The 72,089-nt window shown below is 44.4% G+C and overlaps 1 protein-coding gene across 1 annotated transcript; it reads left to right on the top strand.

Annotated features, from left to right (window-relative positions):
* The first annotated feature begins 41,079 nt into the window (after positions 1-41,079).
* On the top strand, positions 41,080-50,071 carry NPFFR2 (neuropeptide FF receptor 2). The gene is made up of 3 exons (XM_065405450.1): positions 41,080-41,410; positions 47,277-47,376; positions 49,228-50,071. The coding sequence occupies exons 1-3, from the start codon at positions 41,083-41,085 to the stop codon at positions 50,069-50,071; spliced, it is 1,272 nt and encodes a 423-aa protein (XP_065261522.1). The 5' UTR covers positions 41,080-41,082.
* The last annotated feature ends 22,018 nt before the right edge of the window (positions 50,072-72,089 follow it).

Raw genomic sequence — 72,089 nt, 5'->3', positions numbered from 1 at the left:
CACAGCCTTCATATTCCAATTATACTTCAACACGTGACCTATCTGCTGTACTTTAACAGAAACTGCCAAAGACTGGCAGTGCCCCACTCCACCTGGCTTTGTGCAAAGGTCCTTAGTGGGCTGCTCTCAGATAGATTTTGCAACAGCAGTGGTTAGTTTCTGTTCATTACAGTGGTCCCTGTTGAGATCAGGATGTTTATCATTTGGTAGAAAAGTGGACCTGGCCATGCCTTGGTTAAATAGCATCTGAAATAATCCTACCTGAATGTTACCCATGCACATACTGGTGGCTAGTCCTGGACTGGGCCCTGAGCTCACCAGTGCAATGAGACTTAATACTTCCAGGGGGCTACCTATCAGGGAAACAGCTTCACAGCTGTTAAGGCTCAGTCTTAGACTCTGGAAACATTAGGTCTTGGCTCAGTTCCAGGCATTATGTTGTCCGTTTCCAGACAGTGTTACCTTCATTGTCCATTTGAACATGTCCAGGAGGAATAATGTCTGCTACGGAGTCCCCTTCCTCTCCTGCTGCCCTTCTGAAGGACAACGTTGCTGGTGCACTTCAGAATTTGTGGCTTGAAGAGATACTTGTATAACTCAAATAGCGTTTGGCCTGGTATCTTGGCCAGGTAGTCCTTTACACAGAATGAAAACGTTATCAAGTTTTTTGGGGAAAAGGCATTCATAAAAAAACAAGTTAAGAGTGCTAACTGTACATGCCCTGATTAGCAGCAGGCTGATACCCTGAAGCCTGGGGGACTTTGGAGGCTGGGAAAGCCAGCCAGGATTGTGCGGCAAATCATTTCTCCAGGAGCACCCCAGAGAAGGAGTTATAGCTCAGGGAGCCACAATTCCCTCTCTGCTTCGCTCTTGATCCAGGAGCAGTAATTTTATTGATGCCCTATACCAGCAGCAAATTACTAGTGGTCCGCCCCACTCCATGCTGACATGATGCTGGCCAGTATGTTGGGAGGTTGTGTATGGAGGACAGGCTCCGCCCCTTTCCCACCCTCCTGTTTTGGAGAGTGTGGAGTAGTGAATGTACCGTATCCACATAACCCCATGCATCCGGACACAAGGTCTGGGTCATCCATGCAGGGATAAAAGTCAGGTTCTTACACTTCCTTAAACTCCCTATCTAGCCCATAGCTGCACACAACACCACAGAGTAAAGCCCGAAATGGGTAGCTGTTCCTTAAACAGTCAGAGCTCTAGCCAGGAAGCCTTGCTGTGCCTAGGGTGACCAGATGTCCTGATTGTATAGGGACAGTCACAATATTCGGAGCTTTGTCCTATATATTACCCCCCATCCCCGTCCTGATTTTTCACACTTGCTAGCTGTGTCACACTTGTTCTTTCCACATGTGGCACAGGCAAAGCAGTTTGCTAGTTTGTCTAAGCCTGAGGAACGTAATTACTGCTTATTTCAGGTAATGCTACCAGTCCATTATGAATTCTGATGCTCATTTAACAAAATTAATTCTAGCAAGCTGTTCTGGAAGGTACATAGCTGTACTATATACTTTTATTAGAAATGTATCAATAATTGCAGTCTGTTCATGGTTCAGTGGAACATAACTGTCTCTGTGTCAACTTTGTCCACTACACCACGCAGCTGGAGCTACAATGGGGCTCTTCTCCATTGTTATTTTCCTGTATTTCATTATAAAACACAATCATTGATTTACTGTGTCACCTGGGATCAATTCAAGCTAGAGTAAAGTAGATTGTTTAATGAGCACAGCAAGTGTCCCTCAGGATTCCAGATATAAATTTACAATGGGAACAGACTACTTCCCAATAAAGAGTGATTTATTATCTTTTCCTTTGGTATTCATATCAGTAATACCTTGAATTGTGACATACAGATCATGGAGTCTTGTGGAAAACATGCTGATTGCAAAAGGAGCAGGATTGGTCCCGCTAGCTGGAAGTATTTTTACTGCTACATCTTTTGGATTTCTCTTTTCCTTTTATCTTGGGACAGATTCTGTTCTCAGTTACACCAGTACCGCCACTAAAGTCAGTAGAGTTACTCCAGATTCACAATGGCATAATTGAGAGAGGACTTTAGCCCATTGATACTAAAGACATTAACAAAAGAACAAGACTGCTTGTTTTCCCCTAACACATCATCCACTCCTACTGCTTATTCTTCAGCTGACCTCAAGTTGGAGCTGACTCTTCCATCATAATTCCTACTAAGTAGCACACTGTGCAACAAACAGGTGGTCCATTGATTCCAGTGGAACAACTTGTGGAATAAGGTTCTACTTATCTCTACTGCTCTGATGATCAATACCCCCCATAACGCACCTGTCAAGATCTAAGGATTCTACACATCTATCACAACATGTTGTGTATCTCACCCAGTGCACTAAATGACCCAATAACAACTATGTGGATGAAACAAAACAGTCACTATGCTCTTGAATGAACTCAGACAGAAAAATGATACAAGACGAAACCATCCTATCAAAACTGCAGGCGAACACTTTTCACAAAGGAATCGCTCTATACCAGAGCGCTCAGTCCTCATTCTCAAAGGAAATCTGCACACCACCTTCAAAAGATGAACCTGGAGCTTAAATTCATAACTATGCTAAACACTAAAAATCATGGGCTTAATAAAGACACTGGATTTATGGCTTATTACAACAATCTATAACCCACTAACCACTCGTTTTTGTCCTGTGACTGCAGAGTTGCTAACTGGCCAATTCACCTTGAATGATCTCTTACCATATTCTGTATGCATTGTTGTTGCAGCCATGCTGGTCCCAGAATATTAGAGCAACCAGGTGGGTGAGGTAATATCATTTATTGGACCAACTTCAGTTGGTGAGAGAGACAAGCTCTTGAGCTTACACAGAGCTCTTCTTCTGAACCGTGTCTCTCTCACCAACAGACTTGGCACAACAAAAGATATTACCTCACCCACTTTGTCTCTGTAACATCCTGCTACCAACACAGCTACAATGACACTGCAAGTCATAAAAGTCAGTTCACACATGAACTTTCTTAACAGTGACAGTGAAAATACAGTGGCTTCTTTCAGATGCCTCTTCATTAACTCTCAATATATCATAACACATTAGATCTTTTTAATGGGACATTTTGATGTGTCACTAATTGAGACTGAGTCATATTACTCTATGAATCCATTGTTGAGGGATGCCCTCTACAGACTTATTTGTAAAATGATTCAAAATAAATCAATCCCTCTCATCATTCAGAGAACGACTTTGAAATTCCTAAAGTAACCTTTAATTCTTTTCATTCTCTTTCCATCTCCCATGCACCTTGGCCATGTGGGGTATTATGCCATTGAATTATTGCAAGTAAAGCTGCAACATTACTGAGGTATAGTTCTAGTAGAAATTCAGATTCCATAAATTCGTAATAGGACATAAAAATGAGTTCTAACATTTAATGGAATTTTCATCATTGAGATGGAACCATGCTAATTTCTGAATCTGTTTGTAAACAGATGCCCTCTATAGAATCATTTATGGAATGGTTCCAGGTAAATTATCCCTGCTCATTATTTAGAGAAATATACTGAAATGCCTAAAATAACCAGGCTTCCTATAATTCTTTGCTTTTCTTCCCCCCATCACCAATACACTGGCCACCTGGAGTACTATACTATTGAATTACTGCAAGTCAGGCTACATAGAGCCACGGTATAGTTCTTGTATAAATTCAGTTTACAGGGCCCAGTTCTGCAAGCCATTACTCACATAAGTAATCCTCAGTCAATCAACTAATCTTACTGAATTTAATGGGAATACACTTGTGAGTAAGGAGTACATACATAAGAAGACCTAGTCTATGCTTAAAAATTAGATTGACTTAGCTACATCACTCAACGCTGTGAAAAAAATTGTACCCTCAATACTGTATTTAGGTTGACCTAACCCCAGTTGTAGATGTAGCTAAATCAATGGCAGAATTCTTCCATCAAGCTAGCTAGCTACCTCCTCTTGAGGATGTGAGTTACCTACAGTGATGGAAAAACCCCTTCTATAGAAAGTGTCTACAGGACAACGCTTCAGCATTTATGGTCCTAAGCTTATAGATCTGGGAATGAGACCAAAATGGTATTGAAAGGAATGCTTTCGCGTATGCTTGGCTTTACTACTGAATGCTATTTTGACATTTAACTTAATATGTTTCAGCTACAAGTGGATGTAGTTTTTACAATGTATTTAAATTAGGGGGGAACCTTGCACTTGAAACTCATGATCCAATTGGTCTGAACAGGACTGTCTAACTTCCTGCCCTCCAGAACTTTGCCAGATTGCCTTGAGACTTCACCACCGTCCACTGAGCAGCAGTTAAAAACAAGTGGGGTGGGAGTTTCAAAAGCGCTCAGCATTGGTCCAACTCTTCAATGGGAATTTTGCCAGTGATTGCAGTGGGAGCTGAGTTAGGCCAACACCACACGTTTTTGAAAAAACCCACCCTTGATCATTTGCCTACCACCAACACCATGATCGTTTTTTAGTTCAGCTATAAAATGTTTAATAGTTACTGCAAAATGAATGGCATGCTACTCAAACATCCAGCTGCTCCATGAAATTAATTATATTTTAAATCCTTGTGCTCACTTTCCTGCTGCAGATTGCAGCTGCTCCTCTGAGTTACACACAGTTGAGTTTAGTCTTTGTGCCAGAGTGCAATCTTTGGCAGGCTTTTTAGAAGTTTTAATAAAACCTAGCTCATGGTGGAAAACTATTGCCCACTGAGTTGAAAATTGACCAGTATTCACCCTGCAGCTAAGGTCATTGTAATCCACCATATGGAACTTTCCGTTTAAGCGTACCTTTCCACCATACGGCCAAACGCCACTCAACGTATAATGAAATAATGTCATATAAGATGCACTTATTAAATTGGAGCATTGCCTCTATATAGGAAACACCCCTCCCTGTGTGATTCTAATTGTAATCCTACACTCCTTTTATTGTCTTGGCATGCATTTACCCATCTAGTGCATTCCAAAGCAGTTCACCCATGCATTTTGTGGGCACAAGTTTTTGCATCCATCTTGGGAAATTTGTCCTAAAATAGGTTGCTGTTGTACTGTGCCTTACATCATGGAGGGCCCCACCTCCATCAGGGATCCTCAAGGTGCTTCTGTAACAAAAAAGAATAATGTATTAATGTATTAGTAGAGAGACAAGATGGGTGAGGTAATATCTTTTATTGGACCAACTTCTGCTGGTGAAAGAGACAAGCTTTCGAGCTAACACAAGAGCTCTTCTTCAGGTCTGGGAAAGGCATTTAGGGTGACACAGCTAAATACAAAGTGGACCAGATAAAGAGTTAACACATGTTGCAAGAGACCATTCTAGGGGCAGTAGGCAGTTAGCACCTCTATGGCTGTAGGACAAAGGGGGGTTAGTGGGTTACAGATTGTTGTAATGAGACACAAATCCAGGTTCTTTATTAAGTCCATGATTTTTAGTGGCTAGCAAAGTTATGAATGTAACCGCCCAGGCTCATATTTTGAAGGTGTTGTGCAAATTTCCTTTGAGGACAAGGACTGAGAGATCAGATATGGAGTGATCGCTTTGTGAAAAGTGTTTGCCCACCATGGCTGATGGATGATTTTGTCTTTTATCATTTTTCAGTGTGAGTTTATTCGAGAGCGTAGTGATTGTCTCATTTCACTTAGTTGTTATTGGGGCATTTAGTGCACTGGCTGAGGTACACCACATGTTGTGATAGGTATGTGTAGACCCATGGATCTTGAAAGGTGTGTTGTGGGGGTTATTGATCATTATAGCGGCAGAGATATGTCTGCAGGTTTTGAGTCTGTCGTTATAGCTTTGGCTGGTGGTGCTGCTTTGAATTGGTGTGTCCTGGTCTGTGGGAATCTTGCTTCTGATGATGAGCTTGGAGAGGCTGGGCAGTTGGCTGACAGCCAGAAGATGGGGTTTGGGAAAGTTCTTCCAGGATGTGGTTTATTTACTAATTATTATTGTTAGTAGAGAGATATCCTTCAAATTCAATATACTTGCTAGCATGTCTTGGAGGAAAGAAGACTGAGGAGGGACCTGGTAACAGTCTTCCAATATATTAAGGGCTGTTATAAAGAGGATAGTGATCAATTGTTCCCCACCTCCACTGAAGGTAGGACAAAAAATGGGCAGCATGGGAGATTAAGGTGACATAACAGGAAAAACTTTCTAACTCTAAGGGTAGTTAAGCTCTGGAACAGGCTTCCAAGGGAGGTTGCAGAATCCCCATCACTGGAGATTAAAAACAGGCTGTACAAACCCCTGTCAGGGATAGTTTTAGCTTACTTGGTCCTGCCTGAGGGCAGGGGGCTGGTCATCAAGTCTTCTCATGGTCTCTTCCAGCCATACCTTCTCTGTGATTCCCTGGCTAAAGCGGGAGCTGGAGTAGTTAATGCAAAGAGGATTTAGAAGCACAGTAGGCAGAGATGGAAGACACACGTTAGGCAACCAACATCTCCTCCATCCCTTGCTCGAGGGGTGGACTACCTTTGCTAGGAAGACGGAGTAGATGTTGCCTGATGTTCCCACTCGCTCTCCGCTCCCCACCCACACACGACTGGGACTCCCCAGAGCAGCGAAGCGGGGCTCCGGCCACCCCTGGGTGCGGACGGAGGCGAGCTGCGGAAGGACGCCAAGGGGCTGCTGCTGGGGGGCCGAGCGGGGTGAGTGGTGGCTGCACTGGGCTGGGGGGGCGGGCACTCCGGGCGTCTCTCTGCGGCATTTCTCTGGCTGGCTACAGACGGCTCGTCTCTGACTCCCTCCCTCCTCCGTTCCCGCAAGACTGGGAAGGGCCGCCCGCCCCCCAGGTCCGCCCCTCTCCAATGCTGCTCAAATGCCGGCCCCGGCAGCGGGGCAGGGCTGGGGCCCCCTCGGCTAGCGGGCAGAGCGCCCGGCTCGCCGCGCAGCTCCCGGGCCATGGAGCACGTGGGGCCGGGCCAGGAGGGGAACGCCGCGGAGCCCCTGCGGTGACCAGGTAGGGTGGGCACGGGGAGCCGGGCCGGGCGAGGGCAGGGCGGAGCCGGCCCCACGCGTGTTCGGAAACTCGGCTGGCGGAGCGCGGGGGCCGGTGTGTGCATGCGGGGGGGAAGCTGGCGGATCACACCGACCCCTGCTGCCGGCGGCTGACTCCTGCCTCCCTTCTGTCCGGGTCCCGGCTAGGCAGGCTGGGTCAAAGCGCTGGTTTGTCTCCGCCGCTGTGTGCGGGGCAGTTGGTGCCAGGCTGTCCTTCCGCCCAAACCGGGAGTGTTGGCTCGGCTCAGTTGTGTTTCAGCGTCTGGACCCGTGAGCGGAGTCTTTCCAGCCCTGCCGAGTAACAGGTTGGAAATCCTGACCAAAGCGGACGAGTCTGGACGTCGTCGACCCACAAGAAAAATGTTTCACAGGGGAGAAATGGCTCTGAAGTGTCAGTGTGCTAGAGGCACTGAAGTAGCGCTTCCTTTCCACTTTTGAAATAGACCTGCTCCTTGACACCTTCAACGTCTCCATTTGGCTGAAGGGGTTTCACGTCAGTTAATGGACTCTGTAATTTTACATTTAAAGACAGTGTAGTGAAGCTGGAAAACTGTTATTCTTAGGATTGATCCACGCCCAGCTTTTGTACTACTCTAAGGAACTGGGTTTATAAACTGATATAGTTACATGGAGGTAACTCCTCCAGCGTGGCACAGTTATACTGTTAAAAAAGTGCTTATATAGGTATAATGATCATTGACTGAAATGAGCTATGTGGTATAAGCACTTTGATGCTGGTATATCTGCTTCCACACTAGATGGGTTGCACCAATGTAACTACATTCGATTCTAGCCAATATAGTTTATTTAATTGGTACAAAAACTGTGGGAAGACTAGTATGGTGATAGTGTGAAAATGGTTTAAAAGCACACTAGCTACTCAAATATGAAGAAATCAGACACTGTGTCCGGAGGGAGCTACAATCCAAAGGAGCTGTCAGTTTCATTTCATGCGTTAAATAATGTGTGGAGCTCTGGGTTATCATCACCTGGACTGGCAAAATTGATGGATTTGCCTCTAGATGAATGATAATGTTTATTTGCGCCGGTAAGGCAATGTGGCTGTGTTTTTCCTGTGCTAAACTGTGAATGGCTAACAGTGTATAGGGTGGAAATCCCCATACTTGAAATGATTTTGCTATAGGGTTGATCTTCAGCTGCTTTGAATTGGCATAGAGGTACTGGCTTACAGCAGCAGAGGATCCGGCCCATAGATGTGCACTTACTCAGGGGCATCTGTGTTATTTACTGTGGATTCAGTAGAACAGCAGCCAAGTTCTGCTGTACTCACTAGTTTTTTTGTCCTGCCACACTCGTTTTTAATTTATTAAAATGGACCCATCCCAAATGTATACTGGTGCAAGTGAGAGGAGAATCAGACCCTAAGACTACAAGTTAGCACTGAAAACCAACCTGAAAGACATCCATTAAAACAAGTTGGTGCTATTGTTCTTTATCATAAAACGTAATACCTTGTACCCAGCCTGACATATTGCACATTTGCCTCACAATATGCCTTTAGGGGGTGATTTGAGCATTCAGGTTATCTTCTAAATGGAGAAGAAAATGTTTTCCATTTCCTATCTTTCCTTTTATTTGCATATCCATGGTTACAAGCAGCAGGTGAAACACACCTAGCGCTTAAAACACCTCATTTTGCTTACTATCTTCTAAATATCAGTTCTGATTACATCTCAGGAGCTACAGTGTATAATGTCACCAAACAAAACAATTACAGATTCTGGGCTGGAGTCCTACTGCTGTTACACTGGTGTCACTCCATTTACTTCCCTGGATTTAAGAGCACAGGTGTAAATGAGAGCAGAATCTTTCAGCAGTTCATGGACTGTCAGGGTGAACTCTTTGAATCCTCCCCCCCCATATTTTAACCACAAGATTTCTCTGTGACTCCTTTATAGAGGATACAGTGGAGATCACAGCAGAATGCACAGAAAGCTGCCCACTGGTATTTTTCTGAATAGTTCCTGTTACAAACTGTTTTATAAATTCTCTGGGCCTGACCCTGCTCCCATACTTAAATTGTGAACTCTCTGGGTCAACTCTCTTTATTGTGTGTGTACAATGCCGGGTATAGTGGATTCCTCATCCTTTACAGGGGTCTCTGGCTGCTACTGCAATACATACAGTAACAATATTAATTGAAGTTCATGGCAAAACTCCCCTAATTAATTTTCTCTTTAGTTTCTAATGTGACATGTGGCTTGGTGATTTGCTCCAGGACGAGGTTATGTGAGTGATTTACTAGTGGATCACGCATCCCCGGGAGGATACAGGATGGCAATAGGGGGACTATAAGGGAAAATGGAGACAGACAGGAGTTACGGCCGCAGGGAACAGGGGATAGATTGGTAGATTGCGCTGCCCCTAGGCAAAGGCAGGTTTATGTGATTGGGGACTCCTTACTGAGGAGGTTAGACAGGCCTGTGACCAGGGCGGACCCAGAAAACAGAAGGGTGTGCTGTCTGCCGGGCGCTAAGATACGGGATGTGGACCTGCGGTTGAAAAGGATCCTAAAAGGAGCAGGTAAGAACCCCTTGATCGTCCTTCACGTAGGAACGAATGACACGGCTAGGTTCTCGCTAGAGAGAATCAAGGGAGATTATGCCAGGCTGGGGAAGACGCTAAAGGAAGTTGAGGCTCAGATTATCTTCAGTGGGATTCTGCCTGTTCCTAGAGAAGGACAGCAAAGGGCAGACAGAATTGTGAGGATAAATAGCTGGCTGAGGGAGTGGTGCTATAAGGAGGGCTTTGGGATGTATGGCCACTGGGAGGCTTTCGGGGACAGACAGCTGTTCTCACGGGATGGACTTCACCTGAGTAGGGAAGGAAATAGACTTCTGGGAGGGAGGCTGGCTCATCTCATCAAAAGGGCTTTAAACTAGGAACTTGGGGGAGACGGTTGGGAGATGTCCAGTTAATCTCCACACCAGATTCCAACACTGAAAAAGAGGGCAAAGAGATAAGCACAGATATAGATAGGGGTAGGGAATTGGACATTAGAAGGAGGGGGCGGATGGACACTACGGGGTCCGTACCAAAGTGCATAACTAATGGGAGAAAGGATAGACAGCATACGGTAAGATGTTTATACACCAATGCGAGAAGCCTAGGTAACAAAATGGAGGAATTGGAGCTCCTGGTCCAAGAAATGAAACCTGATATCATAGGAATAACCGAATCATGGTGGAACTGTAGTCATGACTGGAGTACAGGTATCGAAGGGTATGTGCTGTTTAGGAATGACCGGAAAAAAGGTAAAGGTGGGGGTGTGGCACTGTATGTGAATAATGAGCTAAAATGTAAAGAAATAATAAGTGATGGAATGGATAAGACAGAGTCTGTCTGGGCAATGATTACACTGGGTAAAAGAACTACTAGAGCCTCCCCTGAGATACTGCTTGGGGTGTGCTATAGACCGCCGGGATCTAGCCTGGATGCGGACAGAGAACTATTTAATGTTTTTAAGGAAGTAAAAACTAATAAGAGCTGTGTGATCATGGGAGACTTTAACTTCCCAGACATAGATTGGGGAACAAATGCTAGTAACAATAATAGGGCTCAGATGTTCCTAGACGTGCTAGCAGATGAATTCCTTCATCAAGTAGTAGCTGAACCGACGAGGGGGGATGCCATTTTAGATTTGGTGCTGGTGAGTAGTGAGGACCTAGTTGAGGAAATGGTAGTAGGGGACAACCTTGGCTCGAGTGACCATGAGCTAATTCGGTTTAAACTAAATGGAAGGATTAACAGAAATAAAACTGTGACTAAGGTTTACGATTTCAAAAAGGCCAACTTTAATAAATTAAGGCAACTACTTAGGGAAGTGGATTGGGCTAACATACTTAGAGAGCTAAAGGCAGATGAGGCCTGGGATTATTTCAAGCTGAAGTTGCACGAGCTGTCCGAGGCCTGGATCCCGAGAAAGGGGAAACGATTAGTAGGCAGGAGAATTAGACCTAGCTGGATGAGCAGGCGTCTCAAAGGGGCGATTAAGAAAAAACAGAAAGCGTACAAAGAATGGAAGAGGGGACAGATCGGCAAGGAAACCTACCTTATTGAGGTCAGAGCATGTAGGGATGCGGTGAGAAAGGCCAAAAGCCGTGTAGAGTTGGACCTCGCGAGGGGAATTAAATCCAATAGTAAGAGGTTTTATAGCCATATAAATAGGAAGAAAACAAAGAAAGAGGAAGTGGGACCGCTGAAGCATGTAAATGGAGTGGAGATTAAGGATAATCTAGGCATGGCACAATATCTAAATGAATATTTTGCGTCGGTGTTTAATAAGGCTAATGAAGGGTTTAGGAATAGAGGGAGCGGGACAGAGGGGAATAAAGGAGGGGCGATTGCAATTACAGTATCAGAGGTGGAAGCCAAACTTGACCAGCTAAATGGGACTAAATCGGGCGGACCGGATGATCTCCATCCTAGAATATTGAAGGAGCTGGCGCGAGAAATTGCAAGCCCCTTGGCGATAATTTTTAATAAATCTGTAAACTCGGGGGTGGTACCGATGGACTGGAAAATAGCTAATGTGGTTCCTATTTTTAAGAAGGGGAAAAAAAGTGACCCAGGTAACTACAGGCCTGTTAGTTTAACTTCTGTAGTATGCAAGGTCTTGGAAAAAATTTTGAAGGAAAAAGTAGTTAAGGACCTTAAGGTGAATGGCAATTGGGACAAATTACAACATGGGTTTACGAAAGGCAGATCGTGCCAAACCAACTTGATCTCCTTCTTTGAGAAAGTAACAGACCTTCTAGATAAAGGAAATGCGGTGGATCTAATTTACCTCGATTTTAGTAAAGCGTTTGATACTGTGCCGCACGAGGAATTATTGGTTAAATTGGAAAAGATGGGGATCGATATGAAATTCCAGAGGTGGATAAAGAACTGGTTAAAGGGGAGACTGCAGCGGGTAGTACTGAAAGGTGAACTGTCGGGTTGGACAGAGGTCACCAGTGGGGTTCCTCAAGGTTCGGTTTTGGGTCCGATTTTATTCAATCTATTCGTTACTGACCTCGGAACCGAATGTAGGAGTGGGCTGATAAAGTTTGCGGATGACACAAAGTTGGGAGGTATTGCCAATTCGGAGAAGGATCGGGATATTCTGCAGGGAGACTTGGATGACCTTGTAAATTGGAGTAACAATAATAGGATGAGATTTAATAGTGAGAAGTGTAAGGTGATGCATTTAGGGATGACTAATAAAAATTTTAGTTATAAGTTAGGGACGCATAGGTTGGAAGTGACGGAGGAGGAGAAGGACCTCGGAGTCCTGGTTGATCGCAGGATGACTATGAGTCGGCAATGTGACGTGGCTGTGAAAAAAGCTAATGCGATTTTGGGATGCGTTAGGCGAGGTATTTCTAGTAGGGACAGGGAGGTGCTGCTTCCGTTATACAAGGCGCTGGTGAGACCTCATTTGGAGTACTGTGTGCAGTTCTGGTCTCCTATGTTTAAAAAGGATGAACTCAAACTGGAACGGGTACAGAGAAGGGCCACTAGGATGATCCGAGGAATGGAAAACCTTTCCTATGAAAGGAGACTCGAGGAGCTCGGTTTGTTTAGCCTAACCAAAAGAAGGCTGAGGGGGGATATGATTGCTCTCTTTAAATATATCAAAGGGATTAATACCAAGGAGGGAGAGGAATTATTTCAGCTCAGTAGTAATGTGGACACGAGAACGAATGGATATAAACTGGCCGTGGGGAAGTTTAGGCTTGAAATTAGAAGAAGGTTTCTAACCGTCAGAGGGGTGAAATTTTGGAACAGCCTTCCGAGGGAAACGGTGGGGGCGAAAGACCTTTCTGGCTTCAAGATTAGGCTTGATAAGTTTATGGAGGGAATGGTTTGAAGGGATAACGTGATTTTAGTCAATTAGGCATTAACGTGCCATCGCGGGTAAAATGAGGGTCCGGCTGTAGAATCTTGCCTGTATGCTCGGGGTTCTGCTGATCGCCATATTTGGGGTCGGGAAGGAATTTTCCTCCAGGGTAGATTGGCAGAGGCCCTGGAGGTTTTTCGCCTTCCTCCGCAGCATAGGGCAGGGGTCGCAGGCTGGAAGATTCTGTTGTGGGTGGGTCAGCTTTTGTGGCCTGCATCATGCGGGAGGTCAGACTAGATGACCATATTGGTCCCTTCTGACCTTAAAGTCTATGAGTCTATGAGTCTATGAGTCTATATGTCAGACAATATACTGTGTCAATACGCACCTGAGTAAATGGTAAAATGTGATGACACTTTTTGGCTGAATTACTTCTAGGGACATGGGCTGATACCTTGACACCGTACATGGTTTACCAATTTTAAAATATATTTGTGTTTGTGTTCAGAATTCACATTTTAATCTGATAAGGTTCTCCCTCCTCAACTAAGACCAGATTCTGTCATCATTTCTCATGTTTAGTAGTGCCTTCTCTGTGTTTTGCATTTTGAGAGGGATTCAATTCATTTCAACAGTTCAGAATTAGACCCTTTACCCAGCTCTGTTTTTACATAAGCGAGCCAGTGGCTTTTTTTATGGCCAGAATCTGATATCTTTTCTCACACTGAGAAGTGCCTTAGTCCACAAATAGTCCTAGTCACTACTTATAGTGGGACTACCCCAGATACTCTTCAAGATGAAATCAGATACTCTTCAAGATGAGGAAAGCTATCAAAATCTGGCCCTCCAATTTTTGGGGCCAGACTCTCCATTCCTCCATTACTACACTCTGACACCTTTAAGCCAACTTTGCACAGTATATATTCCAAGCTCTTCTGGGGGCATGCCCAGCACCCAGCCTAAATTACAGCAGCCTCTCCAGGGGCCATTCTGTAGCACAGAATAGCTGGGGTATAGTCTGTTCTACCCTCTCCTCCATTACATGCCCTCAGTAAACCCCTTATGCTGGGGGCTGCAGGGGACAGTGTAGATCTGTTGTGGCAGCTATACAGTGCCTGGGGACCCCCCTTCTGCCAGAATTATTACCCAGGAGTGGTTCCAACCCCTTTATGCCATGAGGACCACAGGGCACTGCAGAATCTGAGCTCTCATGGCATCACAACTTTTGGTTCTTAGAAACAGCATCAGGTTTTTAACAGTGAAGATTTCCACTAGAATATTTATTTCACGCTGCATGGGGCTTGTTGGTTACAAGTTACCTTGTAATAGCTAAATTACGTCCAAATCCTTATCTTTTCACATTATATTCTCTCTCTTCCATTCATCAATCCAAACTTATTAGATACTGATATACACTGATATGGGACCTGATTCTGCAGCCCTTACTCCAGTGAGTTGGCGTCGTTCATTCATACTGTCTCAGTGCAGAAGGAAATGGGGGTACTTGCAGAAATAAGATTTGAAAGATAAGATTAAGATGCTGAACATGGAACATTGTATACCTAGATCAGTGGTTCCCAAACTGAGGTTCGTGAACCCCTGGGGGTTCACAAAATGTTACAGGGGGTTATCGGGAAAAAAATCCCTAATGGCAGACAGAGCTGTCCCTATGAACCCCGGGCAACATGGGGCCAGCAGCCCGGAACTCCTGGACTTCCAAGAGTGAAGCAGATCAAAGCAAGCATATCTATCATACTGAGGAGATTTAAGCTTCAAGACTCCTTATAAGAAATGGAAAGGGAGGTGGATATTTTTTGCTGTTTTTAAAATTAAATAGGCAGCTAGTATTGTTTTTAAAATTATTATGAAGAACAAGTTTAAGCTTTGTTGTAACGTGCGTTGTTTGCCTGGACTGCTCAAGACATGAATGCTTGTGTAGGAGGAACTCTTTGAGTTGGCTTCTTAAATGCCTTCATGCTGTTTCACATCTGATACTCCTTGATGAAACATAGGAGCCTTGTCTTATAACAGGCTTATTCAAAGTGATACAAGCTACGAAAGTGAGATCTTGGAAGAGTGTTGCCATTTTCATAATGTAATAAATGTAATAAAAATACTATAATGATAAATAATAATAAATTGTGTGTAATAAGCATGTCATAAAAACAAATGTTATATTTCCAAGATCACTGCTTTTTATAATTTATACTCCGGTAAAGGAGAAAACCCCTGGAAATATTCATTTTTAGGAGGGGGTTCGCGAGATTTGACATTTTAGTGAAAGGGGTTCGTGGGTTGTTAAAGTTTGGGAACCACTGCCCTAGATGAAGCTGAAAGAAGTCATTTTCACAAGGTCATCTGTGTAGCACCTGATCCTGTCAACTGCTGAGCACCTTTAACTTCCATTGACTTCAGAAGTAGTTGTAGGTTGCTTAGCACCTCACAGGCAGTGCTTTGAACTTGATCAGATCAAGACCCTATTCATTCTAAGGGCACGTCTTCACTACCCGCCAGATCGGCGGGTAGCAATCGATCTATTGGGGATCGACTTATCGCGTCTAGTGAAGACGCGATAAAATCGATCCCTGATCGCTCTGCCGTCGACTCTGGAAATCCACCGCGGCAAGAGGCGGAAGCGGAGTCGACGGCGGAGCGGCAGCCGTCGACTCGCTGCCGTCCTCACAGCCAGGTAAGTCGACATAAAATACGCAACTTCAGCTACGCTATTCACGTAGCTGAAGTTGCGTATCTTAGGTCGACCCCCCGTCCCGTAGTGTAGACCTAGCCTAAGACAGGTTCCAGTCAGCCAAGTGTAGCAAATGGCATTTGCACCAGTGCAGTTACACTAATGGCTGCAATGGGGGTAATTCCACGGTGTAGACAAGGCCTCAGTCTCTTACAATATTATTACAACTGGTTTGTGACTTGTCCCTTTAATTTGATAACTGACGAGGGCCAGAGATTCCCTCTGTAGTTTCATCTGGCTATGATATATTATTCTTCACTTCCCACTCACAGCTGTTGTGCTTGGTAATGTTACCGTGCCCTGTTAAACAGCTGTGAAGGGACTCCTGTCTTCATACAAAAGAATGCACATACCCTCTTTTGGGATGAGAGTCGCTATATAAATGTAAATTATTCTATTAGCTTAGGGCTGCCATTAATATATTCAGAGTTGTAGGCTCTGTATGGCTCCATGTCTGTTCTTTTCTTATGTCAGGTAGTGACATTGATAGATTAAAATAACTTGTGATTTGAATAATTCTATGGCTCAGCAATTTCTGGGGAGCTCAGTGGAAATCTAGCCGTGCAGAGGAGCATGGTGCAAGCACTCCTTGCATGACCATATTCATTATGATTCAGATTTCTAGTTAGCAGTGCACAGTAGCACTGAGACGGAGGCAGAATAGATGGAGTTTGTGGGAATATCAAAGGGATACATTTTATATTTCAGTTTCATAGCAGTTTAACTGGAAATGAATTTCCTGGGCAATCTAACTAGTAAATTACTTGCAAAATTGTACATCTTAAAGAACTATTAAAAAATGTTACGAAAAGTAGGTCGTCTTTTTTTTTTTTTTTTTTTTAAGCAACTTGGGAAGTGGTGGGATGATGGTGGATGGAAATAAAAGTAATGTCCTCATTTCCAGCAGCTATGTTATATTAGCTTGTGTCTGGCTTATCAGATTAGTATTTTGTTGTATGACTAAAAAGTTTGGAGGGATACTAGAAAACAAACTTTTTTATTAAGAGATAAATTCAACGGCACAAGCAAACTGAAGACCTAAGTCTGTGGGCCTGACTCGCTACTGCTTTCATTTACACTTGTGCAAAGTTAGTGTGAAATGGTACCATTCACATTTGATAGCATTTCTTCCCCCACTTTGCCCAAGTGTCAAGGGCTATGCAAGGTGCAAGGCAGTGGAGAATCAGACTCCGTGCTGCATTTCTGACAGGGAGGCTCCATCTCCAGGGAGGAGAAGGTGGTTCCTTGAAATGCCATCACCAGCCTGGAGACACAGCTGACATACCTAGCAATGCTCCTGTTTTATTATGATTCACCAGATGTCCCTGTCAACCTGGAACGTTTGTAATAGGGTGTTTGATTACCCTAGCCAAGGGAGCAGCAAAGGAAGAAGCCATGACTCCTTGTCCCTGCACTGATCCAGGGTATGTCTACACAGTAGCTGGGAGGTGTAGTTCCCAGCGCTGGCAGACACACATATGCAGGGCCGGCTCCAGGCACCAGCCCAGCAAGCAGGTGCTTGGGGCGGCCAAGGGGAAGGGGCGGCACGTCAGGCTGTTCGGCGGCAATTCGGCGGCGGGTCCCTCTCTGAGGGAAGCACCTGCCGCCGAATTCCCGCCGAAGAAGAAAGCGGTGCAGTGGAGCTGCCGCCGGAGTGCCGCCGATCGCAATTGCGATCGCGGCATTTTTTGTTGTTGTTGCCGCTTGGGGCACCACACCGCCACAGCCTCACTGCTATTTTTAGGCTCTAGCAGAGCTAACGAACATATGTCTACATGGGCTGGGAATTGTACCTCCCAGCCGCTGTGAGGACAGACTCTTCGTCAAGGCTAGAAGGAACATGGAAGTCTAGGCCTAAGTTACTACATATTAAATGCAACTTGGTTGTGAAAGGAAGTTATAGTAACAACATTACAAGTATCTCAAGACCCATTAAAATAGCTATAGCAAACCGAATATATTAATCAAACTAAGAGTGTCCGAAACTGCTAGGCTTAAAGCAGAACGGGACCTGGAGATTTATCCAGGTCACCTGTACACGGAGCACAGATTAATGCCTTGTTCATTTTTCTGATCGGTGAACATCCTACCGTCCTCTGGCTCCCATGCTGCCGTGGCTGGAGGAGAGCTGTTTGCATACTTGGCCAAAATGACTGCACTAATGGAATAATACAACAAACTTAATGTTGAAAATCTATTTGACCATTCAGTTGTTTCTGCCAACATTTAAATAGCTGATTGTTTTGCTTAAATTCTCTCTCTCCAGCTTTTTCCCATGTCATCATAACTCTCCTTGAACACTAGAAAGATGAGCCGATCATTCTATATAGTAGCACCCAAATGCTAGTCTGTTCCTTGGCCCAAGCAGATCTCAGGGGATCTGCCAGAAATCAAGGCCATTCATAGTGTGGCCCCTGGCTTCTCCACTGCTGGCCGGCTCTCTGGCTTCATGCAGTGCCAGGCAGCATGGGAGGATTCCACAGCACAGAGAGCAGTGCTTAACTTGTAATGAAAGAGGTGCCGGGGCTCAAGCAATTTTTTTACTTTCATAACCGATGCTGCAAGCCCAGAGGTCCCGGGGCTCTGAACTGCCAGGCCCAGAGGTGCCGGGGCTCTGAACTGCCAGGCCCTGGCACAAATTAAGCCGTGATAGAGGGTGAACCTGTGCTAGTTATTGCAGACTCAGTCTGCAGTAACTTGCTTCCATTTGCCCTATGGGCTTTGGGTGAAAAAGTGTGACCAGCCCTACCTCTGTTCTCCCCCTCCCTACTTGCCCAGAACGGAATCCCACAGAACAACCGCCAAGTAACTCTGGTGGGGAAGGGGTTCCATGCCAGCAGCACCCCCTCTTTCCATTCACCCCCTGCTCGCCACAGCTGGGATCCACAGCTTTCAGCCCCTTCTCGCATTCTTTCCTCCTCTGCAATTTTGTTTAGTCACCAGTGCACAGACTAAACATGTAACAAGTACAGCCAGGTGTCTGACACTCCACCTCCATTCTGTCTCTCTTCTCCGTTTACATTGATACAATTGCTCTGGCCTATTTTACGGTTCTTCCAGTCCTTATAATTCCCAAATATTTGCCCCTGTTTTCTACAATTCATGTGTTGAATTAAATATACAAAAGTAGTATTGTTTTCAGAGGAGTTCTTCTAGGGAGTTCCAGTACAGAGCATAAATTAGGGTTTAAATTGGCACATAAATGGCGTGGTATTTTTTCACACAACACACAGTCAACCTGTGGAACTCCTTGCCAGAGGATGTTATGAAGGCGAAGACTATAACAGGGTTCAAAATAGAACTAGATAATTTCATGGAAGGTAGGTCCATCAATGGCTATTGGCCAGGATGGGCGGGAATGGTGTCCCTAGCCTCTGTTTGCCAGAAGCTGGGAATGAGCGACAGGGGATGGATCACTTGATGATTATCTGTTCTGTTCATTTCCTCTGGGGTACCTGGTATTGCTTACTGTCGGAAGACAGGATACTGGGCTAGATGGACCTTTGGTCTGACCCAGTATGGCCGTTCTTATCATCTTAATACTTGCACACTGCACTGGGGTGAATTTCACTCCACAATGAAAGGATGGAGCAGATGAAAATCTGTAATGATACAAGATGGCAAATTAGAAGTCTAACTCCCCATTCCCTGACACCAGTGGGTATTTCGCATGCACAAGGACTTCAGCATCAGGCACTGGGAAAGATGCAGGAAACAACTAACGATTGACAGTACAGCTGCTAAGGTACAAAAGCCAAATTCCTTGTTGCCAAGAGCACCTCCAGGTGTGGGAGCAGAGCACGAAGCAGCTGACGTTATTCCAAGGGAGATCTCTAGCCAGTAGAATGTGATGTGCAAAAGTCATTCTTTATGGCATGGCCTGGAGCCAACAACGGACATTCGGAACAAGCCACTTTAACTTCATGCCCAACATGTAGTTCCCTATAGCTGAGGCCATTTTTCCTCACTGAATTAAAAAATAATTTGAGGGCAAAGGGTAGCCATAAACCGAGCTGTTCTCAAGCTGTAACAGAAATTACAAGCAGGGTTCCAAAGGGATGAATATTTAATGAACCTCTGCCTATGTTTTATTAGAGAAATGGGCCCATGTCTGCAGTATCCTCCTTTGGCTGGTAGATTTGAGGAGGCAATGGATGCACAAGTTCCATTCTTCCCCAGGCCTGTTTCCAAAACACTCCCCTGTGCTCTGCAGCTTCTTGTGGAGTGAACTGCCTGTGCTGATTCACATCTGCAGTGGAAATGTTCCAGTCCCACAGTGTTCAGGGTCTTCTGCAGCCCTTCCTGTGGCTACAGGATTTGGCCTCTCCTGAAGACCAAGGACCTGATCCAAAGACTTTTCAAGTCAATTGGACTCTTACCATTGAGTCAATGGGCTTTGCCCGTGGCCCTAGTCTCATCCCACATACATGGACAAATTACAAAACATGCCCAGTACTTTTTAATGCTGGTTTTAGCACCATTCTGGTTATCAAAATTTTTACAACTTTCTTCTAGTGAGTCCTAATCTCTTTTGGAAAATGCACAGTAAAAAGTAACAGCTCTGAAGGGTTTCAGTGGTAGCTGTGTAAGTCTGTATCAGCAAAAAAAAAAACAAAAAACAAAAAAAAAACATGTTGGAGTCTGTTTTTGAAGTTTTTTTGTTGAAGAATTGCCACTTTTAAGTCTGTTATTGAGTGTCCAGAGAGACTGAAGTGTTCTCCTACTGGTTTTTGAATGTTATGGTTCCTGATGTCAGATTTGTGTCCATTTATTCTTTTGCGTAGACACTGTCCGGTTTGGCCAATGTACATGGCAGAGGGGCATTGCTGGCACATGATGGCATATATCACATTAGTAGATGTGCAGGTGAACGAGCCCCAACGTGAAGCTGCAGAACTGGAATTAATTTGCAAACTGGACACCATCAGATTAGGCTGAATAAAGACTGGGAGTGGTTGGGTCATTACAAAACCTAAACTTAATTTCCCCCATACTAATTTCCCCCTACTGTTACTCACACCTTCTTGTCAACTGTCTGTAATTGGCCACTCTCATACCACTTCCAAAGTTATTTTTCCTCCCTTGGTATCCTGCTGTTAATTGGTTTATCTCGTTAGACTGACCTCACACTTGGTAAAGCAACCCCCATCCTTTCATGTATTTATACCTGCTCCTGTATTTTTTACTTCATACATCTGATGAAGTCGGTTCTAGCCCACGAAAGCTTATGCCCAATTAAATTTGTTAGTCTCTAAGGTGCCACCAGGACTCCTTGTTTTTTTTTAGCTCTGAAGGGGTAATTCTGGTCAAGTAAATATTATGCATTTGAAAATGGTCTAAATACAATGCAAGTTGCACAATCACTTAAATGTACACATTTGGGAGTCCTTATGTAACATATATAATATTACATTAAAAGAACATTAAAGTTGCAAAATCAAGCATTCAAAAGTTAGGAAATGCAAGAATTAAGGTTGATCAGGCAACCTTAATTCAGTCCCCATGTGCATATGCATTATGATACAATATTTAATTACATGATCTCATACCTTTTTTCCCTCCCACAGGACCTCTGAATGGGAAGTTTTTCAATATTTCTGTTTATCCTCATTCAGTGTGTGGTCCCATGTATTATTTAACGCACACTATCCAAACCCTGCCCTGAATACATTATTAATTTCCTCCCGGGCATTTCTATGGTGATCTCATTATAGTGTCTGAGTGCTCCACAAGCTTTAATAAACTTATCTTCATAAGACCCTGTGTGATTAGGTGATGTTATTCACCACAGAGAAGGAGAATAAAACAGAAGAGGGCATTTTTGTCATATATTTTTTGCAGTTGAAAAATGAGCGATGCAGCCTAGAAAAGTGTCTTCTTCAGTGATCAGTTCTGTGAGCAACTCTCACATTACTTCTCCTTTTGCTTTATTGCACTTGAGTTTGCTAGGCACCCTCGCCGTCTGCTGAAGTTAATTGTGGTTTTAGGTGCACCAGGGATGAGCCATAGGGAGGCATAAGTACAGACTCACGTTCTCCTAGCTAATCTTAGAGTGGTTTGGGGGAAGGCGGTATGCTCCTGTAATAGCTCTGTAGTCAAAGCTTTGTGTCGAGCTTTCAGAATAGTATTTTTCATTGGCAAGGTCCATTCATAGAGAGTAAAATCTCAGTTGTGCACATACACAGTAATGCCTTTTGCTGTTGTTGAGCAGTGCAGTACTACCTGCATAATTAAAATAATATCACCGATAATATCTACACAGACATTTTTCCATTTAGTAAGCTCTATATTTTAATGCAGAAACAGATTCTGTAATGAAATCTTTATGCTCCTGTGTAGCGTATGAGCGCCACAAGAGGGAGCCTTTCACCTGTGGTGATTGTAATCATTGCAAGAGCAAACTTTGGGGCTCCAAGTTCTGGTGGTGACAGAAAATTTCTGTCTATGGAGCTTGCAAACTCCAAGAGCATTGCCAATTCTGCCTGTAAGTTCTTCAAGTCTGCTAGCTCTACAGCCCAACCTTTGGCTGCCGCCGAAGAGAGCTCAGCATGGCTCAGAAGTAGGATGCAAAGGTGGGTCTTGCTTGTCAAGAATCACAGAAAAGTCTTCTCCAGATCAGGAGTGTCTAAATGGTGTAGGCTAGGAATCCTTGCTGACCTGCAGAGCTTTCTTTCATGCTGCTGTAACATAAGGATTTTTGAAATGCTTGGCAGGAGCTTCACAGCAGAATTTGGTGTCTCTTTATGTTGGGTTGGAGCCCAGTGCTTCGGCTGATGGGTGCTGGCAGGATACGTTTCCCTCAAATAAGTAAACCTGTAGTCCAAGCATACAATGGACAGCTTTGCTTTCATGTCAAAAAGTGTTGGAATTCTGAGTTATGAATGTTAAAAATATACGGCAGACATTAACATAACCATAAATTCTTTTATGAAATCCAAAGCCCAAATGCTATTCATACTATTGCTCTAAACATGTATACAAGCCTAACCATTAAGCATTTACAACACCCAGACCGTAACAAAACAGTTACAAATTTATGATCATTTATACTCACAGTTTGAACAGACCAGAGAAGAGTCCTTTAATCCCAGCTCGCCCCAGTGTGATTGGACTGGATCCGATGAACAAACTCAAATGTATGGCTCTTCAGCAAACATAATTGCTAGTATCAATAAAACCCAGTCAGGGACAGTTCACCCTTGCTACTTTTCTTTTTCTAAGGCCTCCTCCTCCTCCCACCTTTCTTATCAACAGTTTTTCTTCTGTTGCCCTTTTCTTCACATGGGCCTCAGTTTCAAGATAACATTGGCGCGTGGGAAGGTTTGTGCTTATTTTTTACAAGACAGTTTTTCTTTGTCTTGTAGCTACAGCCTCCTCTCATTGAGAGAAAACTTTCCTGTATTTTATTAGTTACTTTTTAAACCACACATCCTTCCCATTACATTCTGGTCTTCTAACTCATTGTTCTCACGGCCTTCCCGTGCTTGCTGATTAGGACCTTTTTCTACTTACCACCACAAACTAGAAAGCAAACAGATAATTTTCTTAACCAAAATTAAGCTACCTTTAATTCTTTCATTCCATAACTATCCCACAGAGAGCTTAGGGGTATGAGTGGTTTCTAGGGTCTGCTCCTCTGGATGACCCTCCGTGGGAACAAGAAGTTCATAGTGAATCTTGAGTCCTCTGCCTCCTCTGGATTGTGAGGGGCAGGGCTGTGAGAGACTAGGGGAGCTTACTCGGTGGGCAGGACAGCTTGGGGAGGGAGAATTGGGAAGTTCAGTCTCTTGAAGTGGAACAGCAAGGGTCTGCAGGTACAGAGGTTTCTTCTGAGCATTGACAGATGCTTGATGGAGCAGAGATGCTCTCAGCTTCCAATGCCTCACTGTGATCTTCCATGGCTGACCAGTCCTTGGGCATAAGAGTCCAGAACAAATATCAAGCAGATGGAATGGCAGGGGATAACCATTGACCACATCTACTGGAGGGAGCATGCTTCCACATGGCCTGTCTTAGATATGGCAAGGGAATACAATCAGAGAAGGGAGGAGTATATCAGCCGTTTTTATAATTCAGCCATTACTTTTAGGATGAAGAATTAGCTCCCCATTTCCAATGGAATTTAATTTTTTTAGTTATGACAAAACCACCTCAAAACTGAGAGGTTTGTTTGTACATTTGATTACTGGTAGTGGCACTCAATTTACCAAACTGGGATTTCACCAGTAAATGAGTTTCATGTTAATAAGAACAAACACATACAGCTTCAAAGGAAAATCAGCAACACACATACAAACTAAACCTTAAAGCTCTCACTCATTTTTTCCCAGGCAGGATTCTAACTGCTAGTGCACTTTAAACTCTTAAGATAATTATGCTGTGATACAGTTTAAGAAAAACATACTGGCTATTTGGTAAGATCTTTCTTTCTCAATTCTTGAAAAGTTTTATAAATTTCCATCTGACTTTTCTCCCCTTATGTAATATATAAATCATTATCCAGAAGATCTCATGTCATGTCTGCTGATACATAAAGAAGGAAAATGTCTTAAATATGACACTACAAGAAGTCCTTGACGAAATAGGTTACTCTGACTTTTTCTACCCGAGCCTTTTTAATGTGATTTTATTCATTTATTAAAAATGTAAGTGGATTAAAACATATCACATTAGCAGCCCTTGAGACTGAAGTTCTCAGTTCATCCAGCAAAGAGTGGTTATTAGCTGTGCAAACGTCCCCACATCATTTCCATCCCCCCAAACTAGGAAATGCCACTCCTGTTCCAGTCTATATGGCAGTTCAGTTTCCATAGCTCCCAAATCCTGGCTTGTCTGCTCAGGGTACCGAGGAAGGTGTTAATTAGTGAGAAAAAGTGTGATGCTGATTTGTATGTGGCTACCTGTGTTCGCATTATTCTATTCATAATTTTCATCTCTGCTTCAGAAAAGTAGTCTGGAAGGTGATCTCATAATCAATTTCTCAGAATTATAGCAAGTGATATTTCATTCAAGAGTAAAACAAAATGGTCTGAATAAGAACAGATAAAATCCTATTTTTTCCGCCTAGCACTGAAAATACTAGCAGCTCAATTTAGTGAAGAATTATTTTTTTCACTTCTGTTTGAATTTTGTGCTTGTGAAAGTGAGGGTCTAACAGCACTGGCTTGAGCCAGGGATCTGGGTCAAGTCCTCATTTAATGTGTTCCTAGCTCTCGTTAACATTAATGGGAGTTACACACGTGTCATGTTAGATCCCTTGACAGCACAAGCAGGTGCCAGGCAAATTTCTCAACAGCTCTGCCAACGTCCCTCAGTTGGACCTACAATACTCCTGCTGTTCTTGTCTTGAGCTTCTTTTTAGCTTTAGTACATTAGTTTTGTGATGTTTATAAAGAAGAACTGAAAGCAGACTATCAAACTCATTTTCCCAAGGGGTCCATGTCAGGCTGGAATCCAAGCTTCAGAAGGCAAATAGGGTAGTCCATTCGCTTACAGATCCAGTTCATCCCCTGAATTACCTTTGTGTCATGGATTCATCTATCTTCCTAAAGATTTACTGGACTTTTCAACTACAGTAGAACCTCAACGTTATAAACACCAGATTTACGAACTGACTGGTCAACCACACACCTCATTTGAATCCGGAAATACGCAATCAGGCAGCAGCAGAGGGAGGGAAAAGCAAATACAGTATAGTACTGTATTAATCATAAACTACTAAAAAAATAAAGGGAAAGTTAAAAAAAAAATCTGACAAGGTAAGGAAACTGTTTCTGTGCTTGTTTCATTTAAAAGCAGCATTTTCCCTCTGCATAGTAAAGTTTCAAAGCTGAACTAAGTCAATGTTCAGTTGTAAACTTTTGAAAGAACCATAACATTTTGTTCAGAGTTATGAACATTTCAGAGTTACAAACAACCTCCATTCCCGAGGTGTTGGTAACTCTGAGGTTCCACTGTAAATTGAAAGTCCCCTAGTAATTTCAGTTTTCCTATTTTAAAAAAGAGAAACCCATTTGCTATAAATTCTGTTACATACAATGGCAACTTACAATGCATGTTTTGCAGAACCCACAGCTGAGAAAGGCAGAACTTTATGACCCAACCATCAGTCAACCGAAGTCTCTGCCTTGGTCCGTTAAGCATTTCCCCGTGTGTTACCGCGGTAGCCTTTTGCAATACACCTCACTGAGAGAGGATAACTCTGCGCTTGCTCTTTGATCAAGACTGAGCAGGTTTCCTTACTGGCCAGCACCTCTCCTTCAAGGGTTCAGGGTTCTTTTCTCCTTGGACACTAGCTGCTTGAAAACACCCACACAACAGTACAACTGCTTAAATCAAGATTTAGTAATTCCATTTTCTCTCTGTTGTTATAGCAAAAACAGCTTGCTTGACAGATCGAGATCAAACTCCCCCTAATCTCCACTAGCTGAGGTACTCTCAGCTTACTTAACGAAAAGAAAGGCTCACATGTTTAAAGAGCAAGTCCTAGCTCTGACCTCTTCTGTGAGGAGTGTGCCAGTCCCCATCTTGTCCAGAGAGCAAGAATTTCCCTCCTCTCCCATAAAACCTCTTTCTCAAGGCTCCAGTATTCAAGCTCATTAGCATATTGGGGTACGTCTACACTACCCGCCGGATCTGCGGGTAGCGATCGATCCCCGATCGCTCTCCCGTCGACTGCTGAACTCCAGCTCGGCGAGAGGCAGAAGCAAAGTCAATGGGGGAGCCGCGGCCGTCAATCCCGCGTCGTGAGGACGCGAGGTAAGTCGAACTAAGATATGTCGACTTCAGCTACGCTATTCTTGTAGCTGAAGTTGCGTATCCTCGATCGATCCCCCCCAGTGTAGACCAGGCCTAGGTGAAGCCTTCTTTTTTTCCCTTCCAAAGCATTTTTTTCTAACCCTACCTTCCCCCAAATCAGGTTACTCTCTCTCCAATGGGCGTTTAGACATAAGCGTATCACCTCATGGGTTGTTCTGTGAGTCCCTGCCTAATCCATCAGGCTGCTTATTGATTGGGCTCTTCCACTGTTCTTGGGGATATGTATTTCAGTCTGGCTGGGGGGATATATTCTAAATCTAAAACTAACCTTCGTCGTCTTCCTCGGCTATCAGGTATTAATTGGTTGACAGATGGTAATCAGTCTGTCTGTGTTTGCCTCTCTGTAAACCCAATCCCATGTCCTAGCACATGCGGTGCAGTCAACCACAGTTTCTGCTTTCTCTGGATCTTGGCATGATTCTCACATGCCATCCCTGTTAACTCCGTGTAGGGAGGGTTCGTCGGGACCCGTCCCTCTCCGGGGCGGCGGGGAACCACACCGCCTCCCTTAGTCCCTGCACTGGCCCCTGAGGAATCAGTCGGGCCGCAGGAGTCCTGGCTCAAGCCGTCCGGCAGGGGCTGAGCAAACGCGGGTAACCGTTAGCAGTTAACAGGCCCAGGCCTTGGGGCAGGGCGCGGCAGTAATGAGTTCAAGGCTCAGACCCTCAGGCAGGGGCTGAGCAAACAGGTAAATCACACACCCAGGCTTCAGGCTCTGAGCAGCCTGGGAGAGGGGGAGACGGCCACCCGCGAGGTGGGTGGCAGGGGGGACGCAGGCCCTCCCACTCCACTGTGTCCCAGCCCGGGGCCCTAGCAGCGGCCACAGGCCCACTGCTGTGTCAGTGGGGATCCCGGCCGCAACACACGGACATGGGTTTGGGCAGTGTTGCAGCCAGACTCGGGTCGGCTGCCCCCGGGCTACTTCCCAACCCCCTCTCTGGAGGTACCTGTGTCAAGGTGGTGTCCTCAGGGGGGTCAATCCCCATTGGATCCTCGGGGTAGCTGGCGAGGGGTAGGCTCAGCGACTCGTCAGGGTAGCTGGCGAGGGGTAGGCTCAGCGACTCTCCCACACACTGGTCTGCGTAGAGTATCAGCCAGTCAGGCCAATCTCCAGGTCCGCCGCTGGTTACTGGAGTCTCCCCAGCAGGAGCTGGGCTGGAGGCATCTGGCCTCTCCAGCGGCTGCCTCTCGAGTGAGCTCTGGGGTTGGGCTCTTATACTTCCTGGCTGGCACCTGACCTGCTGGGGGGCGGGCTTGGAGTGCTCTGGCCCCGCCCACTCAGGTGTCCGGCACACACCGCCTCCCTACACTCCCCAAGTTGTTTTGTGGAAGTTCAGCATATATCCCACCACAGACTAACCCCGCCTCTGAGGTGCTGCCTTTCCATTCACACCTTACCACGTCCATGGGTTCCCTGATCCTCCTGCCATACTTGAGTTCCAAAGAAGAGAAACCTTTAGGCCAGGCCTGCACAACTCGTAAAGCGGCGAGCGCCATATTACTCCAAAGAAAACAGCTGAGGGCCGTAACCCCCTGAGCGCCGCCAACCCCCCCGCCCCCCCAGCGCCGCCCGCCCCATGGAAACAAACCCTCCTTCCCCAGCACCGCCCCACCGAAACAGCAGTATTGAACCTCGGTAATATGTTATAGCGGGCCCCTAAGGTAGTATAATTAAGGTAAAAGAAAAATGTCTTTTTGCTAGAAGTAGAATAAGCTCTTCCCCCCACTTTGTAATTAATTGCCCTGTTGAATGAATGAGGTGTGAATGAGGAAGGCGTGGAAGGCAGGCACCTCCAGACAGCTGCAACCCTTGGAGAGGGCAGGGCCGGCTCTAGGATTTTTGCCGCCCCAAGCAAAAAATTTTTTGGCCGCCTCCCCTTTCTTTTTCGTGCCCCTCTGCCCCCGGCCCCACCCCAACTCCACCCTTCCAAACCCCTTCCCCAAATCCCCAGCACCGCCTCCTCCCCCGGCGTGCCGCATTTCTCCCCCCCATTGCTTCCTGCGGGCCCCCCGCGACCTCCCGCCCTAGCTCACCTCCGCTCCGCCTGCTCCCCCAGGCACGCCACCGCTCCGCTTCTCCCCCCTCCCTCTCAGGCGAGGGAGGGCGGAGAAGTGGAGCAGCGGCGTGTTCAGGGGAGCAGGTGGAGCAGAGGTGAGCTAGGGTGAGGGGGAGCAGGAAGTAACGGGGGGGGGTAGAGGAACCGCTCCCCGGTCCAGCTCACCTCCGCTCCACCACCACCGCCTCCCCCGAGCGCCCGCCACTCGGCTTCTCCTCCCTCCCAGCCTTGCTGCGCGAAATAGCGGTTTCGCGCGCGGCAAGCCTGGGAGGGAGGGGGGAGAAGCGGAGCGGCGGCGGTGCGCTCAGGGGAGCAGGCAGAAGCAGAGCGGAGGCGAGCTGGGGCGGCGAGGGCACTTTTTCCCCATGCCCCGGAGTCGGCACCTGTGATGGCCGGCGCCAGAATGCCGCACCTAGAAATGTGCCGCCCCAAGGACCTGCTTGTTTTGCTGGTGCCTGGAGCCGGCCCTGGGAGAGGGGATGGGAGCCAGACCAGATCAGTAGAACAGGTCAGCCACCGACTCACCACTGGCCTCCTCAGCCCCCCTCCCCCGGCTCGCCTACTCACCCTCCACCACTGCCTGCTTGCTCGCCTCCTCAGCCCCCCACCCCTCCGGCTCGCCGGCTCACCTGCCCCCCCACCACTGCCCGCCCGCTCGCCTACTCAGCCCTCCACCCGCCCGGCTCACCTACTCATTCCCCGCCACTGCCCACCCGCTCGCCTACTCAGCCCCCCTCCCTCACCCACCACTTGCCTACTCACCCCCCCACGGGCTGCACAGTGAGCCCATCTACTCAACCCTCGCGGGCCGCACAGTGAGCCCACGCGGGCCGCATGTTGTGCAGGCCTGCTTTAGGCACTTCCTTGCATCTCGGTCATGTGGGTGCTGACTGGCAAAAGTTTTTAACTTCATAGTTATGACTCCATTAAACTGGTCAACCAGCCTGCTAATCTTGGGGTATATGAGGAAGACTGGAATTGTTGACCCTATACTTCTCCCATAAACTTTAGAGCAGGATTGATATACAGTTGGACAATACCTCACTGGGGAAATCCCTCCTTTTCTCATTTCTAGCAAGCTATCAGCCACCTTGTCACCTTCCATAGAGAATAAGGCCAGCACTTCTAGGTATGTGCGTATTTTACAATATTTGCATAATTTCAACTAATTTGCATGTGACCATAAATTTCGGGTGATGGGAAATAGGCCCTTCCCTGAGCAGGGTTGCAGGTGGGTCAGGGTTCTACATGGAACTTGGCAGCCCTGACTGGAGCAGGTACGGAGGTGTGAGGCTGTCTAGGAATTTGGGATTAAATGGGGGTGGGACAATTATGGTCATTTCTTGTAGTATCCTGGACAAACATGACTGAATTACGATTAAGCCTTACTGAATTAAATTTAGGTATTTTAGGAGACCAGTGTATTAAAAATGCAAATGTTCATGTATTAGCGTGGGATTGTAGAGAACTTGTAGATAGGCCTCCGTACAATATCTGAGAAGTACTGTGAGCTTCGAAAGACTATGCTGAACAATGTAGCAGACACTAATCATCTGTTGGGACAATACGTGTGACGTGGAATTTCTAGGAAGAATTTGGAAGAGGGGACTGCAAATTCTCACCTACTGACTGAGCCTTTGAAACTTTGCCCTGAGGGGAAAGTTCAAAGACTGACTTACTCATGAGGATGCTTGTTCTGAGCTGACACTGTGATGAACTTGTAACCACAGGGAAATCCCAGTGTGGGACTGGGAGAACTGTCCACCATCCAGAGCCCTTGTTGGAGTCAGGGGCTGATCTCTGGTAAACCTGTTACCATGCCTGTAAGTTATTTTATTGTTTTAATATGTTTTCAGCATAATACTTTTACCTTAAGAATAAATGTGCTTGCTTAGAAAGAGTTGTGGGGTAGTTTAATCTGTGGCAATAATACTGCGTGCCATCTCTGAGGGGAGAAGTAAAGCAGGTGGGCATCAGCAGTTTACCTTGCTGGGGAATAACACAGTGAGGGTAGGTAACTATTCAGCCTGGAAATCCCTGGTCAGACAAGAGAGAGATAAGCCATGGCTGGGGAGCTGGAAACGTAGAGTGGGTGCCCTTGCTGGACCATAGAGGGGGAATACAAGTGCAGTTGCCCAGAGCCGTGACACGAGGGTGCTGGGGGTATGTGTGTGTCTGGGTAAGGTGGGTAGGTTCTAGGGTGTTTGCTGGGTATTGGGTGGTGGAGTGGGTCTGAAATAGCTGGGAGTGTCTGGGTGCTGCTTGAGGGTAGCAGGGCGCTTTCAGGGGTGGGTGCATGTATGGCTCAGGTATGCGGGTGGGTCCTGGGTGCCGTTGGGGATGGGTGGATCCTGGGATATGACAGAGCCGGGGTTGGTGAATAGGTGCTGGCTAGGAGGAAAGCAGAGGTCCGTCAAGGGGGCTGAGATCTCTTTGGAGAGCAGGTGCCTGGGGTGTAGCTGGGGGTAGTGGAGTCTGGTCTGGCTGGGATGCAGGGATCTTTCTCGTGGTCTGGAGTTTGGCTGCTGGCAGAGTGTCACCGCCTGGGGGCCGGTGTGCCTGGGGCTAGTACTGAACCCCTTTCACCTTCTGTAGTGGGGATGGCAGACAGGAGACCTGACATCCTGAAGCCAAGTCCCACAGCATCCTCTAGCAGCCAACAGTGGGCTCTGCAGCTTCTGCCTGCATCTCAGCCAGACGCCCGATATTCAGACTGAGATTTGGACAGGCAGCTGGGCTACACATGCGTGACTGTCACATGAGAGGCACTTGGCAGCCCTGACCGCCATTCTCTGTGTGCAGAGGGGCTTGGACAGCATGTGAGAGAGGATTCTCCCCCCGCCCCCGTCCACCCCTCACATCTTGGGATAGGTCCAGGGCTCAGGAGTTGAGCCTAGAGTGCTATACAACTCTTCAAAGGGAGTGAGTTATCCTTCCCAAAGCATTATTTAATACTGGGCATTTGTTACATGGGCCCTTCCTAGGGTTTGAAAGGTTTTTTTATTCATAAACTTAATTCTGGTCTCATTCAGAATTTCATTTGTTTGCTGTTTGACTGTGTTCAACGGGTTGTTTGATTAAAAAAACAATTGCATGTGACAATTGGGTGCAATAAATGCTGTCTTTGCCATTTTTTTTTAAATTTCAGTACATCTCCAAACAAAAACTCTTACCTGACTATAGTTGCCTTCAGTGTATCCACACTCATACAAAGTCATTTACTGCAAGTATTTTATTGGTCAAAACCCGTTTCTTATCCTTTCAAAGCATGGCTTTGGTAAAGTCCCACGGCTAGATCTTCATTTAACATAAATTGGCCTCTTTGCATTTAATTCAGTGGAACAATGCTGAGGATTTGGCTCTCATCTTTCACAGATTTTCATTTTGCATATTAAAAAAAAAAATCTCTCTGCCAATTCTTCCTCCCTTCTCTGTCTCATGACATTTAAAGGCAGGTAATTATGCAGCCATCTGTGACCTTGTCAAGTGTTTTTTTTTAAAGTTTGCAGTGTTGTTGTAGCTGTGTTGGTCTCAGATATTAACGAGATAAGACGGGTGAGGTAAAATCTTTTATTGGACCGACTTCTGTTGGTGAAAGAGACGAGCTTTCTAGCTACACAGAGCTCCTCTGCAGGTCTTCTTCAGCTCTGTGTAAGCTTGAAAGCTCGTCTCTCTCACCAACAGAAGTTGGTCCAATACAAGATATTACCTCACCTGCCTTGTCTCTCTGTTTTTAAAATAGATCATTTTTATTTATTACCTCATAGAATTTATGCATCACATTATGATATTTTCCTGTTCCTCAAATGACTTATGCGTCTGTCCTCTCAGCCTCTGCAGGTTACTTATCCGTGTCTATTTTAACCTACAAGGCCCATGTTCATGCATAAAAGATTCCTTCTTGTTTTCCTCCTTCATGCCAATGCTCTCCTCCATCACTTTCAACCCAACAAAGAGCTCCCTACCACACAGTAGTCTCCAAGCAGTGGAATTCATATTCCTGATTCATATTCATTCCTGGCAACCTTAAGAATAACACTATTCACAGTGCCACATTCATCTCAGACCAGCTATAGAATATGCAAGAATGCCATCACCTTCAAATGTGCTTTGACTTCATGAAGTTTCTCTTATTATTGTAATTCATCTTTATAGGACATGAAAGATATATATGTGGTGCTCTACAGGCAAGTACAATGTAAAAGGGCCCTCTGTCCTTGGATCCAGTCAAGCAAAGCCGAGCTCAGTCCAGGAGCTGAGGGACAAATGTGCTGTATGCCCCTGATCACTGTGGTTGAACTGGTCTCAAGAGCTGGTCTTCACAGAAAACTTTTATTGGCTTAGTTACATCGTTCAGGGGTGCAGACCGTACTAGGTCAATGGAAGAATTCTACGGTTAACATAGCTCCTGCTTCTTGGGGAGGTGGATTAACTACAGTGATGGGAGAACCTCTCCCATTACTGCATTGAGTGTCTATACCAGGGGTAGGCAACCTATGGCACACATGCCAAAGGCGGCACACAAGCTGATTTTCAGTGGCACTCACACTGCTCAGGTCCTGGCCACCAGTTCGGGGGGGACTCCGCATTTTAATTGAATTTTAAATGAAACTTCTTAAACATTTTAAAAGCCTTATTTACTTTACATACAACAATTGTTTAGTTATATATTATAGACTTCTAGAAAGAGAGCTTCTAAAAACGTTAAAATGTATTATTGGCACACGAAACCTTAAATTGGAGTGAATAAATGAAGACTCGGCACACCACTTCTGAAAGGTTGCCAACCCCTGGTCTATACTGAAGTGCTGCAACTGCGCCGCTGTAGTGTTTTAAGTGTAGACCTGGCATAAGTTAGAGTAGCCCTGAGGTTGATCTAGCAGATGCCCAGTTGAAGTGCCTCCCCACAAAAGGTTATTGTGTCAATGGAGGAAGATTGGAGCAGAACAGGACTCTGGCCACGTCTTCCCCAACATACTCTGTTTTGCAGACTCAAAGAGGCATTGGGCTGGTTACACTGGCTCTGTGCTACTTGGGGACAGAGGTGCTGGAACTAGGGATGCTGGGGGCGCTGCCGCATGCCCTGGCTTGAAGTAGTAATAACAAACACCAAACACATGGTTTCCATCATCAGCACCCCCACTATAAACATTGTTGCAGCACCCCTGCTTGGGGACTCCCCATGCGCTACAGAAATCCTTAGTTGGCCATTTATGTCAGAGCAGCACAAAGCAGACTTCACATAGACCAGGATCTGGCTCAAGCTCCCTGGCCCAGGGACATTCTATCTAAAAGCAACACAAAACCTCAACAGCAGGGCAACAGTGAGAGGGAGAAGGGCACTGCTATAGCAGAGGGGGAGGCTACCCCTTGGAAGTGCCGTTTCCCCCCGGCTTGAAGTGGTTTGTCTCACATAATTCTTCTTTGTAAGTATATAAAAGTGTTATTATGTATAGCTAGGAGTGAAGGAGTGTCTTCCAACGGTGGGCTTGAATGAGAGGAGTACAGCTGGACGAACGCTGCAAAACAATTCACTGTGAATTAGCTTCTATTGTGTTTCCGCCCCTTTCTGGGTTCACTTCCCTTGAACAGTCCAGTGAACGAGTTTACAGCCAGCCATGTTTGCTAAAGCTGTGAATTTGAAACAAATACTACAAAATGTTTGAGAAGAGTGAATTTACAATTTATAATATTCACCCCAGGAAGCTGATTCTAAGGCTCTGAACTCATCTAACCAGGGAATAAGAAACGTACCATGGTGGCTACTCCAGAAATCTGACTCGCCACCGGGTTACTGCAATTTCACCCTGGTGTAGCAACCCTGGTTCCAGCAGAGTTCCACTGGCACAGAACTGGAGTAGCAGAGAGGTGAAACAGGCCCTAGGTGTTCACTAAAAACAGCCCAGATTTTAACTGTGGAATATTTGCAGCCAATTGCTCCAGAAGAGTTAGAGTACAGACCAAAACGTATCCCAATTTATTTGGGGGTATTTATTTGGGGAATAATTTTGGATTCACACACACACTTGAGAAAATCACAGTCTCTTTAGGGTTAATTCATTAAAAGACAGGGAGGTAGAATCTTGCGGATGTAAGTGAAGGGGCAGAGATGTGCGTTTGCAGGAAACAGTGCACTTGATAGGAACGCCTATCAGGGTAGCTTGCTTTAGTTGTATGCATTAATTCAATTTCCCCATTGATTAAAGAGTCATACTAATGACAGCAGACTTTGTAGTCATGGGGTATGTCTACTCTGCAATTAGACGCCTGTGGCTGGCCCCCACCAGCTGACTAGGGCTTGCAGGGTTCGGGCTAAGGCCCTGTTTCATTGCGATGTAGGTGTTCAGGCTTGGGCTGGAGCTCAGGCTCTAGGACCCTGCGAGGTGGCAGACTGAACCCAAACGTCTACACTACAATTAAACAGCCCTTAGCCCAAGCCCCACAAGCCTGCGTCAGCTGGCACGGGCCAGCCATGGGTGTCTAACTGCAGTGTAGACATACCCATGGACCCAAATTCTCAGTTGCCCCACTCCTTGTGCAGTTGTTTGTAAAACCCTTCTAAATCAGAATAGTAGCATTTTGCACTGATATAAATGACAACATAGGGCGCAGAGCAATGGCACATCTGGTTGATGGTCTTTCCTCTTAATTCTTTCTCTGAAATGGCAGGGAGTTCATCCCCTAAAATCTATAGATCTCTGGAACTATACAAACACAACTCTCTTTTCCCTGGAATGACATCTCCTCCCCTACCCCTCTGCTGCCCTTTGATGGCAAAGATTCTCTGGGAGCCATGCAAATCAGGGAATACAATATAGCATGAAATTCACGCCATTGCAAAAGAGCAGTGCAAGGTCTTTGCACCATTGCAGTGTTGCCAGCTTTCCTGATATTTGGTCTTCTCCTTAAAGCCCTAGCAACTGGGGTCAAGTGATTCTATAAGAATCTCAGCTTCCTTTTAAAATAAAAAGTAAATTCCTAGTCCTCATGGTTGAAAACTTGAAACAAGTGGACCTCAGAGGCTCAAAACCAGAAGGCAAATAAAAAGAAGCAAAAATGTATATATATTTTTTTTAAATCTCATGGTTTTTTGGGGACTGACTTCTGCTTTTTAAGAACATGTGGAGTTGACTGTACTGCCAGTGTCCCACTTAAGCCTTCCAAATAGGCTGTGAGTTTTAACTGTTGCAGCAGTTTCTCGCTGGCCCTCCGCACGGGTGTGAATTTCTTACATTTTGATTGCACAATCCTATTAGCTTTATAAAGGTATGTTACGGTGCTTTGTTTACCCTGCAAGATAAATCGGTGATGCAGCATTGCTTACACATGCTTCTTCATTCCTTGGTGTTTCATTTACTTTTCATTAAGTATCTCAGTGAGTCTCAGCAGCAATCTGCAATGTTGTTAGCTGGGCATCCCCACAGATTTGTCTTGCTTAGTAACAAAATGAAGCCAAATACCACTTTTAAAATAATTCAGGACTGCCCACCAATTTTTGGTGTTTCCACTGGGACAGAATGTGTCCTTATCTTAGTCAGCCCAGCAGTGGAATAAGGTCCCATCCCAAGTCACGTTTGAGCTACTCAGATCCCGGCTCTGGAGGTTCGTCTGTACTGCACAGATCTTATGGTGGTAGATAGAGGACATGCACTGCATGCCCCTAGCATGAGTATAAATAGCAGTGTAGATGGTGAGGGGCTGCTTAGACAAGTAAAGACATGTCTGAACCCTGTGGGTATGTACCATACACAGCTCTCTCTCTCTCTCTCTCCATGCCCAAGCCGTGCCTGCCCTATCTACACTGCTATCTTTGGCAGTGCAGTTTCCTGCTGCCTCCCTGGTGGCAGAGCCTTTCCCTTGCCGTAGATCAGAGGTAGCGTGGGAATTTACACCATTCCAGCTCTAGTATACACATCCCTTCTTCAGAACCCTGCCTCACGGCCAGCCCCGGGACAGGCGTTGTTATTTGCCAGTGTCTATATTCACAATTCTCCATAAAAAAGAAGATCCAGCCAACATTTCCCTTCCCTCCCCATGACTAGTCACGCTCATGGATGCTCCCAAGTTCAATTTATGACCCAGTCAAGAGAAACAAATATGGGAAATGTCTTGAGAGCTTCCTTTCTTATTTATTATTGGTGTGTCTTTTGTCACCTATTTTAATACGAGGTTAGTTGGTCTTATTAATTAAAATCAACACTGCTCCTTTGACCTAGTTGGATATGCCTGATCAGTATATAAATAAATAAGCCTGTTTTAATTAAATTACTTCCAAATTGTCAGTTGTATGTTGGACAGAAATCTGACCTTATTCATACCTAATTTAGTTGAGTTTCAAAGTCTCCATCTGGAAGATAAAACCGAGAATCGGTTTAAACCACTTGGGTGCTGAAAAGAGGTTAGGGTCTCTGGAGTCGCTGTAGATGTCACGACATCAATGTAGGTGTAATCTGGTGTCTAATATCCGTTTTACATGGGTTGTGTCACACAGGTTAAGAGTCTGATATGGGTTAAGATTATGATTAAGAATGTGCAGGATCTCACAGTTCTACTGGATCTAGAGGGCAAAAAATATAAATATATAAATATAAATGTGAAATATAAAGAAAGGATGAATCTAAAATGTCTGCACAGTATAACTCCTTGAGAGTTGGTGAAAGTGTGGTGGAAATATTTTGTCAGCTGCATTATTAATATTTGTTTTGTCTTTCAGGTTCAAGGTGAAGAACAAAAATCTTTCCTACACAAAGATTTTTGCTTTTCCCCTCCTTTTAATTTTATTTATAGTTTTGTATACAAGCATAGGGCCAGCAACAGAGCTACACCTATTTACATCAGCTGAGGATCTGGCCCATAAAGGGTTATGTACTACTGGGATATATTTTAGGCAGTGATCTAGAACATAACTCTCTATACAAGACATATAATGCGAAAGGGTTTCATAACAAAATGTTCCTCTTTTTCTCCATTGGAAGGCTTTTCTGAACAAGGCTGATTTGCTGTGGGACTTGAGGCCTGCTTTTCAGAGGCGGTAGGTAAGTACCCACAGTGCCCACTGCCCGCCATTTTGGTTGGTTTGGTGTCCACTCATTTTTTGAGATGTATGGACATGCAAACCTGGGGAACATCTGGGTGACGTATTGTAACTGCGCTCACCAGGCAATCCTCTTGTTCTGTAGCAATCCTTGTCCTCACATTGGTCGATACTAGCTCCCACACAGCACCTGCTGGGGACAGTCCTTGCAGAGCCCTCATTTTTGATCAAATGATCCCCTTTTCCTCTGAAGTTAATGACCCCTTTCTCTCTGAGATCAATGACCGGGTTCCCGGACTTACGAACATCTAACACAAGCATAGCCCTAAGTGTGCAGTCTCTGCCACCAATTACACACATGCAAAGTGAAACAAAGTTTGAAAAGAGAGAGACAAAAATCTCTAAATAAAAATTAAAACACAGTAAAAGCAGAGCTGGGCTAGCACAGAGAACTGTGAGCAAGCGAGGCTCAGCTCTTGGTTACAAAGGAGTAGTTAAGCAACGGAAAAGCTAACACTTTTATAATTTCCTTGTCTCTCTTTACAGCTGCACAACTCCTGTGAGCGGCATCCCATTTTGGTGTGCCATGGGTGCAGCATGGGAGGGTTCTACCTCTTAGTTTTTTCTATTCTGACTAAATCAGTCTAAACACTCAGGGCCAGCTTGTGAATCCCTTCCGCACAAAGCAGTTCCACTGATGACAACGTCACTCATGTGAGGAATGGCTTTACAATCTGTCCCTAAACCCCTACATTCTATGCCCCGATATGTAGGTGGGAGCGAAAAAAAAGCACTTCAAACATTGATGGTAACAAATAAGGGGAAAGACGTGTTTTAAATTCCATGCGCTTTCTTCTAGTTTGTTTGCAAAATGTTATGGTTCATGAAGCAACCTTGTCATAATAAAACTGAAAAATATGTTAGACCAAGTCTTTGCAGTGTGAAATTCTGCAAGATGTTCTGAAGTTCCAAGGCAGGTGAATGGTTCAGGGGGAAATGTTAACCAGCTGCATTCAAACATGCTCAGCCGCACCTATCTATTGAGCTACCATCAATACAGTATTATTACTGGGATTCAATGGCTGAGCTTGCCTATGATCCCTGACTCCTTGGCACAGCTGAGGGAGCTGGGTCACAATCTGGCTTACAGTGTTATTTTCAATAGGGTACTGTGTGTAGTTTGACGAGTGGGTTCTTTGGGGTGGGGTGTGTAAGAGAAAACTGCACCGATCACATTGCCTCTAAGGGTCACTCTAGAAGAGTCAACAACACTGTTGAAATATTTGTGGGCAATGACTGATACAAGTTTGACGCTGTCAGACTCAGATGCCCATGTCATCAAAACACTCCCACCTCATCTCTAATACTAACAAACATTGGCACTCTATGATTCTTGGTTAGTCAAAGCTACTGCATTCCAGGATGATGCAGAACTTGGTTAGGTTTTCTAATATACCCAAGGAAGGCACAACGATGGGAAACATTTTACAAGCAAGCAAATTAAATAAAGCTCCAAGAAACATAGTTCAGTATTTATTATTATTATTTATAAATCGTATTACAGTAGTACCTAGATGCCTCAACCCAGATCAGAGAGCCACGGTGCAAGGTGCTGTACAAACAAAGAGTGAGAGATGATCTCTGCTTTAATGAGCTTACAATGCAAATACATGAGATGGACGAAGAGTGGGAAAAGCAGTATTATTTACTTTTTATAGATGGGGAGCTGGGGCAGAGAGAGATTAAGTATGACTTACCCACAGTCACATTGGAAGTCAGCGGCAGAGCCAGAAATGAATCCAGATATCTTGAGTTCCAGGCCAGCACCTTAACTGCTAGATGACAGGAGGACAGGGTCATAATTCAAAATGATCTGGACAAATTGGAGAAATGGTCTGAGTTAAACAGGATGAAGTTTAACAAAGACAAATGCAAAGTGCTCCACTTAGGAAGAAAAAATCAGTTTCACACATACAGAATGGGAAGAGCCTGTCTAGGAAGGAGTACGGCAGAAAGGGATCTAGGGGTTATAGTGGACCACAAGCTAAATATGAGTCAACAGTGTGATGCTGTTGCAAAAAAAGCAAACGTGATTCTGGGATGTATTAACAGGTGTGTTGTGAGCAAGACACGAGAAGTCATTCTTCCGCTCTACTCTGCTCTGGTTAGGCCTCAGCTGGAGTATTGTGTCCAGTTCTGGGCACCGCATTTCAAGAAAGATGTGGAGAAATTGGAGAGGGTCCAGAGAAGAGCAACAAGAATGATTAAAGGTCTTGAGAACGTGACCTATGAAGGAAGGCTGAAAGAATTGGGTTTGTTTAGTTTGGAAAAGAGAAGACTGAGAGGGGACATGATAGCAGTTTTCAGGTATCTAAAAGGGTGTCATAAGAAGGAGGGAGAAAACTTGTTCACCTTAGCCTCTAAGGATAGAACAAGAAGCAATGGGCTTAAACTGCAGCAAGGGAGGTCTAGGTTGGACATTAGGAAAAAGTTCCTAACTGTCAGGGTGGTTAAACACTGGAATAAATTGCCTAGGGAGGTTGTGGAATCTCCATCTCTGGAGATATTTAAGAGTAGGTTAGATAAATGTCTATCAGGGTTGGTCTAGACAGTATTTGGTCCTGCCATGTGGGCAGGAGACTGGACTCTATGACCTCTCGAGGTCCCTTCCAGTCCTAGAATCTATGAATCTATGATCCTAAGCACAAAATATGCATTTCCTGGTTTAAATGTCTTATTTCTTGTTAAAGGAAAGAAGAAACAACAAATATAAAGTCTCCGTGTGCGAGAGAGAACAGTGATTCACTAATACTCTGCACCTGAAGTGAAAAACAAAAGATCAACGGTCTCACAGCTGCCATTGCAAGCAGGTAGCAACTTCTCTTCATTGGAAGGTGCAGCTCACAGAAAACAGAATGACCACATCCCCTTTTAGATACATAGCTATATGCACCACAGTAGAAATATCCTGATGTTAAAGTCTCATGATATCTTATGATCTACAGTTGCTAGAAACAAAAGCCTCATCCCATTGGAAAAGGAGGATTCCTAGATTTCTAATGACTGAAATCTCCTTATTCTAGCTCCGAGGGGTGTGAATTACCAGATGGAAAGGCCCACATTTTTTTAAATGGCCATTAATTTTGGGTGCCCAATTTTAAACACAGCCCGTTGAGCGCCTGCAGAAGCCATGTCTGAACAGGAGGCCCAAGCTGTCTCAAATTGGACACCCAGAAATCACAGCACCCAAATTAGTGAAGGAAAGAAGGAATAACTTCCATGGTACATTGTATATTTTGAAACAAAAAGAAGCAGCTGTTTGTGGCTGCTCAGACGATGGGCTGCTATAATCAGTCCTGGCAAATATGAGTGGGCAGACTGCAGGTGCCAGATGTGGTATATATAATTGTTTGTACAGGTATTACAAGATTATAATACAACAGCAGTGCCTATTTTAATGGGAAATGGGCACACGGATCCCTTTAGGCAGCTTTCAGGCATATTATAATGTGCTCTTTTTTTAATCTTACAAGGTACAATTCAATATGAATGAGAGAGTGGATTCCAATTCTTCACTCAGTTGGCCTCACATGCAGAGTTTCAATGGCACATACAAGTATCCATACCCAGACCACAACATTTCCTATGTGGACTTCTACCTTCATCAGCCACTAGTGGCAGCCATCTTCATCGTCTCCTACCTCCTCATCTTCCTCCTGTGTATGCTTGGCAATGGAGTGGTTTGCTTCATTGTTCTGAGGAGCAAGCACATGCGCACAGTCACAAATCTCTTCATCTTGAATCTGGCTGTCAGTGACTTACTGGTGGGGATATTCTGCATGCCCACCACTCTCCTGGATAACATCATAGCAGGTAGGTAGAACCTGATGATATAAATGTTGGCGCGATCATGGAAATCTCCTACAGCGTTTGGTCCTCACTCGGGATGTGAAAATGCTTCAGACAAAATAAGAACCAACAAAAATCTTTGCCTAAGCCTGCCCTGGACTAGAGCCCTAAATATATATCAAGTTCAAGAACAAGCAGAGCCAGTTCTTTGGCCCCTGCTTTGGCTTCTGGGCATCATGAGAGCGGTTCAAAGGGCCAGGAAGCTGCAATCACAGCATAGGTGGTCTCACTACCCTTAGCAAGGGTGAACCCCACCCCCACAGTGGTAAAAAGTCAGCACAGCTAGCTCCTCACCGCCACTTCCAACTCCCCCTGGCATCAGGGATGTGTGGGGGGAGATGTGTGTTGGAGGCATGAGTTGCCATGCCCTGAGGCTACTCAGCTGTACAAAAGGGAGCCAGTCCAGTCCCTGGCTGCCAATCAAAAGCTAGTTTTGAATAATCTTTAATGGAATTGTACATCAGAGCACATTAAAATGTACCACATTTTCCTGAGTCAGCGGGAGGTTTTCTTTAACCCTATGACTTTTTATGGAATTATACATAGTAGCATATTAAAATGCAAATTAAAACTTAAATACCAAAATCAGAAGAAGCACACATCTAGATTTATCAAACTTTTAAAAAAACCTGTACACCATCTACTAGTTAGCCATATATGTTTTTTAATTTTCAACCAGGAATAAAGTTTCCTCTTTCTAATAAATCCCTCGAACAGCTGTCTGTAAAATCTGGTAGCAGCTGTCTTTCAAAACTGGTAGAGAACCCCTAGAGGTATCACAGGTTTAATCTCTATTCATATTCCATTTGCTCAAAGTAATACCTTTCTTATCTTTTTACATTTATTAGAAATTAGTACCTATTGGCTTAAACTGCATAAGAGGCCTTTTAATTTTAGTACATTTTAACCTAATTAATTGCATAGGATATAAAATACCCTATAGAAGCAGTTTATAAGTATGTATTTGTCACCTGTCATGGAAATTTATCATTTGTGAATTACAAAGAATGTATTAGTTTCAAGGACACAGCATAAAGAACCCTTGACCAGAGTTGTGTTAGACTAAAACAAGCATACAAACAAAAAACCCCAATATTTTTGACCAGTAGCTATTGACAAAAGAGCCTGTCTAGCACTTGTGTACCTATCAGAGAAATATTCATCTAGATTTATGTATCAAATTTTAAAAATCTATTTAATTTCAAATTATTTTAACACATATAATGGTATGCATAATACGTGAGCAGTGCAACATAATGGCACTCAAACCACATGGGATATAGAGACACAGTTTTGAATTTGTCTGGTTAAGACCATAGCCCATTGTATGGGTTGTATTACTTCTAAGACATTGAATAATAGGTGTTTTGTTTTTTAAAGATAAGACAAGACTTTGTGTTCCAAGTATCCTTTATTTTATGTTTTATCTAAGCTCCCACATGCATTCTGGATCTCAGAGCCTGCCGTCAATATTTGAAGAATGACTGCATAGACTTTGGTTTTATTGCTACTGATTTTCGTTTTCTGAACATATAAAATAAAAGGCATCTTTATTTTGTTTTTTGCCTAATCTTAGCCCATACACTAGTGTACAATGTTAAAATAGTAGAGGAATTTTTACCCTGATTACTGAGCTAACACCAACTTTGCTGCTATCGTTAAATGGAGATTTAAACTATAGTACCCACCAAAAGGAGCACACATCTACAGTTATCTAACATATCTAAATAAATTTTTCCACACCTTCCCTCTTACATGTTTATTTAAAACTAATAAAGAGTTCCTAATAGTATTACAAGCCCTGAGCCCCCCGCCCCCAAATATTCCTATATTTCTCCCACCGACTCATAAATGTTATGTATTTCTTCCCGTAACTTTGAATTATTGGAAATTAGCCCCTTTGGCTCAAACTATGCAAGAGGTCTGTTAATTTTGGTAGTTTTGCCTAATGGAAAACATAGCATTCAAAAAACAAGTGAAAACAAACAAACAAAACCTCTGGCAGACAGTTTACAATGCTGTATTTCTTTCTTATATTGGATGTAAGTTAAGCAATTTTAATTTCCAGGAGAATACAAACCCCTCATTCACAGAGGTGTATGATAGTAAAAAAGAGCCAGAAAAAAAAGCAGCAATCCATAATTTTATAATGGTTTGCAGCACAGAGATAAAAATGTTATTTGTTGTTCATTAGGCCTCTGATGAAACAGAAGGAAATGGAGAGGCTGGTACACAATGAACATCTCTTTTACCACCCTATTACCATCAGATATCAGGAAAAGAATGGTAGGGAAGTGTGGATGGGAGTTTGTGTGGATGACAGCTGTTGCAATTTTTATCTCTATACTTCAAACAGATAGAAAAGTATAGACTGTGAAAAAAATTTCATGCTCTTTTTTTACTATAATACATCTGGCTTTTTTGCCGCCCCGAGCAAAAAAAAAAAAAATCGGGGCGGCTAGAACGGCAAAGCAGGAAAACAAAAACAAAAACCTGCAGGGCGGCCAGAGCCAGGGTGCAGGGGGACTCCCTGCGCTGCAGACGTGCCCCAGCTAGCAGGGGTAGGGAGAGGGAGCGGGGGGAGAGAGAGAAGGTGGGTGGCCAGGGCTTCAGCGGGGCGCTTGCCACGCAGCCCCGACCACCGCGCCGCCTGCCGGGAGGGCTCCGCGCCGCTCCGGTCGGCGGGGAGGGAAGGATACGGGCTGCCCTGCCGGGCTTGCTACAGACCTGGCACCGGCTGGGGCAGACGGAGCGCGCTGCCCGCTCCCAGCAGGGCGCTCCCCTCCTCCGCGCCGCCACCCCCTACAGGGCAGCCGGATCGGCGGGAAAAAAAAAAAAGCGGCCGTGCCGCCCTAGGATTGGGCAGAATGCTGCCCCATAGAATCTGCCGCCCCAAGCACGAGCTTGCTCGGCTGGTGCCTGGAGCCGGCCCTGTCAAAGCAGGACCAATTCCCAACTAAATCATCCCAGCCAGGGCTTTGTCAAGCCTGACCTTAAAAACCTCTAAGGAAGGAGATTCCACCACCTCCCTAGGTAACCCATTCTAGTGCTTCACCACCCTCCTAGTGAAAAAGTTTTTCCTAATATCCAACCTAAACCTCCCCCACTGCAACTTGAGACCATTACTCCTTGTTCTGTCATCTGCTACCACTGAGAACAGTCTAGATCAGTGGTTCCCAAACTGGGATTCGTGAACCCCTGGGGGTTCACGAAATGTTACAGGGGGTTCTCGGGAAAAAATTCCCTAATGGCGGACAGAGCTGTCCCTAGGGACCCCAGGCAGCACGGGGCCAGCAGCCCGGAGCCCCTGGACTTCCAAGAGCTAAGCAGATCAAAGCAAGCATATCTATCACACTGAGGAGATTTAAACTTCAAGACTCCTTATAAGAAATGGAAAGGGAGTGGATATTTATTGCTGTTTTTTAAATTAAATAGGCAGCTAGTATTGTTTTAAAAATTATTATGAAGAACAAGTTTAAGCTTTGTTGAAATGTGCGTTGTTTGCCTGGACTGCTCAGGACCTGAATGCTTGTGTAGGAGGAACTCTTTGAGTTGGCTTCTTAAATACCTTTATGCTGTTTCACATCTGATACTCCTTGATGAAACATAGGAGCCTTGTCTTATAACAGTCTTATTCAAAGTGATACAAGCTACGAAAGTGAGATCTTGGAAGAGTTTTCATAATATAATAAAAATACTGTAATGATAAATAATAATAAATAGTGTGTAATAAGCATGTCATAAAAACAAATTTTATATTTCCAAGATCACTGCTTTTTATCATTTATACTCCGGTAAAGGAGAAAACCCCCTGGAAATATTCATTTTTAGGAGGGGGTTCGCGAGACTTGACATTTTAGTGAAAGGGGTTTGTGGGTTGTTAAAGTTTGGGAACCACTGGTCTAGATCCATCCTCTTTGGAACCCACCTTCAGGTAGTTGAAAGCAGCTATCAAATCCCCCCTCATTCTTCTCTTCTGCAGACTAAACAATCCCAGTTCCCTCAGCCTCTCCTCATAAGTCATGTACTCCAGCCCCCTAATCATTTTTGTTGCCCTCCACTGGACTCTTTCCAATTTTTCCACATCCTTCTTGTAGTGTGGGGCCCAAAACTGGACACAGTACTCCAGATGAGGCCTCACCAATGCCGAATAGAGGGGAATGATCACGTCCCTCGATCTGCTGGCAATGCCCCTACTTATACAGCCCAAAATGCCGTTAGCCTTCTTGGCAACAAGGGCAAACTGTTGACTCATATCCAGCTTCTCATCCACTGTAACCGGTAGGTCCTTTTCTGCAGAACTGCTGCCTAGCCATTCGGTCCCTAGTTTGTAGCAGTGCATGGGATTCTTCCGTCCTAAGTGCAGAACTCTGCACTTGTCCTTGTTGAACCTCATCAGATTTCTTTTGAAATGAGGGGGTTGTATGCTGAATCCTGGAAATAAAACTTCCTTCTCAATTCACAAATGATGAATGTTTAATCCAGGTATGACAGTCATGGAACTGCTATATATTAAGCTATGAATCATATTTAATAATGATATGAATATTGTAAGTGACCTAGTCAGTGAGGTAAACTTGCTGTATAATTATGAAAATTTGGAAAATCCATGCAATATATCTCATCACTTCCCCTTTTATTCTTCTGACCGTTTGCATTTATTTATTTAGATTTGAGCTAGTTGCATAAAAGCATATTTTCCTAAAAATATATATATTTAAAGATTCACATAAGGATACATTCAATAGAATATAAAAACTTTTTGTTTTCCAAAATGGTCGAATGGCAGTGAAAATGCACACAGGTCCAGAAATGATACCGAGGCATTCTGGAAATTTAGGAAAGGGCTGGCAGGACCTTCAGAGCCATGCAACCAGCTCATTGGATAAAAAGAGGGTGGGAAATGGGAGGGACATGCTGTCGAAAATGAGCTTTTGATTGGTGCATTATTGCAGTGTGGGACATGGACACCTGCCAACCAATACATTGTGATGAAAGGTATGGAGTTATTACTATGACTCTTTGCAATCAGTGTTGGGAATTAAACATGTTCAGAAGTGGTGAAGGAGGCAGTCTATGTTAGACGTACAGTCACACTCCATTAGCCCTACTCACACTCAGACATTTGTAAGGGGGCTTGAAGTAGTCTTTGCTGGTGGAATTTACATGCTGAGAAACCAGAAAGTGTAATTTAAAATAAGACATGGTCATCTTCAACACACATCTTCCTATATCTTGTTCTTATTGCTTTTCTTGCTACATTCCTCTTTTCTACCCCTTGGCACGTGTGTTTCCCCAGATTAGATGCCATTACTCTGTTAGATTCAGTAGACTCTGTTGGTCAAATTCAGAGATGACGTGTAAAGGGTAGTGTGTAAGTTGTTGGTAATCAGGAATGAGTTTAAGTGATTAACCAATTCTAATGAGTCTAAGTTGATACATACTGTGGGGGGCTAGGACAAGGTGAAAGTTATACCTCTGTAAGGTAAGGTCCCTGTTTTATATGGAATCATGTGAGACCATTGCAGCTATAGTGTCTATCTTCCTTTCCTCTCACATGATGCTGCTCTAACCGGTGCTCAAGCTAATGCTTCAGATGCATGTGTGCTGCTATCAGGGTCATCAGAAGAACATCTCTGTCCCCTTTTATTACCTTGTGGTGGGTCACTGTGCACCATCATTCACCTGCACTTGGACAGCATTATGCCTGGGGGGAGCACTTCAGCTCTGGGAGGGTTCTGGGAAGGATGCTCCTTTGCTGAGCCTTCAGCATTGTAGTGGAATGGAGGCAATTTACCTTTCTAGGGTTATTTCAATTTGTACCTTCCAGGCTGGCCCTTTGGGAGCATGGTCTGCAAAATGAGTGGGATGGTCCAGGGAATCTCCGTCTCAGCCTCTGTTTTCACTTTGGTTGCAATTGCAGTTGACAGGTAAGATGATGTAAAGCTCTGAAACCAATATTCATTAAAAAAACAAAAATATATTGCTCATCATCCCGGGATCCCCAGCATTTTTACAATTACCAATTCATCCTCATTACACCCTGATGAGATGGGGTGTATTGTGCCCATTTTCTGGATGGGCAGAATGAGGCACAGCTAGGTTAAAGTGTGGCCATCATCATTTCCCCCCCACTTAATTTCCATAAAGATGATAGAGGAGCAGGCACTGCAGGGGAACCCCCTTAGTGTGGCTTCAGCTATCCCACCTGCTGCTTGCAGAGCCGAGAACAATGGGTCTAAAATTCTGATCCTAGGGCCCTCTGATCTGCTGCTGAGAGAAGAGAAGCCTGTGAGTCCCCATCCCCCAACAGAGCAAGGAATTCACCCATCCCAGTCTGGGAAGAGTGCCCCGGAGGAGACTGGCAGATCCTGTGTCTGCTACTCTCCCTTCAGGTGGCAGATCAAAGAGCTGCTGGGACCAGAAGGGCCCCTCCCAGGTCTGTAGCAGCAGCAGGAGGGGTGGCAATTCCATGCTCAGGGTCTCAGGACTTAGTCCACTCGACTACTCTAAAGAGCTCCTCCTCCCTCCCAGCCTGTCCATCTTTTATGAAGGATGTGTGTCTTCTCCCATCCCCCAGCCAGGCTGCTCTGGGTCCCTCCTGGGGGTAGGGGAGGATGTTATAAATGCTCTTTCCCAGCCTCTACTTCTGCCCCTTCAATGCTGTGGGGAAGGTGCTTCTCCCTTGTTCCCCCCCCCAGAATACCACTGGGGGCAGGGGGATAGCCAGTTGCTCCGCCTCAGTCCCCTGCTGCCTCTCTCATCTCATTTTGGGAGCAGGGGTATGTCTCTCCCTTCCTGCCGCAGATTCCTAGCCACTTCCTTCTCCCTTCGACTCCACCCTTACCCTTTGAAGCAGCTGCAGGCTCTTCAGGCAGCATCCGCTGGCCCCACCCCTGTGGCGATGTAGAAGTCTGCCTAAGCATGAGTTTGGATTCAGTCGAGGGATGTTCAAAATTAGCATAAAATACATGTTTTTTCAACGAAAGATTGGTCATTTGCTGAGTCTGACCCTTTTTTAATGGCAAGTGATGTCAGTGAGTAGGACCACATTTGATGTGACTGTCCCGTGTCATACAACAGAGACGAGGCCGAGCTGTGTATACAGCGCTGCATCTGGGGGCCTGGCCCAATGCTCTGTCCAATAGACCAAACCCCCCAGGCTGTGCCCCTCCTTCCTAAGCTGTGTAGCATGGTAGAAAACTCCTTGTTCCGCGAGTACGGTAGGCCCAGCGAGAGAGGCTGTTTTGCAGTGGAAGTAAATGTTTATGAATCAGCCATTCCAAAACTGTGGTCCATGTGCTACCCATGCATACTTCGCTGGTGGCCGGCAGAACTGATTGGTCACATGGTGCTGGCTCCTCCTCCTTATGTCCAGCTGCTAAGTGACATTGAGACACCTAAAACTACATGAAATACTTTCCTAATGCCACCTTTCCACGTCAGCAGCTATTGCCGTTGCCACAGGGATGTTATTCAATTGTCTTTGGGCAGGGAGGTGGCCCAGCCAATTGTGAATGGGAAAGGAACGGTCTATAAGGCAATTTCTGACATATGGACCACATTGTCAAGTTTGAGGACCCCCGTTACAAATCATGGGCCAGATCTTCAGCTGGTGTAAAATGCAAAACTCCACTGACGTCAGTACATTGATTTACACCAGCTGAGGCCCTCACTGCACATACGTATTTCTTAGGTTTAAAATAAATGATTGAACTGGGTTTTATTGACATTGATTATGTGGCTTTTAGATTTATTCTCTGGCATTCTGTTCACTACAGGTTCCGATGCATTGTTTACCCATTTAAGCAGAAGCTCACCATATCAACTGCGGTTGTCATTCTAGTAGTCATCTGGGTTCTGGCTATCGCCATCATGTGTCCGTCTGCAGTCATGTTGCAGGTACAAGAGGAAAAGTATTTCAGGGTGATCCTTGGCTATAGCAATCAAACCAGCCCGATATATTGGTGCCGGGAGGACTGGCCCAATCAGGAAATGAGAAAGATCTATACAACGGTGCTGTTTACCAACATCTACCTGGCCCCCCTTTCACTCATCGTCATTATGTATGCTAGGATAGGGATCGCGCTCTTCAACAAAGCAGCACCTGTAGGGGGAAAACAGAGCCAGGAGCAGCGCCACTCCGTGTCCAAGAAGAAGCAGAAGGTGATCAAAATGCTCATCATTGTGGCTTCACTTTTCATCCTGTCCTGGCTCCCCTTGTGGACTTTGATGATGCTCTCAGACTATGCCAATCTGACGGAGGTCCAGCTGCAGATCATCAACATTTACATCTACCCCTTCGCTCACTGGCTGGCCTTTTTCAACAGCAGCATCAACCCGATCATCTATGGCTTCTTCAACGAGAACTTTCGCCGAGGCTTCCAGGCAGCCTTTAAGCTTCAGCTCTGCTCCGGGGAAATGATGCGCAGGGAGTTCTACTCCCAGCGGGGCCAAAGCAATGCCATATTACCGGCAACCACCCACCAGCTGCTGGAGGACCAACCTTCTCAAAATGCCAAAGATGAGGAGAAACCAATTCAGAGAGGGAACTGGATGAACAACCAGCAGGACTTGATGATGGAAGACCTAGAAAAGGCAACCAACAACAATGGAGTAAAATGAAATTTGCTATGAACTGGTTTATTCCTTGGCAGAGTCTGATGTGGTGTGAGGTTCACACGATTTAATCCCTCGCTGGCAAAAAGAAAACAAAACAAAACACATCTTAAGATGTTACTATTGTAAAGTATGTATAACTTGTAGAATAGCTGGTTGCTTGGACTAGATATGAGGCCTAATTCTGCCCCCCTTTATACCAATGTAAATCAGGAACAACTCCATTGAAGTCAGTGGCATTACAGAGGCATAAACATGGTATAAGTGAGAGCAGAATGAAGACCACTGATTTAAATGGAGATGCTCCTGATTTACATTTGGTGTACTGGGGAGCAGAATCATGCCTGTATTGGTTTAGTTTTACACTGTTCTCAGAATAGGTGAAACAGGGTTGCATAAAGTTTTGTTAGAGAAATGTTACAGCATGTAATGCTATTGCTATTAATCCATACAACAGTTTTGTCAGAGTAGAATCTGAAGAAGTTATTGATTTATTTAATATCCACTTAGATGTTGGGGTTTGGACTGGGTGCGAATCATGGAATGATTCTGCTGGAACATTTTCATTATTTTTTCATTAGCCAATTTTGGACACAATCAAAATTTTATTTTGCAGATTAGGATGGTGGTTTATGAGACTAATGAAAAATCCTCCACTTTTAATTGAACAGTGTCCATTTTACAAAGTCAAGATAATCCAACAAACCCTCATTTTTACAAGTTAGCTGTTAAATTCACTTCATTTATTAATAGCCCCTCCCAGTATCACTGTTTTATATTTATTGCTCAAGCATAATAGCGGGTTCCTGAAATCATTCATTCTGCTATGTTACCATTACCATTAACTCAAATGTTAGAGATTTGCTTAATAGACCAGCATTAATGTTTTAATACCTCTGAATATAGAATATTGTGCCACCCAGCTTCCAGGCAAATGTATAATTTGTATTCACAGTGCTTCTGGCCTGGAGATATTGTATGCTGACTGTTTTTTTTAATATATCTGCCTGTTTGAACTGGTGTGAGGTGTGCAGCTTCTATGGCTTCTTATTTGTTCCCCTTTCTGGCTGATTCTTTAGTTAATTTTGTGATTGAACTGTCATTCGGTTTATCTGTCTCTCAGTCTGAGAAATAAAAAGGATTAAGGATGTGAGAAATAAAAGAAAAGCTGCTTTTATGCTGCAGTTTTGGTGGGTTCTCAGAATCTTGTTCTTATATTTTTTCAAATCTTTGATAAAGAAATATCTTGCCAAAATATCGTGTCCAGCGTCTAAGTTGCACATTTTGATGGTAGCTATTCTAGATACCATGACATCATTGCTCCACCAAGAGACAGTAACAGGAGTATTTTAAGGTTCCGATCCTCCAATCAGATCCGCAGGGGCAGAGACTTGCACCCCCCACACAGAGCTTCACTGAAATCAAAGCACAAACGTTTCTGAAGTCACTGGGGTTCCACATGGATGCAAGGCTCCATCCACACAGAGCTGGGGCTTCACAAGGCGGATATGATGAAGGCCTATGGAATAATATAGAATATCCACCTGTCAATGCAGAATTGTTCCCAACAGTTAGTCCAGGCTGGAATATTCATCACAATACAGTTATTTTGGGATGAAACTTCACTGTTTTTAGTTCATGAAACCTCCACACAGCTTACAGGAATCAAAACATTTCAACTAAATTTCACATGAAACATTTTTCCACAATGTTTTTTGGTTAAAATGAAACAGCAGTTGGGGATTTTGAAGAAAAAGCAACAACAGCTCTAATTTTGCAGGTAAGATTTCATGAGGCATTATTACTAAGGCTAGGATTTTCAAAGGAGCCAATAGGATTTGAATGCCTGACACCCTTAGTTTCCTTTGAAAACCACAGCATAATGGCTTGACTGAAATCCAGCTATTAAGGCCCAGATCCTCACATTTACTTAGCCATTTATTGATTTCAGTGGAATGTAGGTGCATAAATACCTCTGAGGATCTAGTCTTATGAGTATACTGCATTCCTTCGGCCCACTACTCTTTCCTTCACTCACTGCACTTGTAAAAAATGGGCTTAGGGTTGCCTGGCATGGTTTGTTCTTCATGGATTCCTGAGGCTTATTCCTTTATACTCTACAGGCCAAATTATGGCTGGCTTGGTGTGAGCTGTTTATTGCTTGTGGACTGGTTCACATTCTCTGAGTTGCCGGTGAACAAAGGTGTGACATGTGTGTTAGGAATACAGCTATTTCAGGTGAGAAATACCCTGAGCTTCATCAGTTTCTCACCCTGTTTTGTATTTATTATACCTGAGAATGTCCAAATCATTCAATGTATGTCCAAAAAGAAAGAGAGCGCGCTTGTTGTACAGCAGTATTATTATTTACTGGCAGTGAGGCTGAGAGGCAGATGACATTACCAAAGGGAGATAAAACCTCTGTGCTCTTCAAAAGTATGATCAAATTAATGTGCCCAGTTTAATGGTATAAACCTTTCAGGCCTACATGAGTTACTCCTGCTACAATTTGATACAAGAGTGACATTCAATAAACTAATAGTTGAGATGGAATTGCAGTGGCTTTTTTCTGCCTAAGATGTTTTTGCCACAAGGTGCTCCTTCTTGAGTAAGGTGGTGATTCGGCAAAGCATTTAAGTACATGGTGAATTTTAAGTATGTACTTAAGTCCATCCCAGTTTTCAGCAAAGCACTTAAGTGTGTGTTTAACTGAAGTCTAATTGAAGTCAATGGGACGTGCTTTACTGAAACAGGGCCTAAAAAACAGATGCTGACTGCTGCTAGTGGTTCAGAAGGTTTACCCTTCATTAAAGGACATGGTTCACAAAGTACATAGCGTCTACTGCTTTGACTTAACTAAAAAGTAGAGCTCTACAGAGAAAGGAAGTTCTGTTTTGTGAGGGATTTTTATATTTCAAAATCTGGCTTTGTTTTGAATTGGAACAAAACCTGAAAATGTAGAAATTCTGCACAAAGGAATACTTTCCCCCCAAATGTGTGATGGGGTGTCCACCCCACACAGGTGCTGAACAGGCAAAATAGTCCAATTAACCCCGCGACAGGCTGTACCTGGAGGGAAGCCAAGGACTGACAAGGCCTAATGTTTGATGAAGCCCAGCCATGGGAGGAGCTGGGATAGGCCTATAAAGAGAGGAAGAGTTGTGCTCTCATATCCTACAGACTCACTTGTCTACAGAGCCAGGATGAAGTAAGAGGGCACAGTTCAAATGGTCTCTTCCAACCCTAATATTCTATGATTCTGTGAGGAGAATAAGCCTTGGGATCCTGCCTTGGACTATAGACTCTGGCAAGAATCTGAACTGGGGTGAAGTATCCACATGGAGCAAAGGAAGCGCCAATGGTAACCCATGATAGAGTCAGAAGATAGGGAAGAAAGGTAGGAACGAGTGCAGGGAACCAGCAGCAAGGCCAGAGACTGAGCAGACTGTGGCTACTGGGCATAGGGTCTCTGGGCTGGAATCTGGAGTAGTGGGCAGGCCAGGGTTCCCCTCATGGCCACAAGGAAAGTGGCACAGACTGGGCAGTCTATCAGAAGCCTGCCTGAGACAGTTTGTCCAGTGTGCCTTTGTTACCGCACAAGAAGAGGACAATAGTGACCAGGTCGGTGGACTGAGTTATGAAGAGAGAGCAACTGACTCCAAAAAGAGAGAGAGAGACAGACAGACAGACAGACACACACACACATATATATCATGGTGAGCAACCAAAGGAGGGGGCATCAGACCAGCTGAGAAATATTCCGCAGATGAACCTCAAGGAAACATCTCCACAATGAGTAGTTAACCCATCACAGAATGATTAAAACATTTAATTTCAACCCAATCCAACTTTTAAAAATTGTACATAACACAAAATTTTAAAAATTGAAACAGGAAGCCGTTTCAAATGAAAAATCAAAACATTTAATTCCAAAGATGTGTTGCTGTAACTTTTTTTATGTTTGTTTTTCTTGTAAATGAAATTTTGGCAAAATCAACATGCTTTTGTGAAGTACTTCGATTGCAATGGAGTTCCATTTTCAGACCAGCTCCACTAAAAAGGAATATTCCCATCCCCAAATCATCACACATCTGGCCTGTTTTACTGCTGATAATCCATGGCACAGTTAATTACATCACATTCTGATTTTTTTTTTTTTTTTTGGCAATTCAGGTAACAGTGAATTAGCATGCTTGGTTACATAATTAATATCAAGCAGTCTGAATTAATTGCAATATAGACCTTAGTTCATCTTCAATAGATACTGAATGTACTGAGCATAAAAATCAGGTACTTCATGGATTTACATGTTATCAAAGGATGAGTGGATACGTGCACATCTTAACTCCAATAAGCATCTGTTTTGAGATGGTCCTGAATTTTGATGCTTATTTAAAGACCCTTTCTAGGGGCCAATCTTCCTTTCATTGAAGTCAACAGAAGTTTTACCACTGACTTCAGTAAAAGCATTATCAGGTCCGAGATGTCTAATATATTAAGGTCAAGATTCTCAGAAGTTAGTGCTTAAAATTAGGTGGCTTAATCCATATTAAGTATCTAAGTAGGTGGCCTGTTTTTCCAAAGAGCTGAGCACCTTGCAGCTCCAAATGCTCCCACCTCAAAGTTCTGACTGTTCAGGTATATGGATTTGGTTTAGGTTTATCTCTGGTATTTAATAGCTGATAATTCAATGTCAAGTGGATTGTCATGTTCCTCATTCATACCATATGCTCCTTTTTGTTATCAAACATGTATTGGGAGTTAATTTGACATAATTCCTTGCTTTAACTGTTCTCTGAGGTTTAGATTAAGAGTTTCTCGTTAACTAATGAGTTACAAGCCCATAAATAAGAGGACTTCTCACCTCAAAGTATAAAAATCTAGCTGTCATTTAATCGCTGAGAATTTATAGTAAGTGATAAATGTTTAATTACAGTATTAATGTCTTGCATTTGCTAATGAGTTAACAAGCGGAATTAGAAACACTACATTTCAAGTTTCATTGGTTCGGTACCTCTGCAAATCGTATTCTCTCAAACATTTATAATAGCTGAGCAGCACGTATTCGCTGTCAATATTCACATAAACCATGATAATTTATCTTCTAGCATCTGACTGTAGCTAGAGAACATCTCTCCCCCCCCTTCCCATTGTTGTTGAAGTGATGTCTCCAATGTTCACGTTAGGGAGCTGCAGGGAGCGTTTGGCATTGCTGAAAAATTTAGGCTCCAGTGCTGTGAACGCTTTGCTGTGAGTAGAACCTTCCACCCCCAAAGAGCCTCCCTGCAGGCTTTGTCCTCCGGCATGGAGAAGTCTGAGGATCAGAGCTTTGTTCAACACCTAACTACAGGTTTCAGTGACTTACTTCAGGCACCTGAATTTGAAAATTTGTCCCAGTATATTTCTATTTGCCTTGTGTAACTATTTTTTTTTAAAAACCCACCTGTAGCCATTTTAAAGGTAGGCACTGAACTCTAACTACCTGAGCTATTCAAAGGAATGACATGGTTATTGATTTTTATTATGATTATTACTTCATAATTTTTATGTTTCATTTCACTTTACTGTTGCATGCAGTGACGTCGGTTTGACAGAGTGGAATAGCTGAGCTATTGGCTTATTGCCAAAATTGGTACTACTATAAAGCTTCTAGAAAGTCATATTACCCTCCTATGCACCTTTGAAAAGAAAGTGGATTTAGGATGGAAGATAAAATACAGGAGTTCAATAGCATCCCCCAATAGATAAACTTTCCTATTTTTTTTTCTTTTTTGGCAGAGTATAGCCACAAATAAACACAGAACTTTACAAAACACAGAGCAAGGCATGCATCCTGCAGCAAAAAGCTTATTGACGGACAGAGACAAGCCAAAGGCGAGACAAGACTACAATATAAGTGAAGGAGCGTGTGAAGAAGTTATTGGTGAGGATAATAAGGGATGAAGGATTTCTGGAAGACATGGTTTATAAAGAGAGATGGTGCTTAGCAGACAATAAAACAGAAACTGTTCCAAGTGCAGGAAGCTCCATTACTTGAGGTACAAAGCAGACCACAATCTGTGTGTGTGTGTGTGTTCGTTCGTCATTTACTGGCCCACAGGGATGATAAGAGATTTACTACCAACTCAGTTATCATAGGTCTGGTCTCAGCTCTCCGGGTGGGGGAGTGTGACTTGCTGCATAGCTGCGTGCATGGGAGTATTAGAGGACAGGGAGCAAGAAGACAACATATGAGATAGCAATCTAGATTACAGTGTCAAGAGACTGTTGCTGAGGAAAAGGGAGGGAGGATTTCTGGAAGAAATCCAGGGCCCTGAAGTTGAGAACAAGGAACCTGGATCTAATGAGGGGAAAGCCAGAAAGCCACAGAAGGAGTGATGCAGTCAAAATGGCAGGCACAGATGCCTTTACCAGTGGTGTTTTAGACTGTCCAAAGGGGTGGAGAAGTTGCGAGCCAGGAGACGAGTCATTTAAGGAAATCAAGGGGATTCTGAAAATGAAATCACAGACAGGGGTGTGGGGGGCGGGGGGGAGACATGCATTAACCTCAGGAACTCTGCAGCCTGAAGTAATGCATCTGTAACTTGTCGTGTTTCGGGGGCGGGGATGCGGGGGGAGGGGAGAGATAGATCTAATTTTTTCTCAGACCTCTTCAATATTTATATGAAGAATTGCTGTAGGGAAGACATTTAACACTCATTTTGATTAAAACTCCCTTGACGAGACTGAACAACAAACCATTTCGGTTGTTAGAAGAAATCTGCACCGAACAGCTGCTGGAGATTTGGTAAGCCTCTGGAGAAAAATGTTACTTTCTGTTCAGAATTTCATGACACTTCACCCAGACTAGACAGGACATTATCACAACAAAATAAACTGCATTTAGAAACAGAATTCCATCAAAACAGGGCCCTGCAGAGATCTGCTGTGGTGCACTCCACTAGCTGGTGCCGCAGCCAAAGTAAATCTGAACAAAGATGATGATGATGAGAGGGAGGCAAGGAAGGAGATCAATTTTACAGCATCCTGGTCCTTCTATGGGCATGGAGTGGGAATTGTCCTTTTAACAGAAAGTCCCTGATCCTGCAAACTCTTAAGCATGTGCGTAAGTTTACTCACATGAGTCATCCCATAGCTTCCAATGGCTAAGTGACCAAAATTAAATATGTGCCTGAGTGTTTGGGGCCTTAATGTCTTTCCCACAGACTTTAATTTTTTTTTTTTTGTATGACACAGACAACTCAAAGGCAAAACAAGACCTACGATCAAATACTCCCACTCACTGCCCTCACAGGGCACGTGACCCGGGCGCCTCTGCACATGCAGCCTCGGGGAGGGGGCAGCAAGGGCTAGAGAGTGCAGTGGGACCAAGCAGCTGACCTGCAGGGAGGGGGAGCAGCAGGGCTCCCGGCTCAACAGCCTGGGGGAAAGATGAACCCCAACGTCCCAGTGGCTGTCAGCTACTTCCTGCCTGTCAGCTTTGCTCCCTGCTCCAGGCAAGCTCTGCAGAGCAGCGAGGAGGAGCCGGAGCAGGAAGGGTGAGCGCGCTCCGCCAGGCAGTAATGGCACTTCCGGCAGCTCGGCTGGCTGCCTGCAGCACTGCTCCTCTGCCGCCGGGAACTCTGGGATACATCTGGAGGACTTCCAGAACCCGAGTCAAGCCGGGGCCGCATGCACACAGGAAAGCAATAGGGCTCGAACCCTCGGTCCCAACTTTTAACAGAGGCTTGGACCCACCAGCCCTGCAGGGCCCTGGGAGTCTGGGACCAAGCCCTAGATTAGCACAATTGGTGTATGGAACGCAAGGGGGTTTAGGCTTGAGCCCAGGCTCATGGCTGTGTACGCATATCCTTAGAGAATCTGGCCTTAGGAGCCTGGACCATTGACTTTTATTAAGACTTAGATAGGTTCCCAAGTGCCTAAATCACATTTGAAAATGGAACCTAGACTTCTAAATCATTTGGGCACTTTCGAAAAATTTACTTCATCTCCTATTATGTGTATGTATAACCTAGCACAATGGGGCCTTTAGCCCAGCTGGGACCTCAGGCATTACTGGAATCCAACTAATAACAAATAAATAGCAACAAAAAAATTACCCTCTACACTTGCTTCTCTTTGACAGGGGAGGAAGAGAGGGAGAAAAATGCCATTTTTTAAATACTGGGAAATGCCAGATATAATGGTGATGAGAGCCATATGAGTACCTGTATAGATAAAGAAATAATAGTGATACTTGCAGTATATTATTCAAAGATGCCTCTGTGTGTTATAAAGCATTTTAGACAAGGTATGGTCCCTGGAAAAGATGGGAGATATAGATAGAACTCAAAATTGTGGAAGCCTGTTTCTCTGTAGCTAGCAGCTGTTTCCTTTAATACATGCCTCCTGATTAAGAGAGACTGACATCTTTTCATCCAAATCCTAGCTAGAGTCAAAATAAAATGAAAACCAATATCTTCAAAGATCCAGTGCAGAATACTATTTCAACAAGTTATCAGTTTAAAAAAGAATGGTATTAAAATGAATGGTCTCAACATGTCTAGAACAAAATTCAAACAAGTAAAACGCGTACTTCAGGTTGTGTTTACAGTTCTTCATCTCGCCACCACTGCAAATTGCAATGCATTCATTGCCTGGCAAAACTGATAACTACGCACCTTTGTCATCATAGACAGCAGCAAAATGGTCACCAGTGATTCATGATGCCTTGAACTTTTCTGTCAGCACCCAGGAGATACGAAATTGCAAAGAAAAGCATCAATGTCAGAAAAATCAAATACACAAGGCTAATTTCCATGTATAAATGTAACACATAGCCAGCATGTTCAATGTTCAAGCAGAGAGCTGTTTCTGTTACAGCACCCCCCAGGGAAGCCCCTGCCTTGCTAGATGATAATACGGCCATTAACATTTAGAAAATGACTAAACTCTATTAAAAAGACATGTTGCATTTCTAAATAGCTTGTCTGTGTGTGGCATGACAGTTTTTTGTAGCATTAATATAGTTTCAAAGTAAGAATGAATCCACTCCTCCATACAGCATGGAAAATAATGTTATGAGTACAGTAATAATGACAAAGACCCTTCCACCTCAGGCTGTGATCCTATCCCCTATAAATGAAGATGGATTGAGTAGGTTCTCTACTTGGATGGGAGACCTTCAAGGAAGTTACAAGTTGTGCTGTAGGATGACACTAGGGATTTTGTAAGTGGCGTTTTCCCCTTTGTAGAAAGTACAGCGCCAACATTCCAGCGTGGCGTTAGGAGACACTGTTGCTAGAGTTTAGAACTGAGCTGCTGGAAAGACGTCTGACTTTCAAATGAAATGTAAAAACCAGAAGGCTCTGAACAGTCATCGGCCAAGTCTACCTGGGGAGGTTGCATTGGATTGGTTTGTTAGCTCTAAATGCAGTGATTTAATGATATCAAACTGAAGTGCATCCACATGACTTTGTTATGACAGATTTAGATACTTTCCTTGTTGGCCATTGCATCTGCACAGCTCTGTGCTTGCTTGAATTAACCACCACTCATCATTCTGGGGAGCTATCCCACAGCGCAATGCTCCGCCGCTCAGCTCTATGCACTAAGATTTTTCTCCTGGTGCATTGTGGGATGCCTATCAGAAATGACAGGAATTCTGGGAGTGGGGATCAAACTAAAACTCCCATGATTCCTCTCCTGGCATACATCAACTTGGCCAATTTTTGAACTGCTGTCAGGGAGCATGGGGGACATTCTGACCATGGCAGCCATTAATACAGACGGGATGGCAAGCCTGCATTTGCAGTTGGGCAGGTGGATGGAATTGGCTCTATGGTTTCACAGAACTGTTGATACCATAGTGATACAGCTAAGGGAAGAACGCTCCCTTCTGATTCTTTGAGACTGCTCCAGGAAACCATCCCTCCACAAGTCTGCCTTTGTGGCCCTCGGCTGGGATGAATTCACTCGTTCCTGGAACTGATCCTCTCTTGACTTGTTCTGTTTGTTTGAAGTGGAGTTTTGTCAGCCTCTCTACGAGTGATAACTCCAACATCACCTGAGGTGTGGCATTGCCAGTGCTCATGGAAATCAGAAAAAGCAGAAGTACTTATTGTTCCATTCCTAGTCTCCATGCCAACAATGATAAAAATGTATCTTTTCCTATAAATTTGAAATACCGTTCCCATCTTCTCTTCCCACTCTTGGGTTTGCTTCAAGAGGGTAAGACAATCTCCAAATCACCTCCCCATAATACAGGCCCCCGTAGCAAAGGCTGGGTGTTTGAGTGGCCATATTGGTTTCAGGTGCGGGGGGAGCAGCAGTCAGCAGGTTAGTAATTGCATGTGCAACTTGGCAGGCTGTTCGTACACTGGAGGATGTTACCCTGAGGGAACATAAAAGGCAATGGGCAAACCATGAAGATATGCACCATTTACCAGAACGGTGTGCCCACCCCCTAGTTGGTGCAGGAAGGGAAAGGAAACACTAGCTATATGGACAGCCCTAGAGAGCTACTTTGCCTTGCAATGTGCATGCCAAAACAGAGCACCATCTTTGCCTTATGTTCTCTTTTATGACGCCTACAGTTCAGCATAAAATGTGCTGCAAAATTAATAGAATGCTGCAGTAGTTGTTCTCATCCCAAATGCCTTATAGTGCCTCAAACTCTGTCTTTTGAAATGTCTCTGTAGCATGATTTGGGCCATTTACCTCATGAAATCTCAGCTTTGCTAAACGCCGAGTGCATTAATGAAACTGAGCCAATGTAACTTTACTATTGCTTTTCTCTTTCTGTAGGTGCTGCTACTATAAACATGCTTGGCATGCAATGAGTTTGATTTTGTTACCCCCATGGTGCTGATACCTTGAGCAGCCAGAGGAGGAGGAGTGGGTGAGGTAGGCTGTGTGGTGGGAGGATGGGGGTGGGGGGAGCGGGACAGCAAGCAGATCAGGAAGGGAGTTATGGGGGCAGCAAGTGTGGGCGATGGTTGTGGATACTGCAGGGAAATAACTTTAAAGTATTAAGTGTCTGGTGAGAACACTATTTTCAGCATGCTGGAAGTGGGGGAAGAGGGTTAAAATGCCAAGCAGGCAGAATGAGATGCCTAGCTCTGTCCAAAATGGCAGCACTGGGAAATTCATTGAAAGCCCCATCTGCACTTGCTTTATAATACAGGACATAAAATTAACTGGTACAGCTCCCATTCTCTGCATTGTCATGCTGGGTCCTGACACAGCAATCCAGCACGGCAGTTTCAGTGTGCATGTCTACATGGAGTTCTTGTGTAATCTCCAAATTTGGGGGTCATATCGTTCTTGGCAGCCCTGATAAATCTCCTGCTGATTGGACCCCATGGCATCAAGGGAGTTTTGGTGGGTTTTTGGATGCTGGCCATGCTGTCTGGGGTGCTTGGTAGGTAACTATCTAGCACAGCATTTTCAGGTTCAGTGGTAGCATTGCTCGCAGTACAGTTCCTCATAGCATGGACAGGCAGTGGGAGCATTACCGGAGCTCCTGTCCTCAGGTACTTCCGCCAGAGCTCCTTTGCTTTGACTCGGCGTGGAGACTAGCTCTGGGAGTGCCCCCTTGCCTTCATTTACTCTGACAATGCCCTGTAGATGTCTGCATAGTGGTGACTCTTCTCCAGATAAGACCAAACATAGAATCATAGAATATGGAAGGGACCTCAGGAGGTCATCTAGTCCAACCTCCTACTCAAAGCAGGACCAATCCCCAACTAAATCATCCCATCCAGGGCTTTGTCAAGCCTGACCTTAAAAACCTCTAAGGAAGGAGATTCCACCACCTCCCTAGGTAACCCATTCCAGTGCTTCACCACCCTCCTAGTGAAAAAGTTTTTCCTAATATCCAACCTAAACCTCCCCCACTGCAACTTGAGACCATTACTCCTTGTTCTGTCATCTGCTACCACTGAGACCAGTCTAGATCCATCCTCTTTGGAACCCCCTTTCAGGTAGTTGAAAGCAGCTATCAAATCCCCCCTCATTCTTCTCTTCTGCAGACTAAACAATCCCAGTTCCCTCAGCCTCTCCTCATAAGTCATGTGCTCCAGCCCCCTAATCATTTTTGTTGCCCTCCGCTGGACTCTTTCCAATTTTTCCACATCCTTCTTGTAGTGTGGGGCCCAAAACTGGACACAGTACTCCAGATGAGGCCTCACCAATGTCGAATAGAGGGGAACGATCACGTCCCTCGATCTGCTGGCAATGCCCCTACTTATACAGCCCAAAATGCCATTAGCCTTCTTGGCAACAAGGACACACTGTTGACACATATCTAGCTTCTTGTCCACCGTCACCCCTAGGTCCTTTTCTGCAGAACATGCCGCTCTCCACAGAGGACAATCAAGTCCTACCTCGGAAGGGGTCCACATGGAAGCACGGGTGGGTGGGGACATGGCTGCTATGATGGATATGTGAACTTACTACTGCCTGGTATTGAAAAGGGGCACTCATAGCTGCATGCCAGCATTTAAACAGAGAGGTGACAATGGGTCGAGATGACCTTTGAGCAATGCAGGGCACGCAGATACCAAGACAGGTCATCCCAGGTGGGAAGCAATACACTGTTCAAGAGCAGTTGGAGGACTGGCAGAAGCAGAACAGTTAGGAATGTATCCACATGAACCTTAAAGCGAACAAACTCCCTGTGAAGTGGAGTTACTTCCATGCCAGAGAGGTTTACTTACTGGGACCTACAACACCAACTAATTTGCTTTAATAAATGGTTGTATGTGGCTGTAAGGTATTTTAAGACAAACTAACCAAAGGTATTCTGATGTAACATCTCTGTACAGACAAGCCCTCAGAGTAACTAAAGATCCTCTTGCACTTTCCATGAGAGGTAGGGCTGGATCCATTGCTCAGTGAAGCCAATGGAAAGATGAGACTTATTTCTTCTTCCACAAGATGTCCCACTGGGACAACTCACATGAGAAAGGGTTCTACAGTTTGGAGGCAAGGGCTTACCCAAACACTACTGCAGTTAAAGGAAAGACTCTCATTGACCTTAATGTGCTTTTTCATCAACACCTAAATGTCCGATTACAAAGTGTGACAAATCAAGCCTGAAGCTCTCGTTTCTAATTTTCATACTGTTTTGAAAGCTTTCTTCAGATACTCCGGCTCTCCTCGTCACATTCTGAAGGCTGTGTAGGGGAGGGTGTTCTTCTCTTTTACCAGGAACATTTCTCTTCTTCACCACCCTGGAGAGCCCAGCATTTCTCCTACTTCAGTATCACTCTGTGCCCAGCTCGCTAGAAACTTCTCTCAAGATAATGCCTAAATTGTCACTGACAGATTGAAAAAGTCTTATGTTCTCATTCCAGAACTGCATGAGGATTGTGAGAAGGACTGCGTGGCTGCAACTAGAGCTGTGCGAAAAATGGGTATTTTGGTTCAGTGGCCAAACCAAGCTATTTTTTAAAATTCAGAGCCAAAAAAGCATTTTGTTTTGGTGGAGGTTTATTTTTAATACAGAACTTGAAACAAAAAGTCATTTTTAGCTGACAAATATAAAAATGTTCTGACTTTTTTTTTTTAATTTCTTTGGCCAAAACAATTCAGGGAATTGACATGAACTAGTGAAATGTTTCAGTCAACCTGAATGTGCATTTGTTTGGTGAAAAAAGCTGTTTCATCTGAAAAATTTTGCCCACCTCAATCTGCAATTCCTGTTGAGTATGTGGAAATTTGGGATATTTAGTGCCTAAACCTGAAAGGGACTATCTATAGATTCCAGGATTAGTCCCCTGATAATGTAACATTTTAATTGAATTGATGTTTCCTAAAAGCTTTTTCGTGCTAATATATTTGATGGAGGCAGTGTAGGGGACAGGTGACAATTCTCATTAGCTACAGAAAGCATGCCCTCAGCTCTATCATGTATGCCAGTTACATAAATCATACTGTCTGGAGAGAGACAAATAATCCCGAAGGTGTGTGTAAAGATACTATATCAACTGGTGCACAACTTTCCAGATTAGTAAGGCATGAAAGAACAAGCTGCTCTTGCCTTACCCCAAAACCAACTTTCAAATTACATTTTCTAGATTTGGCATCAGGCAAACTTGGATCTCCAGGGATGAGTCACAAAGACTTGTATTATCTCAGGCTGAACATAGCTAAGGAGCACACATTGCAGAATTCTGTCTTGAATTTGTAGAAGGAGCGAACAGACAAGACTGCTTTAAAACCATAAAGTGGATTGTGCAAGGCTCTTTAAAACCACATCACAGGCAAAGAGCCCGCTAAATGGATTATAAGGCTACAGCAAAACTACGTAGGGAAATTGTCAGTTTATCTGCATCACAAATTAAAATCACAGAAAAAACACAGTAGTACCATCTCTTTAATTTTTAGATGGTCTAACAAAGAAAGGGTACAAAACAAACCTTAATTAAGCCAGCTATTTAACTGATTACCTCTATCATCTAGAACTTGAAACGCAGTATAAAACCATTAGCTACGGTAGACACATATTCAGTGTTGACCATCTTAATTAACAGGAACTTGTTCTGTTTCAAAGTCAGTTTACAACAATCTTGATTGGAACATGTTACAAAATAAGGACACACACTGTCATTTTGTGAAAGGCTGCAGAAATCTAGCTGTTAGACCTCACGTTTTTATTCTCCTAGCCCTCTGTCCTATCTTTTCTGAAAGGCCTTGATGCCTGGGAAATCCTTAAAATAGTAACGACTCATAATTTTGGAGCCTTAGTTACTATAATTAGAATCACTTTAGGGTGGGGCCCATGTGCAATTTATCTGTGCTCTCAAACTTGAGCGTGCAGTGACAATAATCCCATTCCAACTCCGTGGCTGTGGGGTTTCCCAAGGACTATAGCAGTCTGAAGTGGGTATCTCTGACAGTTTTGGGGAGTGGAGACTACATGGCAAACAAAACAAAACAGGGCTGTGAGTTTCAGAGCCCAGGTCTACAGACCCCAGCTCACAAGGCTCCTGCTCCCGCACTAAAAATAGCCATGTAGCCATTCCTGCATGGCCTGGAGCTCGGGCTCTGAAAGCCACTCCCTTCCTCAGGTTTCAGAAACCCAGAGTGCCACAGCATGAGCCCCGCAAGCCTGAGTCTAGATCTGGTCTCCGAGATTCGCTGCCACAGGTGGTTTTGTGCAGTGTAGATGTAACCTAAGACATTACCTGCCATAGTACCTCCACCTCCAGATAAGAAAAGGGAATCGATTCTCCACTGGTTACATTTGAACCTGGAAAATAGGATGAGCAGGGCAAAGTGGCAAAACAGCTGCTCCCAGATCTCCTTTCAAGCACTGCTGTGACACGATCCTGACCCATGTTGTTCTCATTTCTCAGTGCCCCTATTAGCTATTTGTTTCCGCTGACTAAAGGCCAGACACCCACCTCTACTCCCCTTTCTTTTGTGGGCAACACGCACCTAAGGCCAGGAGATAATAGTGGAGAGGGTACGGATTGTGAGTTAACTGAAGTCAGCAATACTTTCTGGGATTGCTGAGTCCAGGCCAAGATGAGTGGTATACTGTGGTTGTGAGCTAGGACTTGTGTGTTCACAGTTTCTTATTCAGCAGCTCTTTGGATTTCCTACTCCCCTAGTCCTGTTTCTTCTCCATGGTGATGGACACAACAACCTCTATCTTTCCAAGTGGCTCCATAGATGTTGTATACAGGTATTATGTGTGACCTTGCACTGAATACATTGTTCACATTAATGGTATACCCTAAAAATTACAGACAGGCAGCGGCCATTTTATGTCTCTCAGCAGGACATTAAAAAAAGAGGGGAGCTGTTTCTCATCTGCAGTTTGGGTGGGGCTTTTAGAAAGTTATTCCTAACGTAAAAATACCATGTCACGGAAGAGCCTTTTGTTAACAACGTACTAAATAATATGCAATGATCAAATCATAGAAAGAACACAAAGAAATCCAGATTAAATTAAATCCAATTAAAAAAATGGTTCCATGTCTTTAGCTAGTCTAAGACAACAGGTCCAAAGAACGTAAGGCCAGAAGTTTAGTCTGATCTCCTGCATAACACAGGCCACAGAGTTTCACTCAGTAACTCCTGGCATCAGACAGGCAGAATTAAGACATCTTCAAACAATTAAGAGAAGGGAAAAAATGAACAAAGTCAAAACTTTAATTCTCCTACTGCTCACCTGTGCAATTGCGTTCATCGGCACCTGTGCTTTCCCAGCCAGCTGGGTGGTTTCACCCCAGCTATTACCTCACATTCTGTAGTCTAATTAAGCCTCAAATAAGCACCCATTGGAGTTTGTGCTGGGGTTGTCGGAGTGGTTCTGTGGAGGCCACATTCCCTGTTTTGGAATCTTGGATTTGCAAATTGATCCTGGAGTCACTGTATATTTACATGGTCACATGGGTAAATCAACAGACTGATGGGCCAGCATGCCAATCAGCACTATACACTGCCATCAGCCACTCCCAGGATCAGTTCCCGAGAGTTGTCTCTCTAAGAGCTGGCAGGGGCTGGACAAGGCACAACACAGAGTTCCTCAGGGGGAGCATTATTATATGTCTCTTTCCAGCTTCCGTTGCCAGTGAACAAAGAGCCGCTCTACAAGGAATGCCTTCTAGCCCTTATCAGTCAGGGACAGTCATGGTGAAGTGGAGCCTTCAAGGAAGAAGGCAGAAGTAGAGTGCTCTGTTTAGGACTGGTGGGAAGAGGCCTCTGAGGACAAAGGAAGACTCCTACAGATTTATTTTTGCATTAATTAACTGGGTTTTTATAGGAGATTTTGCACAAGTCTGTGGAATGGGAGCAAGTCACAGCAACAGTTCTCGTTTTGATTAAATACCTTATTCCTTACTGACATTTTTTTCTTTAGAACAGAGAAAGAGAAGATGCAAGGGATGCAATTACAACAGATAAGAAACAAATGAGATGTGCTATTTGTACACATACGCTCTCTTTTCCCACAGCTAGCAAGGATCAAGAGAAAATGACAACTTTCAAACACTGTGTATTATTTTGGGAAACTTCTGGCACCATAAAAAGTGAACTCACCTGTTATTTTTTACATTTCAGTAGCACCTAGAGTCCTCATTTGAGGTCAGGGAGGGGGGATTCCATTGCGGTAAGTGTTGTACAAACACACAATGATAGACAGACCCTGCCCTATACATCTCTCAATCTAAACAGACAACAGGATCATATCCATTTTACTGATGGGAAACTGAGGCAGAGAGATATAAAGTGATTTGCCCAAGGTCACACAGGAAGTCTGTGGCAGGGCCCCTTTCTTCTGAATCTTAGCCCAGTGCCTTCATCACAAAACCATCCTTCCACTTATCCCTTTCTCCTCTTCACTTGATATAGGCAGCAATTATCCTATACCTCACTTGGCCAAACAGCCTGCTGGAGTTATTAAAAGAAGCAATACAACACCCACCAAAATATCACAGCATCATTCTACCATGAGCAGCGTTAAAGAGGTATTCAGGTACCGGTAAAGGCTGTGAATTGCTGTCAGCTACTTGATTACATATCATTCTAGTCCTAGTCGTTGTGTGCCAGTGCACCAGATGGCACATGCATCATCTAAACTGTTTTGGGGGAGTGCTCGCAGCCCGCCCCATTCATTTCTTGAAGTACTGCATAATAAGTTCTAAATCTTTCTGAAAGGAGCCTTTGAAGTTATCTGTGCTCAGGGTCCACGAGCAGAAGAGGAAAGGAAAACGTCTTCCCCTCCTCACTAAGCCAAGATGCTAATAACTCAGACCATATTTCATCCCACTTCACTGTTGTGTCTATATCACTGACTGAAATATTTATGGGATAATTGCGGTTGACTGTAATGTGCAGTGTTCTTTCACCCCATATGCCAGCACAGCCAAGAACAGTCAAGAGGCAATGAAGGAGTATATTATCTAGCATTGCCTTTTTCTGACATCATGATAAATGCTGGTGACTTGTGGGTGGAAGGGAGGCGGGCAGCCAGCTCTTCAAATGGTGTGAGGGGAGGAACAAGGACACAAGCTAACAGGTGATGCAAAATTCCTAAGCTGATTTTCTTCTCCTAACACAACTTTATACAGAAGTAAGAATCGCTTATACATTCACCCATACAAATAAACATTACAAACACTGAAAGCTAATGTGAGCCCCTTACCCTGGTGAGTGCTCCCTCACACAAGCAAGCAACCACTCACGGAAGGGAGGAAAGGCCGTTAGCCAGCCCTGAGTTAACGTGGTGGCGTACAGGTGCACCACTCCCTGGAGAGCACCGGGGGCATTGTGCCTCAGACATGCCGCGGCTCCATCTTCTCCCGCACTCCCCATCCACATGCTTTGTGGGAAGGGAGCAGATTATCTCCATCACCCCCAAATGTGCAGAGCCATGATCTGGGAAGCCCGGGTGTGGCTTCCCCCCTTCTTCCCCCCCACTCCCTTGCATGATTGCATTAGGGCTAGTCTCGACATCACCCTAAATAACCTCCAAGTGAATAAGAATCATCCAGAAGGAAAAGGGTTAATATAACCAAAACAAAACAGGAACAGTAAGCTCAAGACCCCTTCCTTTTTCAGGCCTCTCCTCCCAAGTGCATTTCTGTTTCGTTCCAGCAAACAGGACACAGTAATTATGCCGCAGAATATAAAAGTCTGTATCCTGAAAGGTGACTTTGTTGGGCGGGACAGAATACAGATGTACTCATATTCTTATTTGGTACATTCCTGTTTGGTCTTGGGTATCTTTTTTCTATTTGACCACTTAGCAGGACTCTGTTCCAGTAATAATAATATTTTATGCCCAGTCATAACCATGTTTCTCTTCACTTGGACCACTGCTAGCTGCCTGGCTTCCTCTGCTCTAGGCTCAATACCAGGAAACTGTGCAAACAGGATTTACGATCAAATCCCCTTTGGTTACTTAGGAATTATTCCAGGATTTATGTAAATAGGAAAAAAAATGTAAGAGGGCACTGTCAACGTAAAGCTCATATTATTTAAAAGCTCCTTTACCTGTGCCACTTGCTAACATAACACCTTACGTTACAAAACTGAAAGCATTTTGAACAGGCGTCCTTGTGTCACCTTAGAGACTAACAAATTTATCTGAGCATAAGCTTTCGTGGGCTATAGCCCACTTCATTGGATGCACAGAATGGAACATATATTGAGGAGATATATATACACATACAGAGAACATGAAAAGGTGGCAGTTGTCCTACCAACTCTAAGAGGCTAATTAATTAAGAGAAAAAACTTTTATAGTGATAATCAAAATAGCCCTTTACAGACAGTTTGACAAGAAGTGTGAGGATACTTAACATGGGGAAATAGATTCAGTGTGTGTAATGGCTCAGTCCCCATGTTAAGTATTCTCACACCTCTTGTCAAACCGTTTGTAATGGGCTATCTTGATTATCACTACAAAAGTTTTCTCTATTAATTAATTAGCCTTTTAGAATTGGTAGGACAACTGCCACCTTTTCATGGTATTAGATATTTTAAAGCTCCAGCCCCTGGAGTCATGTGATTATCTGAGATTCCCAGCTCTCATTTCTAGGCCTCATGGTTCTGGAGGGAAAGCTTGACCCTTACAGGCTCAAACACCTGAAGGCAAAGAAAATGACCCAACATTTATTATTTTTTTTAAAGTTTTATGATTTTTCACCCAGTCTCATGACTTTTTAGGCCCAACTCATGATTTTTGAATGCTTAAGGCTGGCAATACTGGGGAATGCACTCAGGGTGCTCCTAAGAGGGGAAGCACAAGAAAACCATGAAATCATAATTCCGTGGTGAGGGTGCCCTGTAGAGGCCTCTATGGCTACTGGGCCCTGCACCTTCATCAAGAAAGGTGGGAAAGGGAACTTCTGAGTGCCTGTTGTGGGATTTGTAGGGTTGGGGGAATGTCGCTAGGAAGCCTTTTAAAGGGACTAGAGGGAGCTGGATCGGAGAGCATGTCAGGAGCATCTCGGAGGAGTAGTGGGCAGTGTGAGGATTTTCAGGGAGTGTTATGAGGAAGGTAAGGTACAGAGGATATCCTGATATGAATGACTGTCAGGAGAGGCCCTTGGGGGAAAAGACTGTGGGGTAACAGGAGTGTGATGAGGAGTTAGGAGGAGGGAGAAGAGGAGGGGGGGGTTGAAAAGGAGGAAGATCACTGGGATAGAGTCTATTCTCCAAAGTTCCTTCCCTTTCCCATCACGCCCACCCAAAGCACAGAACTACTCCAATGGCCTCCACGCTGAACTGTACTTCCCAGCCAGTCTTGCCCTCTGGATTTCATAGATTCATAGATTCTAGGACTGGAAGGGACCTCGAGAGGTCATTGAGTCCAGTCCCCTGCCCGCATGGCAGGACCAAATACTGTCTAGACCATCCCTGATATACATTTATCTAACCTACTCTGAAATATCTCCAGAGATGGAGATTCCACAACCTCCCTAGGCAATTTATTCCAGTGTTTAACCACCCTGACAGTTAGGAACTTTTTCCTAATGTCCAACCTAGATCTCCCTTGCTGCAGTTTAAGCCCATTGCTTCTTGTTCTATCCTGTTTCAGACAGACTGGCTGGGAATAATTATTGGCCAGCCTTAGCTGGCTTCTACTGAGGAGACAGGGGAGTTCCAGCACGTCCTGCGGAATGGCAGAATGGGCTTATTTACACCTCCACTCTGCTTCCCCAAGAGCATTTTCCATTGTCCCTGTCACAGACAACAAAAACCTCTGTGACGCCATTATACGCTGAGCAATTGCAGTGTAGCATTCCTGGCCAATACACATTTAGTGGCTGATTTTTCAAATCGCTATTTAATTGTACCTATAAGCACAGATGTCATTAGATATCTCAGAGAAAGGGGGAGCCAAAAACCTGTGGGTCTGGGCCACAGCATGCACAGAACAGGATGGGGACTGGCTCCACAGCTTTCTCCCCACTTTCGTCTAAAACCTCTGGAAGCCCAAGGAGACTCAGACCCACTGTGAAGATGTTTGATAAATTCTCTGTTGATGGAACATGCCTGCAAAACGTCGTTGGACTCACTGGTTGCAGCACAGTGCAGCTAACAGAGATCGCCCCAGGAAGCTGGCATTATTTTATTATAAATAAAATAAAGCATTGTCATTCCCAATTCGATCCCACTATTCTGCTGAGACAGGGGCTGACATTTCACTTGAATGGGAGATACAGATCATAAATATATAAAGCTGCATCCAATCTTTAGAAGTGCCTTAAAATGCAGCCATGAGAGAGGTATGACCAGCAAATACCTCTCTCAGTGTGTGTATGTACACTGAAGAATGGGGAAAGGGAACATTTGCAGAAGAGAAAATCATTTTTTTTATGCGGCTATAAAGCTATCTCCAGGGAGGGTGGAAAGCATTATTCAAAACTTCCCTGCATGTGTTTCTGTTTCTCTATGGAGCTTTGAAGCTCTACCTTCAGGCAGTATACAATTTGCTTAGTTACAGCTGCAGTATGTTCATAAGGAAGCAGTACAGTTCTCAACTGTAAGGCTATAAAGCTCTGTAATGGAACAGAGGGATAAGCAAAGAAAACTGCACAGAAATGTTAACTGAGCCACGCTCTGCAGGTTGCCCGGTCATCAAACCAGTATGGAACTTCTGCAGTTTTGTCATGAGTCTTGAGATTACACGGGGATCTCAGCTTTAATTTAAAAAAGTAAATTTCTAGCCCTTCATTTAAGCAGAGAAAAGCTTGAAAATGTGAAGCAAGTGCACTCCAAGAACTCAAAAGCTGGAAGGGAAATAAAAAAAAAAGCTCAAATATTCATTTTAAAGCAAATTACATGATTTTGCGGGGCCTGACTCATGATTTTTGACCACTTGGGACTAGCGGTAATGCTGAACTACATGGTGACCATGGGCAATTCACTTCCCTTCTCTATGCCTCTGTTTTCCCGTCATTTGTCTGTCTATTTAGATTATAATCTCCTGAGAGCAGAGACTCTTACTATGTGTCTGTACATTGCCTAGCACAGTAAGGCCCTTATCATGGTCAGAACCTCTAAATACTACATCATGTAATAA

Source organism: Emys orbicularis, chromosome 5 (assembly GCF_028017835.1).
Source record: "Emys orbicularis isolate rEmyOrb1 chromosome 5, rEmyOrb1.hap1, whole genome shotgun sequence".
NCBI classification, from domain to species: domain Eukaryota; kingdom Metazoa; phylum Chordata; order Testudines; family Emydidae; genus Emys; species Emys orbicularis.
The sequence above is the reverse complement of the archived record's forward strand: the minus strand, read 5'-3'. Positions and strand labels throughout refer to the sequence as shown.

Excerpts from the sequence above, each read along its gene's own strand:
- NPFFR2 (XM_065405450.1), top strand. The coding sequence starts at position 41,083 with ATGAATGAGAGAGTGGATTCCAATTCTTCACTCAGTTGGCCTCACATG. Across the intron at positions 41,411-47,276 it reads CCTGGATAACATCATAGCAG|GCTGGCCCTTTGGGAGCATG; the intron begins GTAGGTAGAACC and ends TGTACCTTCCAG. Across the intron at positions 47,377-49,227 it reads GTTGCAATTGCAGTTGACAG|GTTCCGATGCATTGTTTACC; the intron begins GTAAGATGATGT and ends TGTTCACTACAG.